This window comes from Octopus sinensis, linkage group LG14 (genome assembly GCF_006345805.1).
Source record: "Octopus sinensis linkage group LG14, ASM634580v1, whole genome shotgun sequence".
Classification (NCBI taxonomy): Eukaryota; Metazoa; Mollusca; class Cephalopoda; order Octopoda; family Octopodidae; genus Octopus; species Octopus sinensis.
The window spans coordinates 5626050-5698138 of NC_043010.1; positions in this window are offsets into that span (position 1 = coordinate 5626050).

Below are 72089 nucleotides of genomic sequence, written 5' to 3' on the forward strand. Positions count from 1 at the left end.
TCCTTGTAATATATATATATATATATGAAGATTACTTAATACAGTTTTTGAAGTGTAAAGGCGATTTTTAAAAAATTAAATCTTTTATGAAGATGTTACTAATCTTTTGGGGGGAAGAAGTCTTTTTCTAGTGTGTAAGCTCTTTCATTAAACTTTTTCAAACACAAGTGCTCTTAAAGAGGAAATTGTTATTTTTATGGTAGTGGTAGTATTATTTCCGGTTTATTTTCGGACTTTTGGCTTTAGTCATAAATATTCTTTTACCCTTGTTTATTATATGGAGTGTTGGCTATTTTTGGTTTAATTTTGGTTTTAGAATTCTTATTAAGTATTCTTCTTTTGCCTTTCGTAGATGTATATTTTCATAATATATTTTGTAAAATGAGAATATTTTAAATTTTCCATTTGCACAGATATCCAGATGTTCACTGCATAGGACATTCCTAAGAGATGAATTCCTAATTTGCTGTTTATGCATATTTACATGGCTGGTCAGTTTCCTTCCTGCCTCCCCAATCTAGTTTTCATTGCACTGTGGGCATGTGATGCAGTAGATGAGGTTTTTCGTTTTGCAATTCATGTTTGCATTCACTTTTAATTTTCCATTCCTGAATCGTTTAGTTGTTCCTTGCTCAATTAATTTGCCTGTCCCACAATGGGTGTCTTCACAGTTGGTTTAATTGCATCGTTTCTTCTTCAAACGTGAATCTCACCTTCGTTAGGAGTCCCTTGAGGTTAGGTGGTTGTCTTCGACTGTTGATAATTTGTGAATTTTTAATTATTCATTGGAGATTTGGTGATTGATGTAGAACTGGGAGGTATCGTTTGGCTGAGTGCAGGATGTTGTTTCTAGGATTGTGGGTGACTACAAATGGTATATTAGTATTTGTATTTATTTGTATTTGTATTTATTTTCACACCTAGCCTGAGTGATTCTCCATAAGGTAGAGATCAGGATTTCCTTTGCTTTTATATATGTATGTGTTTCCATGTGCCTTTGTTTTGACATCATGTGATTGATATAAACAAGCATCATCATCATGAAAGTGATGCTGCTTGTATCCAGTCTTCTGTGGAAGACATCACTGAAAATACAAATTCCATCTGACCAATGCAAGCATAAAGAATTGATGCTAAACAATGATGATGAAGATATCTATCTGTCTGTCTAATTGTCTGTTTGTGCAGCTTCCTAGCTTGGTAGCCAATATGATAGATAGATAGACAGATAGACAGAGAGATAAATAGATGATAGACACAGAGAGAGATGTATGTGCACATGATATGACAGTGTTGTTGCGGTTGTTGTTGTTGGTAGTGGTGGTGGTGACAATGACAATGATGACAGCTACACAACTTCCAGCGGATTTTTTTTTTTAGTAAGCACACAACTCTAATATTTATCATATATTTGGAAATCATTCTTAGAACTGATGACAAAAAGTCTTTTAAATGCTTTCCGTAATTAAAATAAATAATTCATTATATATACTGCAATATATAATTGCTTTCAATAATTTAGTTACTCGTCATGTAAGTTTCATCACGTTTTGTCTTGCTTTTGGTTTTTGGCTGAATTCATTACACCTTCTTTCATGTATTAAATCTTTATTACACAGGCCGCAGAGATTAAGAATTAAAATGCTTAAGAAGCAGTCCATAGTTTATTCTAGAATAGTCTGTCTCCATTTTTGCACATCGAAATTAATGGCAAATCTTCAAATAAATTATATTAATGCTTTACTTACATCAAAGCTTTACTGCGATTTTCTGTTATCTCTTCTTTTTTCTTATCTCTTATTAGTTCATTCATTGTGTCTTATAATATGTAAGTGCAACTAAAATATGTTCTATCATATTTTACTGTACAATTTATGCAATTGTCTATAAAACGTGTCCTGACTGAGAGCATACAAATCAACTCAAATTAGACTCAGTCAAACTTCACACAGTACCAAATTTCAATGTTTTATTCATAATATTGGAATGGGTATACACACACACACACAAACACAACACATGTATACATTTATTATACATACATAGATAGATAAATGCATATCTAGATATATGTATGTATTATATGTATACTCTTTACTCATTTACTCTTTTACTTGTTTCGGTCATTTGACTGTGGCCATGCTGGAGCACTGCCTTTAGTCAAGCAAATCGATCCCAGGACTTATTCTTTGTAAGCATCGGTCACTGTTGCCGAACTGCTAAGTTACGGTGATTCAAACACACCACCATCGGTTGTCAAACGATGTGGTGGGGGGACAAACACAGACACAGAAACATATATATATATGTGCATGTAACCATCTTGAGAGTCTTTCAGAAATTCTCTTAATGATCTTCTCATATATATATATATATCATCATCATCATCGTTTAACGTCCGTTTGCTATGCTAACATGAGTTGGACAGTTTGATTGGGGTCTGGGAATCCAGAAGGCTGCTCTAGGCTCCAGTCTGATCTGGCAGTGTTTCTACAGCTGGATACCCTTCCTAATGCCAGCCACTCTGTGAGTGTAGCAGGTGCATTTTACGTGCCACCGGTACATGGGCCAGAGGAGGCTGGCAATGGGCACAACCAGTTGGTGCTTTTTACATGTCACCAGCATGGAAGCTAGTCAAGGCAGCACTGGCTTCGGCCACGTTCGGATGGTGCTTTTTACATGCCACCAGCATGGGTGTCACAAGTACAATTTCCATTTGATTTTCATTTTGATGTTGATGTACTTGACTCAGTAGGTCTTCATATATATATATATATATATATCACCGTGATCCCCGTGACCGACCAGGCTATCAGATGTTGCTACACATCGCTGGTCACAATGTGCTTTGCATTGTTTTAGCCTTCAAATGACGCCACCTCGCTGGCTAAGCAAGCAGGCCAATATATATATATATTCTAATTTTGGCAATATCAAACTCTCTCCTTCACCAAAAGCCAATCACATAAAATTGGCCGTTGAAAAGGTGATTACACTGGTGGTGCCCTAACATAGCCACAGCCTTTGGATTGAAACATATAAAAGAATAAAAAAATAAAAGAATAAAAGGTGCCACACAGTAGGACTGAACCCAGAACCAAGTGGTTAGGAAGCAAGCTTCTTACCACACAGCATGCATATATGCAATCTATGGATTTCTGGAAGCACTCCATCGGTTACGACAATGAGGGTTCCAGTTGATCCGAATCAATGGAACAGCCTGCTCGTGAAATTAACGTGTAAGTGGCTGAGCACTCCACAGACACGTGTACCCTTAACGTAGTTCTCGGGGATATTCAGCGTGACACAGAGAGTGACAAGGCCGGCCCTTTGAAATACAGGTACAACAGAAACAGGAAGTAAGAGTGAGAGAAAGTTGTAGTGAAAGAGTACAGCAGGGATCACCACCATCCCCTGCCGGAGCCTCGTGGAGCTTTTTTTTTAGGTGTTTTCGCTCAATAAACACTCACAACGCCCGGTCTGGGAATCGAAACTGCGATCCTATGACCGCGAGTCCGCTGCCCTAACCACTGGGCCATTGCGCCTCCATTATGGATTTAAATGGAATCATTAGACAGCAATTAAAGCTTTACTTCAAATTTCTGTCTACCAATCACGGCACTTCTGAAAGAAGCGAATCTGAAGCAGGTTAAAGAGAATATAGAATAACACATTACGAGACTAAGAAAATGTTGCTCCTTTATAGAATTCGCTCAGACATGTAAGTTCGTATGACTTGGAAATATTAATGATATGATCTTAGAAAGATTAATTTACAACCTTCCAATTTACAAATTAGGAAAACATTAAAGACATTTGAGAAACTGAATTAAATTATATACAAATTACATATATAAAGTTTGAGATAATTTGCTTTCCACTTCTGCATTCGTACATTCATACATGCCTCCTCCTCCTCTTCTTCTTTTTCTTCTTCTTCATCATCATCATCATTATCCCCCTCTGCCTCCCCCTCTGCCTCCTCCTCTGCCTCCTTCTCTGCCTCCTTCCCTTTCTCATGTTCCTCTTCCTCCTCTTCCTCTCTGTCATCATCATCATCATCATCATCATCATCATTACCAACATCACTGTCATCACAGTCATCACCATTATTATCATTGTCAAATTCGTCGTCCTCCTCCTCCTCGTCTTCATCGTCGTCATCATCATCATCATCATCATCAATCATCATCATCATCCTTTTTGTCATCATCACCGCCATGCCACCATCAATTGCTGGTTCATCCAAGAATTGTTATTGTAACCATGTCACCAGCTTCAAGAAAATCAATATGAGACATTCAACATCTTTGACCAATTTTCTGTGGCGACTTAAGGAAGATAAAATTAAATATAACATAACTTGGTCCATAGTTAGACAAGCAAAGCCATGTCTTTTCCAAGAGATGCTAGCTCTGCTCTGAGGAATCCTTGTCTATTCTGTGGACCCTTGAGAAGATCCTTAAGAAAATTTCTGAAAGACTCTCAAGATGGTTACATGCACATAAATACACTTTAACACAATGCAGTAGGAATGAATTTGAGTAAATGTTAGCATAATCCACCTTAAGGTATAGATGAATTAAATTTAGCTTTAACCTCTCCATTGTTTGCACATGTGAATTTTCTGCACAGGGTTTTAGCATAAGTACCACTATGTCAGGTTTCGTTTTTACATTGTGTCAGTTTCACAAGTATTTATTCTAAGACAAGCTAGTTCAGACGTAGAATTGCAATACGTATGCAATGACATTTATGGACCAGAGCAGTTAAAGTATTCATGGGTCATTACATTTCAGTTAGCTTAAGTAACATGCCAGAACATTTTTAGTATCAAAAAATTCTCATAAATGTTGCATCAGTTGCGATGGAATTGCCCATATATATATATAACAATTGCAGTGTGGAAGGTGTTTGTAAGCCATTTAAGAAACACACAAAAGCCGTTCGATTCACTTCAACATTTAAGTTTAATTTGTCAAAATATTTTCGTTGCTTTAAGACCGTGACCTGTTCACTGAGATGCAGTACGGATTTTTGTCAGTGAAGAGGTCGCGGTCTTAAAGCGACGAAAATATTTTGACAAATTAAACTTAAATGTTGAAGTGAATCGAATGGCTTTTGTGTGTTTCTTAAATGGCTTACAAACACCTTCCACACTGCAATTGTTTTCATTTCAGCACACGATCTCAGATCAAATCACTTGCTATGCAAGTACATCTATATATATATATATTTAAATAATGAGGGAGATAAATTAATATTAATTTTAATATCAATTTAAAACCAGTAGTCTAGCATACAAAAAATTGAAAAATCATAGAAAATTCTAATACAAATTCTAATATATATACACACATATATATATATATATATATATATATATATATATATATATATATATATATATATATATATATATGGGATATGTGAAATATACCATAATTTACCATGTGCACGAGTTCCATTAACATTGAGATAGCAGAACACAAGAACACTGGGGTGGCCTAATACTTTTTGCCAAGGCTGTGTATACACACAGACACACACACACACACACACACACACACACACATATCATCATCATCATCGTCATCATCATTGTCATCACTATCATAATCCTTATCACCACCAATTTTTACCACATTACCATCACCATCCCCATCACCATCCCCATCACACCATTATATGTTTGCTATGTATGAATTATACATAAAGCTGTGTGTGCATATGCATGTTTGCATATTTGTCTGTTTGCAATTGCACCCTCCAAATATTGCAAAGTTACATGCAGTGACGTTGTCACTTCTGTCAACAAAATGTCAGCTGGCTTTGTGTCTTCAAATGCTTGTGAAACAAGATTCCCTCCGTAAAAATTTTTACAGGCTTCTAACTGTAAAATAATGCATCAACAACACATTCATCTAACCAATGTTAGCAGAGTGAAAAAGAAAATTGTAAAAAATGAACAAATATACTTGGTAGAATTGCTTTGAACAGGTGAGTTCTGTGTTTTATTTCCTTCTTAATTGATCAAAGACTTTCATTATTTCATGTTCTTATTTTATACTGTTACAAACACAATTAGACTTTGTTATATCACACTTTTTGATTTGTGTTTTTATAAATTTCCCCATAAATTCCCCTTGCAGACTAAACAGAAATTGATAAACAGAAAAATAGAGACAGACATGTAGATAAAAAAAAGGGAGAGGCTGAGTGCGAGAGAGACTTGTTGAGAGAGGGAGAGAGACAGACAGAGACAAAGAGACAGAGAGAGACAGAGAGGTTGAGTGAGAGAGAAAGACTCATTGAGAGAGGGAGAGAGACAGACAGAGACAAAGAAACAGAGAGAGGCAGAGAGGTTGAGTGAGAGAGAGACTCAGTGAAAGAAGGAGAGAGACAGACAGAGACAAAGCGATAGAGAAAGACAGAGAGAGATAGAGACAGTGAGAGAGAGAGAACAAGAGAGAGAGAGAGAACGAGAGAGAATGAGAGAGAATGAGAGAGAGAGAGAACGAGAGAGAGAGAGAGAGAGAGAGAGATAGAGGGAGATAGTCTGACAAGGGAAAGAAACAGATCAATAGATTGATCTCAATTGATTCATCACAGTTGTGTTTACTTAAGTTTCAAAGCAAATGTGAGGCACCATCTTCATTTAGCAAACTCTATGAAATTAAGTGCACATACATTTGCGATTCATTTACTTGCGTTGTTTTAATCATGTGCTACCAAATTTACATTGTATATAATTTTCAGCAAAGTCTAAAAATATAAGCCACTGTCAGTTCCTGGAAATGTAATCAAGGAAAAAAAATGTTGTGTGATGTCCACCAATTTACACAATATGTTTTCTTTGCTTAGGTTTATTCAAAAGACAAAAGACAAGAGCTAATTTGGATTTTGCACAGAAGTATTTAACCTAAAATACACAAAAGTTGGTGAAGTAACTTGGAAGAATTGTTAGAGCATCCGACAAAATGTCTTGTGGCATTTTTTCCGGCTCCTTATGTTTTCAGATCAGATCTCATCATCAATGTCAACAAAGGAATTGAAATTTTGTCAGCAAGACTTGAAAGTTCTTTATTTAAAAAAAAAAATGTTTTTAGAACATTGCTTGCATGTTTCTTCCAGGGTTTTTTTTATTGAAGATAAACAAATAAACTCAAGCTTTTACGTTAATCTGTCTACCATGTATGCAACAAAATTGGTTCAATGTGGAATATAGTTACTCTCTCTTTACTCTCTTTACTCTTTTACTTGTTTCAGTCATTTGACTGCGGCCATGCTGGAGCACCGCCTTTAGTCGAGCAAATCGACCCTGGGACTTATTCTTTGTAAGCCCAGTACTTATTCTATCAGTCTCTTTTGCCGAACCACTAAGTGACGGGGACGTAAACACACCAGCATTGGTTGTCAAGCAATGCTAGGGGGACAAACACAGACACACAAACACACACACACTTATATATATATACATATATACGACAGGCTTCTTTCAGTTTCCGTCTACCAAATCCACTCACAAGGCATTGGTCGGCCCGGGGCTATAGCAGAAGACACTTGCCGAAGATGCCACGCAGTGGGACTGAACCCGGAACCATGTGGTTGGTTAGCAAGCTACTACCACACAGCCACTCCTGCACCTAGTTGTTCACAAATGGAATCAATTGGTTTATCACAATGGCAGAAAAAAGATTTTCCAGTGCCATTTGTCAGATAATGATTGTTGTTGTCGAGATTCTGTCCCAAGTCAAAACTGTTGAGCTGGAGCCAAACCACAGCAGACTATTTCATCAAAGGCATTCCAGCCATAACCATCTGCTATTATTCTTATATGTTGAAAAAAAAAATATCACATTATCGAATTTGTACCTTTTTACAAGTGTTGAATGATGATTTGAAAGAAATTTTGTTGCCATTTTTAGCAAATTTAGCAACCATATAGGTTGCTGTTGAGTGATATCTTCTAATGGCACCAAATAAGTAACCTGAGAGAAGAGAGAAGATGAGAGAATAATTATTTCTCTTGCCCTTTCTCTCTCTCTTCTCTCTCTCTTCCTCCTGCCAAGAAAATAGCTTACTCTAAAGAAGGGTCACTCCCATAGCAAACTAACTATTCCTCTATAGGGCGGCGAGCTGGCAGACACGTTAGTACACCGGGCGAGATGCATAGCCGTATTTCGTCTGCCGTTACGTTCTGAGTTCAAATTCTGCCGAGGTCGACTTTGCCTTTCATCCTTTCGGGGTCGATAAATAAAGTACCAGTTATGCACTGGGGTCAATGTAATCGACTTAATCCGTTCGTCTGTCCTTGTTCATCCCCTCTGTGTTTAGCCCCTTGTGGGTAATAAAGAAACTTATTCCTCTATTTCCTCATTAACCAATTTATTTTACTTTTGAACTGTTTATTTTTATTAATAATGTAGACCATCACTAGTTTCTTTGGATCCTACTATTTACTCTGATCAAATACTGGCATCTTTATTATATCTGAAAGTCACAAATCAGTTCACTTGCCTAGTTAATGAGGCAGTTGAACCATTACAAGTCTGCAATTTTGTCTACATAGATTTCAAAGTTCTTTGAGATGTTTTTAGAACATTGCTTCTTTCGTTTTTGTTTTAGGGGTTCTTTAACACCAAACACAAACGAATTCACAGCTTCTACCTTAATCTTTTTATCATGTTTACTACAATAAGCTTTCGTCTTGTTAACAATTTTTGGGGAAAAAAACAGTTTTAAGCATACATCATACAAATGATGCACTTGTAGGATTCAGAGTGGTCCATTCTGGTGCATTTGCTATGGAAGTTCAATATTCTACTACTTAGGTTTATGAAACAATTCTTCCAGATTGAAAGAAGAAATCAGTTTTGTTGCTCTACATAAGACAGACTCAATTAACTCATCTTGATTACACTTCAGTGGCTACATAATTCTAATAAGCTCAAGATGGTTTTTGACAATTGTCACAATAAATAATCATCCTATTTCTTTATCTAGCTTATTATAAATATTATTTACTAGGAAGGGCCAATTCTATAACTTTATTTACTTGAATAGTGGACTCATAAAGAATAGGAATATTTTTCCCTATAATTTTTACGATTACAGGAAAGCGAAATATGAAACACATCTGTCTATCATACCAAAATTACTTATTTTATTTATTATTGCTTTTTTTTCACATATCAGTGTTGCTTCTTTTTTTTTCTTTTTAAGCATATATAATTTTTTTTTTTGTGTGTGTGCTGTTCATAAATCGGTTATCATGTTCCATGTTGCAACTACTTTATTCCAATTAAGGAGCTTAGATTTCTTTGATCAGGCAATTGCTGCTGTAATCACAAGATTGCTAATTGTTTTCCATCTTTCAAAAGCTTACTACGCATCTATAATCAAATAATGGGATTTGCCTGGAAAAAAAACGTGTATGCACACACACACACACACACACACACACTTATAAAATCTAGTAATGAAGAACAGATTCCATAAAAACTATACGTTGTACTTGTTCAACTTAATGTTCTAAGTTTTGCAATTGCAGTTGATTACACTACAGACAGAAATACAGTGGCAGCAACTGTTTATTACTGTAGCTATATCCCTCCTCCTTTTTCTCTTCTTCTTACAGCATTCACCCGGGGTGGGTTGAGCTGGCTTCCTTCATCCTCAATGCTGTATCTCTCACAAACGCCGACCAGGCCTGGCGATTTAGGGCTAACGACCACGTGATCTCCAACCACTCCTTATTCCAGCGACGAACACCATAGACATGGGGGCCTAGGTTGGGTTCCAGATCAGCCTTGACTGTCATCAGCCAGGTTTTTCGTTGTCCACCACATCACTTTCGCCAACCCTGAAGGGGAGCTGGGGCAATTGCTTCGTAGGTTGGGTTCCAGATCAGCCTTGACTGTCATCAGCCAGGTTTTTCGTTGTCCACCACATCACTTTCGCCAACCCTGAAGGGGAGCTGGGGCAATTGCTTCGTAGGTTGGGTTCCAGATCAGCCTTGACTGTCATCAGCCAGGTTTTTCGTTGTCCACCACATCACTTTCGCCAACCCTAAAGGGGAGCTGGGGCAATTGCTTCGTAGATGAATTCTCCTGGTTGACGACGGAGGGCATGACCCAGCCAATGCAGACGTCTCGTTAGGATGACTTGTCGGAGGGAGGTGATTCTGCTGTTTAATACTGTATCAGTATTATTTCAGTGAAGTCAGTGAGGTTGGATAAGTTTGCAGGCCATGGGTAGAAGAGAAATCTGAATGTTCCAAAACTACCTTTTTTGTCTGGGCAAGAGAAACAAAATTTTTAATTTATTTCTACTTGATTTCTCTCTCAAATGAAGAGTCCACCATAACACTTCTAATCTGTCTTTTCTTTATGGCATATGAACTTCATCAGCTAGCCAGGTGCCCTCTCTATACCCAGTGTTGTGCTATATTAATACAATAAACCAGACTCCATATTTTATAGGCTTCTATCTGTGAATTTATATAAGCGTAGGAGTGGCTGTGTGGTAAGTAGCTTGCTTACCAACCACATAGTTCCAGGTTCAGTCCCACTGCATGACACCTTGGGCAAGTGTCTTCTACTATAGCCTCAGGCCGACCAAAGCCTTGTGAGTGGATTTGGTAGAGGGAAACTGAAAGAAGCCTGTCGTATATATGCATATGTATATGTATGTATGTGTGTGTGTGTGTTTGTGTGTCTGTGTTTGTCTCCCCAACATCACTTGATAACTGATGCTGGTATGTTTACATTCCCATAACTTAGTGGTTTGGCAAAAGAGACCAATAGAATAAGTACTAAGCTTACAAAAATAAGTCCTGGGGTCAATTTGTTCGACTAAAGGCGGTGCTCCAGCATGGCTGCAGTCAAATGACTGAAACAAGTAAAGAGTTAGCTCAAAAAACTTAATTGTGTATTTTCACCAAAGCAGACATTCTCCAGTTTCTCCAAACATTATGTCTTTTACACAGGTGTTATTCTAGTAATTTGCTATTAATCTTTGACATCGTTTCAATGCTTAAATAATACACAATGCAGTTATGAGTGTATGATAGATGCTTTCTAGGTTGACTATGCACCAACACATGTACACATAGGCTTGGGTAAATTTTTTTTCTTTTAGGAAAGACAAGCAGTTGCTTGAGTATTCAAGTCTCCCCTCTCTGTTCCACTGATGTTTATCTAAGACAAGACTCTTGACTTGGGCTGATGTACCTTGGCATCAGAGTCATCTCAGGCATTCCTATTAGAATGCTGAGGTGGAAGAGATAATGAAAGGCATTTTACCTGACCCTTGCTTACAATTCTGTCAATCTGGATTGACAATTTTGCGACTGGAATTTTTTTCTTTATCAATCCTGAAAGGAGAGGAAAAGCAGTGTTGGGCCTGCTGGGATTTGAACTCAGAGTACAGACGACAGGAACAAATGACACAAGACATTCTATCTGATGTTTTAGCAACTTTGACAATTCGTTGATAGAGACAACAGTTATGAAATAGGTTTTAGGCCCTGTCAGAAATGGTAAAAATCCCTAACTAAAATATCTAACATAATTTGGTTGGTGTTTAAATTCTGCCAATATCAGTTTTGTCTTTCATCCCTCAGAAATTGAATTAGGTGTCTGACAAATTACTTGAGTCAGTTCAGTGGAATATTATTTTACTCACTTTTACAGATTTCCTGCTCTCTCTCTCTCTCTCTCTCTCTCTCTCTCTCTCTCTCTCTCTCTCTCTCTCTCTCTCTCTCTCTCTCTCTCTTTCTCTCTCTCTCTCTCTCTCTCTCTCTCTCTCCTCTCTCTCTCTCCTTCTTTCATTCTGTCTCTCTCCACTTCATCCCTCCTTCATTCTCTCTCTCTCCCCCACTCTCACTCTGTCTCTCTTGCATCTTTCTTCTTTTCTCTTTCTGCAAAGACAAGAGTCTAGAACTTTAAACTCCATCATAGCATAAAACATATTCCACTGCTTGAACTTTGTATTGCTTTTTCTCTTTGTAGAGCCACCACCAGTTTCATTGTGACAGCCTTTCTATACTTTGTTTATGAAAGGCATCAATATCACACACAACAATTTCATTTTCCTCTTAATCTGAAACAGTTTTTTCCTGCTCATAGTAACATTGCCCTTCTGTGCTGTTCTGTTATCATTGTGCAACCCCATCTCTCTGTTATTATATTACAGAACCATGACTGTTAAAATAATATATTTTCATTTGATGAATAACTTACTTGTTTCTATTTTACAGGGTCTATTTAATATACTAGGGCATCTCAGTTTTTCTAGTACATTTGACCCTGTTTAAACAACCTTATTTCTTGTTGTGCCTTTAGGGTAATTTCCCTTTAAAACAGGAGCCCAAGAAAATTGGTGCTTGGCTTCGGTTGCTGTGTAAACAAGTATTTTTTCCTGATACTCATTAAATGTCTCATTTTAAAGACACTTGGTAAAATGTTATAATTATTGAACCAAAGTAAATATATAATTAATCATCTTAAATAAAAAAAAAAAAAAAAAGAAATAAGAAAAGCAACCTGTCTGTGCATGTGTTTCATTCTATTTTTCTTCCCTTCAGTGGTTTAGTTTTAATAAGGTTTAATTACTCTCGCTTAATCTTTACAGGCTAATCTGAATGTAGCCGGATACTATGGAGGAAAATAAAATAAAAAAAATTTTGATACAAATCTATGATAGGGGAATTGAATTTCAGAGAAATACACATTTTACTACAGGATTGTCAGGGGAAAATTTTTATTCCAGACAGTTAGTTCTGTGGAGAAAAGACTGGGACAGCTACAGTGTTTGTATAATAGGGAGGTTGGTAATGAAAACTATTGACATAGGGAGGGAAAGTAAGGGAAACTCCAGCAACTTCTATGAGGCTTTGACACAGTTGTGTCACAGAGAGCAAAATTCTGGATGTGACTGAAGAAGAGAAACAGTTATCAAGAGCAGTTTTGCTTTTTGTATTTATTTATGTAGATTTATTCATTTATTTTAGTTGTTGTTGCAGTCGTTATTATTATTATTAAGGCAGCTGAGCTGGTAGAATCGTTAGCATGCATGGCAACATTCTTAGAAGCATTTTGTTCGTCATTACATTCTGAGTTCAAATTCTGCTGAGGTTGACTTTGCCTTTCATCCTTTCAGGTTTGATAAAATAAGTACCAGTTGAGTACTGGGGTTGATGTAACTGACATACACCCACCTTCAAAATTACTGGCCTTGTACCTAAATTTGCTTTGCCTTTCAGCCTTTCGGTGTCGATAAATTAAGTACCAGTGAAACACTGGGGTTGATGTAATCAACTATCTCCTTCCCCCAAATTTCAGGCCTTCTACCTATAGCAAAGAGGATTATAATTATTATTATTATTATTGAGTGAGAGAGCAGTTCATGCCATCAAAGTGACACTGGGGTAAAATATACGAAGCCCAATATACCCATCATGACTACCCGTCTGATAAAGGTACACCAGGCACATGCATCACAACCATATGTGCACAACATCGTGATCTCATATCAAGATAAACAGCACATGACCTTGCAGGTGGGGCCCAGTTAGAATTTTCTTCAGGTTGAGTAGCCCATCCCGCTCAAACGGTCCCTGAATAAGGGTTGTTTAAGGATGTTGAAAGAACCACCTACGTTTCCAGAGGTGAACTATTCAAACCCCAAAGAATCCCTCTCAACACATGGCTATGATGCTCCCCCACTACTTCTGCTCGTGATCAGAGATGCACATATCGTCAGCCACTAAGGGACATGTTCAACTGGTTATGGTCAAACAACTGACAAGCAAATCTGTGGTATTGAGCAGAATATTTGCTTTAGCCCATCTTTTATACCAAGACAAAACAATGTACATGATAACACTTCCAATCAGTTAAGATCAGAAGCCATGAGAGCCACTGCCTGGTACTGCATCAGGGCATCTATTATTATTATTATTATTATTATTATTATTATTATTATTATTATTATTATTATTATTATTATTATTATCATTATTTTTCAGTGTATGCCATGAAAGTGAGCCTGGGGTAAAATATACGAAGCCCAGTATACCCAACATGACTACCCATCTGATAAGGGTACACCAAGCACATGCATCACAACCATATGTGCATGACGTGGTGATCTCATATCAAGATAAACAGCACATGACCTTGCAGGTGGGGCCCAGTTAGAATTTTCTTCTGGTTGAGTAACCCATTCTGCTCAAAAGGTCCCTGAATAAGGGTTGTTTAAAGATGTTGAACAAAACACCCATGTTTCCAGAGATGAATTATTCAAACCCCAAAGAATTCTTCTCAACACATGGCTATGATGCTCCCCCACTACTTCTGCATGTGATCAGAGATGCACATATCGTCAGCCACTAAGGGACATGCTCAACTGGTTAAGGTCAAACAACTGACAAGCAAATCTGTTATATTGAGCAGAATATTTGTTGTAGCCCATCTTTTATACCAAGACAAAACAATGTACATGATAACACTTCCAATCAGTTAAGATCAGGAGCCATGAGAGCCTCTGCCTAGCTGCATCGGGGCATTTATTATTATTATTATTATTATTATTATTATTATTATTATTATTATTATTATTATTATTATTATTATTATCATTATTGTTATTATTATTACTATTATTATGTAGGGTATTGAACTCACAACCTTATGACCATGAACTGAATATTCTAGCCAACTTCTTCTGGAAGGGGATATGTATCTGCTTGATTCTCAACTTAGCATACAATATTTCTAACATTAATATTTATATTTAGTGAATTATAAAATGCCAATAAAATATTTTGAGTATCATTATTACTAATATAGTTAGGCACATGGCTCAGTGGTTAGAGAATCGAACTTACGACAGTCAGGTTGTGAGTTCGATTCCCGTGCCAGGCTGCATGTTGTGTTCTTGAGCAAGACACTTTATTTCACATTGCTCCCGTTCACTCAGCTGTAGAAGTGAGTTGCAACGTCACTGGTGCCAAGCTGTATTGGCCTTTGCCTTTCCCTTGGATAATATCAGTGGTGTGGAGAGGGAAAGCTGGTATGCATGGGTGATTGCCAGCCTTCCATAAACAACTTTGCCTGGACTTGTGCCTGGGAGGGTAACTTTCTAGGTGCAATCCCACAGTCATTCATGACCGAAAGGGGTCTTCGCAAGTTAGTAAGAAAAATCTCATTTATGTATATAAAACTATTTCATTTAAATAATACAGCTACAGACCAAAAGGAAGGTATGAAGACCACTAATTCTTGTTTCTCTACTCTTACCATAACAATGAAGTTGAGACCTTCTATACTGTTAGTGTTTGTACTGAAATTAAAATCTTGATTAAAAACCTCGTTATAACATAAATGATTAGTCAGCATTAACATAACGTATTGAAATATATAAAGTAACAAATATTCTAACTGAATTCCTGTAGAATCTTGATCACATTAAAAATTAATTAAAATACAGACAGTAAACTCATTAGAAATTTTGCACCAGTAAGTTTTAAATTTGTTTAGTACTTATGTTTGAGTAATTCAATAAATATTATACTAATAAGGTCAAATACATACATACACATTTAAATGCACACATTTACACACATGCACATGCGCACACATACACACATACACATACACATGGGGAACAGCATTTTTAAACATTACATTAAAAACAAGACAATGTCTACTTCACCCCTTTTTTATTACAGTTTATTTTATTTTGGTTGGAGGATTAGTATCTCAGGCCCTAATAGTTCAGTTGGAATAATAAAGTTCCCGAATTCACCTTTATCAACGTTGCCATAGTATATCAGCTCCATCTTCTGGTTGTGTAGTGATTTTGTCTTCAATAGTGGCCTTTTTATGAAAGGTGGTACAGAATTTCTTACCAGAATTGAACCAATAGATCATTAGAATTTTGTCTTGTTAAATTTGAATTTGTGATGTATATATCGTTTATTAACTGTAGTCTTGTTTAATTAAACTAATATAATATAAAAAAGGTGGAGGCGCAATGGCCCAGTGGTTAGGGCAGCAGACTCACGGTTGGAGGATCGCGGTTTTGATTCCCAGACCGGGTGTTGTGTGTGTTTATTGAGTGTAAACACCTAAAGCTCCGCGAGGCTCTGGCAGGGGGTGGGGGTGAACCTGTTGTACTCTTTCTGCCCAACTTTCTTCACTCTCTCTTCCTGTTTCTTGAGTAACACTGCGATGGACTGGTGTCTCATTCAGCTAGTGGGGAACACATACACCATAGAAACTGGGAAACCAGGCCCATGAGCCTGGCCAGGCTTGAAAAGGACATATAAATAAATAAATAAATATAAAAAAGAAAACGTGATTGAAAGAGCATTATAAATGTTAATAATAAACTCCTAATCATATTTCGAGTGAAAGCATAGAAAATAGATATCTACAAAAGAGGTACTAAATACTCAACAAAAGGAGCAAAGAAGCCATATATGATTTTAAAATGTAGTGCATCTCCAGAGACTTCAGCATTGCATTTATCTCAATACCGTCAAAGGCAATTTTGTAATCAACAAAGGCAATGCAAAGAGATTATTTATGTTTTATCCCTCATTCTAGAAACTGTGTTAGAGTGAAAATGTGGTCTATTATGCTGTAGTGCCTCCAAAAATCTTTGGATTGAAATGTGTGTGTGCATGTTTGTGTGTATATTTATACTCTTCCTTCTGAAGTTAGGATGAATGCTCAGAGAATTTAAACTTACATTATTTCATATACAAGCAATAACACAAAGGTTTACCCATATCCTCCACTATCTTATTTGTAAGGTTCAAATATGAACTCTTTGGATATCAACGTACCTATCTATGAACAACTATTACAAAGGACTACTCAGATTCACCCCATCTGTGACGTTAGAGTATGAACTTTCAGAATATCTATCTATCTATGATTTTCCTGCTTTTCTACCTCGTTATATTTATACCCACTTCTGTATAACTTTTATAAATGCCTTGATGCTATTAACAACTACCTACTTATTTTTTACTTTTTAATATATTTAGCTGCATATACAGCTATAACATATAGATGCATATGCTTCTACAGCAGGGGTTCTTAACTGAGAATATAGAAATGAAAGGCTTGGAGGCTGGGATCTGATCTCTAGTAACATGTCGGATTTAATAATGGTATTCAATAATTATACTGAATAAATGATAATTTTGGGGAATTCATATGATCATTATTTTTTGATATAATTGCAAAACTGCTTCCCAGTATTTAGCTAAATGATATGTCGTTATGACTGTGTTTAAATTGCTTATCATTTTTATGGTCCATTCAAACATTTTCACTGCAGGTGATATCTTCCAGTTCATTCATTTATATTTTCTCGTTAGATAATTGTATCGTTATGGTATAAGATCAAATGGGAATTACACATTCCATTTAAAAAAGCATTCTTTTCTATTTGATCCTCTTTTACTTGTTCCAGTCATTGGATTGCAGCCATGGTGGGGAACCAGTTGAAAAGGGTTTAGTCATGCAGATTAACCCCAGTACTTATATTTTTTATAGTCTGGTATATAATGTCAGTCTCTTTTGCCAAACTACTAAGATGTGTGGATGGGGGAGTAAACTAACCAATACAGGCTGTAAAGCAGTGTTGGAGGACTAACACACACACACACCACACACACACACACACACACACACACACACACACACACACACACACACGCACGCACATGACGGGCTTCAACACAGCTTCTGTCTACCAAATTCATTCACACTAAATGTTTGGGCTATAGTAGAAAACATCTATCCAGGTTTGAACCTGAAACCATGAGTTTATATTGAACTTATTATGTGGTGTTAGTTCATTTTTATCTTTACTTTGCTTTCTTTCAAAGTTATTTATCTTCATGCGAAATATCCCAGAAATAATCATAGCTCCACCTGTGTAACAGAATGGATGGGACCGAAGAACCCCCAGTACAAGATTTTCGATTTGTCATTGACTAAAGGAAATTTAAAGCGCCAGGATTGATAGAACATAAAATCAAGCAGAGAAATTAAGATGACACCTTGATTACTCTTTACTCTTTTTACTCTTTTACTTGTTTCAGTCATTTGACTTTGGCCATGCTGGAGCACCGTCTTTAGTCGAGCAAATTGATCCCAGGACTTATTCTTTATAAGCCCAGTACTTATTCTATCGGTGTCTTTTGCCGAACCGCTAAGTTACGGGGACGTAAAAACACCAGCATCAGTTGTCAAGCAATGCTAGGGGGACAAACACAGACACACAAACACACACACACATACATATATATATACATATATACGACGGGCTTCTTTCAGTTTCCGTCTACCAAATCCACTCACAAGGCATTGGTCGGCCCGGTGCTATAGCAGAAGACACTTGCCTAAGATGCCACGCAGTGCGACTGAACCCGGAACCATGTGGTTGATTAGCAAGCTACTTACCACACAGCCACTCCTGCGCCTATTGATGATTTTCAGTTAAAAAGAATTATTTGTGATTAGAAAGGAATGCTTTCATTATTGTAGACTTTCCCCTGCTGATAAACCTCTATAGACAGCCTATCACACACTTTCATAAATGATTGCAAAAGAATAGAAGCTCACCATCATCATTTAACGTCCGTTTTCCATGCTAGCATGGGTTGGACGGTTCAACCGGGGTCTGGTAAGCCATGGAGGCTGCACCAAGCTCCAGTCTGGTTTGGCAGTGTTACTACAGCTGGATGCTCTTCCGTGAGTGTAGTGGGTGTTTTTTACATGCCACTGGCACAGGGGCCAGAGCAGGCTGGCAAATGGCCATGATCGGTTGGTGCTTTTACGTGTCACAATTAGAAGAAACAAAACGAAGTTTAGTCTTCTGAAGATGGTTAAAATCATGCAAGGAAAGAATGACTATGAAGTGATTGAATCTGGTGCCTTTGTCCAAAGAATTTTAAAGGCATGAGTCAAGACATATCAACTCAAATTACCAATGAGATTAACAACAGTTCTGCAGTTATCACATGTATTTTTCTCTGAATCAACTGACATTTCAAACATCAGTCAATAACTTTATATTTATATGCTAGGTTCATGAAAAGAACATCAAGGAAAAGTTTATATTCTGTGATTTACTTAATGCAACAACCAAAATAAACCAATAGAGACGTAGTTTATTTCACATGAAATACAAAAAAAAATGTCTGTAAAATTTAATGATATCCCCTGACACAAACACTTGCAATACAACAACATGCACATAAACACAGATGCACATGTGCATATGCATAAACACATACTCATATACACAGACGCAGGAGTGGCTGTTGGTAAGTAGCTTGCTAACCAACCACATGGTCCCGGGTTCAGTCCCACTGCGTGGCATCTTGGGCAAGTGTCTTCTGCTATAGCCCCGGGCCGACCAATGCCTTGTGAGTGGATTTGGTAGACGGAAACTGAAAGAAGACTGTCGTATATATATATATATATATATATATATATATATATATATAAGTGTGTGTGTTTGTGTGTATGTGTTTGTCCCCCTAGCATTGCTTGACAACCGATGCTGGTGTGTTTATGTCCCCGTTACTTAGCGGTTGGCAAAAGAGACTGATAGAATAAATACTAGGCTTACAAAGAATAAGTCCCGGGGTCGATTTGCTCGACTAAAGGCGGTGCTCCAGCATGGCCGCAGTCAAATGACTGAAACAAGTAAAAGAGAAAAGAGAGAGTAAAGAGAGACAAATACACACACACACACACACACGCACACAAACTCATGCATGTACATACATAAACACCCACCCACGCGCATGCACACTCGCACACGCACTTCTCATTCTGTAATGACACTAAACGGAAAGCAGAATGATCTTTCCTGTTATGATTCAGGAATATTTAACACATCCTGGTGCATTACTCCTGACACGTGTGTCGAAAATCATCATTTGTTTGCACATAGAGTGAGACTCTTTTACTCTCTTTTACTCTCTTTTACTTGTTTCAGTCATTTGACTGCGGCCATGCTAGAGCACCGCCTTTAATCGAGCAAATCGACCCCGGGACTTATTCTTTTGTAAGCCCAGTACTTATTCTATCAGTCTCTTTTGCCGGACCGCTAAGTAACAGGGACATAAACACACCAGCATCGGTTGTCAAGCAATGCTAGGGGGACAAACACAGACACACAAACACACACACGCATATATATATATATATATATATATATATATATTATATATATATATATATATATATATATACATATATACGACGGGCTTCTTTCAGTTTCCGTCTACCAAATTCACTCACAAGGCTTTGATCGGCCCGAGGCTATAGTAGAAGACACTTGCCTAAGGTGCCATGCAGTGGGACTGAACCCGGAACCATGTGGTTGGTAAACAAGCTACTTACCACACAGCCACTCCTGCGCCTGAATGAAAAAAAAGCAGGAAATTGTGTTTAGCTAATATCAAAATGTGAAAAATTATCAAATTATACTTTGAATTTCATGCCTTAAATTATAATTTTACAATGAATTAAAAATCATTGAAAAATATTTAATAATTAATTTTTATAGTTTTAGTGTAAGTAGTTACTGAATACTTTACCTGAGCAGAGAGCATGTCCCTGGTACAATACCATATTCCTTGTGATGTATTTAAACCAATCCAAATTTTACTTTGGTCAAAGAGAAAGTTCCACATACATACATACATACATACATACATACATACATACATACATACATACATACATTCATACATACATACATACTACATACATACATACATACAACATACATACACACGCACACACACATGCACACACATACATACATACATGCATGCAGTCACCCCCTCCACACACACACATGTATATATATTATGTATAAGGAGTAGAGACCTGGATACCTTGTCGTAGGCATATCAATCAGCTGAATAACTTTCATATGAGCTGTCTCAGGCAAATATGCTAGCTTGGGTGGGATGATAAAGTGAAGAATAGCACTATCCTGGAAATATGTGGAATATCCAGTCTCAAATGCAATGGGGTGGATACACCCTCGGCATGAATTGTGATCAAATGCCAAAACAAATCTTTTACAGTCGGTTTGTAAATTCATGACAAAATGTAGGCTGGTCACTTCAATAGTATTATTAATTAATGGCACTCCGTTGGTTAACGATGACGAGGGTTCCAGTTGACCCGATCAATGGATCAGCCTGCTCGTGAAATTAATGTGCAAGTAAACTGAGCACTTCACAGATATGTGTACCCTTAATGTAGTTCTTGGGAGAGATTCAGTGTGACACAGAGTGTGACAAGGCTGGCCCCTTTGAAATACAGGCACAACAGAAACAGGAAGATAGAGTGAAAGAAAGTTGTGGTGAAAGAGTACAGCAGGGTTCACCACTACCCCCTGCTGGAGCCTCATGGAAATTTAGGTATTTTTGCTCAATAAACACTCACAATGCCCTGTCTGGGAATCGAAACTGCAATCCTACGACCGTGAGTCCGCTGTCCTAACAACTGGGCCATTGCGCCTCCACACTCCTACAGTATACAGACAAGTTAAAAGATAATTTAAACACCTCAGTATTAGGAAAGAAAACTTTGAAAACTTTGTGAGAAACCGTGCAGACTGGAGTACTTTTTCCAGTTTCAGAATTTCGAAACCTAAAGGGTACAACATCAAGAGCAGTTTATAGGAAAACTGGAAAAGAAACCAATAGAGCGACAGTCTTCATGCAAACAACAATTGACCACGTTGGGATTTCTTAGTTAGATCACATGCTGGCTTAATAAGTCATGCTCATATCAATATTTCTTTTGGTGGCCTGAAGACACCTGTGAGAAGTCACCAGGTGAAGTGAAGGAAGCATAAACATTGGGGAATGGTAACAATAGTAATGTGAGTGTGTTGTTGACTGCCTAATTTCTTCTCACTGAAGTCATTTATATATATATATATAGTTGAAATTTACAGAAAAACAACAGATGAAGATAATGTATGAACAACATATATATATATATATATATATATATATATATATATATATTGGCAAAAGAGACCAATAGAATAAGTACTAGGCTTACAAAGAATAAATCCTGGAGTCAATTTGCTTGACTAAAAGCAGTGCTCCAACATGGCCACAGTCAAATTACTGAAATAAATAAAAGAATAAAAGAATATATGTATATATATGCCAACAGGCTTCTTTCAGTTTCTGCCCAAAAAATCCACTCAAAGGTTTTGGCTGGCCTGATTATCCATATATAAATCAAATCAACTGTTTTAGTGTCTTTTGAAGTCAAATTATTATTTAAATAGAACTGATATAATATTCATGATGATTTCAACAACATAATGAAAGGGATATGGTGCCATATGGACAAACTTTTGGATGTCTGAATTCAGGAATTGGAAATACCCTTGATTTGCAGGAATAAAAAATCCAGATCTGTAAAAATATATTTTTAAAAATCTCTTAAGTCTGTTGTAACTGCATACACATGTAAAAAAACAGAAACACTTATTCAAAATGATATACTCATTTTTAAATTTTATACAGTTGTATTTATGTAACTTTATTATTCATATACACACACATATATGTGTAAAGTTAGATTAAAATCAGTCTCAAACCTAAGTTCATCAGACTGGAGCTTATGGCAATTTATATAGCATTTCAGTCCCTCTAGATACCAACACACCTTGAGACTGCCCTTAGTTCTACGATACAAACTTCCTGTTTTAAATTACTTTAATTCAAACCTTCCATCACAGTTTCGTGTTAATCTATGCCCCAAACACTAGTGTAATAATGACAAAGTTATTTTACTGACTGCTACATTGTCATCAAAATTGAGAGAAAGTATTTCTTTACTACCCACAGGGGGTTAAACACAGAGGGGACAAACAAGGACAGACAAACGGATTAAGTGGATTACATCAACCCCAGTGCGTATCTGGTACTTAATTTATCGACCCCAAAAGGATGAAAGGCAAAGTCGACCTCGGCGTAATTTGAACCTAGAACGTAACAGCAGACGAAATACGGCTACGCATTTCGCCCGGCGTGCTAACGTTTCTGCCAGCTCGCCGCCTTAGTGAATGACATTGATTGGAAAGGCAGTATATTTTAACAGAATTATGGTAAAAAAAAAAAGGGTTAAGAATATAAGACCTGCCTTGAACAGGACATTACTCTGTTGCAGTTAATCTCTCCCACCCCTGCTATTACTGGTAAGCATTTTCAGTTGAGTTTACAGGAAGGGCTTTTGCACAGTTTTTGTCTGCCAAATTTCACTCAGAAGGTATTTTAAATTCAAGGTTCTGATAGAAAATACCAGTACAGGGTGTTGCACAATGGCATCAGACTTGGGACCCTGTGCAAAGAGAACTTCTTAACTACAAAGATGTAATCACAAAACAACAATGTCATGGCAAAGAGGGTAAAGTACCAGAGTCTTTTTGTATTTAATCATAGTTATGTGTCATAGAAGGTTCCTGTGGAACCATTTGATTTTAGATCCAATTCTACTATGTAGCACCTTGGGCAAGTGTCTTTTACAACAGCCCTGAGCTGACTAATACCTTATGAGTGAAATTAGATGATGGAAACTGTGTGGAAGCCTGTCATGCATGTGTTTGTGTGTGTGTGTGTATGTGCATATCCATATATGTATATTCATATATCTATACATCTCTCTCTCTCTCGATATATGTATATATAGAGGGATAGATAGATAGATAGATAGATAGAGAGAGAGAGAGAGAAAGAGATAGATACACTCACACACACACACAAATTTACATGATACTTATTCACTTATTTATTCACAAGGTGTATATATCTGCTGAAACATCGTGTAAGAATACTGATGAATGTTTAATATTATCATGAGATTACTGTTGATTAAAACACTAAAATGAGGTACATCTAGTGATATTATTAATATGATTGACTCATAAAAATCATTTTTCACAATCTCCTATGCCAAAAAAAAAAAAAAATCATGGAAAAGAATATAAATCGTATCATCTAAATCAAGTTATGGTAAAGTGATAAGAGCTTCTTGTAGTGTGGGTCAATGGGTAATGTTGACAAGTCTTCATCTAATAGTTTAAAGCAGACACAAAAGATGAATTGCTTTCTTTTCTTATGATGCAGCTGCCGCTGGAGGCTGAATTAACTCTACATTATTCTCAACATCATACGTTTTGTTCGGTGTAACTGATTCAGTAAATTTTATTTAGAAAACTTTTCTTTTTAAAAAGCTTTAGAGAAGAACAACTGCATTCAAAAGTTGAGGGGGTTTTCATATGAATGAAGAAGGGTCCAGTAGTTTTCACGGGGATTTTTTTAATGTGTAATGTAGTTTTATTTACAAAAGATATTAGAAGTAAAGTTTTATGAAAGGAGCTATTAGAACTTTCAAAAGTTGAGGGTTTTATGTGAATAATGAAGAGATCGGTTAGTTTCCACGGGATTTCTTAAAGTGCGATGTAGTTATATTAACAAGAGTCTAGATAAGTAAACTTTTATGAAAGGAGCTGTTAGAAATTTCAAAAGATGAGGTTTCAATATGTATAATGCTGAGCCTAGTAGTTTTTATAGGACTTCTAAATGTATGATGTAATCTTATTCACAAAAGTTTTGATAAGTAAACTCTTTTATGAAAGAAGCAAGGTGGCATAAGTTCACAAAAATTTGCAATAAATTTTAAACAATGTTTCTATGGTAATTCTCTGTTGAAACTGATTGAATTTTGCTTGTACTTGACTAGTGCAAATGACAATTAAAGAAATAAGAAGGTAATGTTAATTAATGAATCAGCTTTGAATAAATATGAAAAAGATAATGAGATTATGTCTTTCTTGTATCTCTAGTTACTTTTTAAAAGATTTATTTATCTGTGATATACATGAAAATATACATGAAAATATACATGAAAATATACATGAAAATATACATGAAAATATGTAATTATATACATTCATTCATGAATACATGTTTATTCATGTACTTGTTCATGGGATTACTTATATCTTGAAATATATATATACATCTTCAAATAATACACACATTAAATTCATGTATATGTAGATGTTTGTGTATGTATTGGTGTAGGTGTGTTTTTTTGTATGTATATTTAAAAGTTGTAATTTTTATTTCTATGCTTTCATTAAATATATACTTTGATATGTTTTTCTCTCTTAATCTGTCATAAGTATTTTAAGCATCTACATCTATATCTTATCAAAGTAAAATCCAAGAAGCCATTGCTCTAATCACATATAAGAACTTAGACAAATATTAAAAAATAAAGATGCTTAAATTTGCTCTAAATTGTTGATAGCAAGGCTACCATACAAATGATCTGATGCTGGAGAAGTAATGGGAAGGTGACAGTTCCACAGTTATCTTTCATCAAACCTTTTCAAATTTATCAGTATTAGATTAGAGCATATGAAAAGCTAACAAGCTGTTCATATACTTACCATAATTAAACAGGAATTTTTGTAAATCTCAATAAGCTTATATGAACCAAGGATGTCAAGATTATGTTGTACCTCAATACACGTAATTAGATATTTGAAAATATAAAAATATAGAATTTCATAGTTCATTTGAATTCTATAAGTTCAAGTCCTTCTTAATTTCAACTGCTAATATTTTTATATCATTTCTTTTTTCTGTTACATTATATAATGTAACATAGCATACCATCGTTATAAAGACAGTGCAATGCAATGTAAAGAAAATTCCTCTGCTCTTCCTTACAGGTTAGGTTGAACAACTACATTAGTCTCTGAGTCTTTCTTGGATCATTAAAATAACTTCAAATAACAAAATCACCTTTTTACCACAAACACAGAATTCATGATTATTTTCTGTAAAGTCTAACATCAATTTCAAAGAAAGAAATCTATTTCTTTACTGCCCACAAGGGGCTAAACATAGAGGGGACAAACAAGGACAGACAAACGGATTAAGTTGATTATATCGACCCCAGTGCGTAACTGGTACTTATTTAATCGACCCTGAAAGGATGAAAGGCAAAGTCGACCTCGGCGGAATTTGAACTCAGAACATAACGACAGACGAAATACCACTAAGCATTTTGCTCAGCGTGCTAACGTTTCTGCCAGCTCAAGCCAATAAACATGCTAGAAATACCAGTCAAATTTACTTCAAAACATGTCCTCCCACCTCTGAAAGATAACAGATTAAGTCATGGAATTCATGATGCGTTGTATCAGGGAAGGTGTTATGGTTTGAGCATCCTTGATTAATTGTTCATATGAGGAGAGTTAACCTGGGAATAATTAACAATGATAATGATTTCAAAAATTGGCTCTTGGCCAGAAATTCTAAAGGAAAGGGTTAAGTCGATTACTTTGACCCCAGTGCTCACTTGGTACTTATTTTAAAGGCGGCGAGCTGGCAGAAACGTTAGCACGCCGGGCGAAATGCTTAGCGGTATTTCGTCTGCACTACGTTGTGAGTTCAAATTCCGCCGAGGTCGACTTTGCATTTCATCCTTTCGGGGTCGATAAATTAAGTACCAGTTATGCACTGGGGTCAATGTAATCTACTTAATATCTATGTCTGTCCTTGTTTGTCCGCTCTGTGTTTAGCCCCTTGTGGGTAATAAAGAAATAGGTACTTATTTTATTGACCCCTAAGAAGATGAAAGATAAACATTGGTGGAATTTGAACTCAGAATGTAAAGATGAACAAAATGCTGCCAAGCATTTTGCCTGGTGTGCTAACAATTCTGCCAACTCGCTACCTTTATAATTCACAATAATAATAAGGGGAGTTTAGGGAACAGTTTGATATCACAGTGACAGTAATAATAAGGAAATATTATACAACGTTTTGATATTAGTGTAACACTGATAACAAACTAATTTTATATATAACAGTTTGATATTAATGTAACTGTAGTTACAAAGATAGTTTATATCAATGCCAACATATTTTTTCCTTGTATCACCTGTTTATCAAAGTCAAATTGATAATTAATGTTGATTTTTTCCTTTTGTTTCTTTCTTTTCTTTTTCTTTTTCTTGTTTCAGTCATTTGACTGCGGCCATGCTGGAGCACCGCCTTTAGTCGAGCAAATCGACCCCAGGACTTATTCTTTGTAAGTCCAGTACTTATTCTATCGATCTCTTTTGCTGAACCGCTAAGTGACGGGGACGTAAACACACCAGCATTGGTTGCCAAGCAATGCTAGGGGGACAAAAACAGACACACACACACACACACATATATATATATATATATATATATATATATATATATATATATACATAAATACGACAGGCTTCTTTCAGTTTCCGTCTACCAAATCTACTCACAAGGCATTGGTCGGCGCGGGGCTATAGCAGAAGACACTTGCCCAAGATGCCACGCAGTGGGACTGAACCCGGAACCATGTGGTTGGTTAGCAAGCTACTTACCACACAGCCACTCCTGTGCCTATCTCTTTGCTTTTCAAGGTGGTTCCCCGACATGGCTGCAATCCAATGACTGACACAAAAGATATACAGATATAGATGTATAACAGTTTGATATCATTATATTTCAAGATGGTAATTTTTTCGTTTTGTTTTTGTTTTCTTATTGCCCTAACCCTAACCCTAACCCGAACCCTAACCCGAACCCTAACCCGAACCCTAACCCGAACCCTAACCCGAACCCTAACCCGAACCCTAATCCAAATGAACATATGCATTATAGATTCATTCTTCACTTTGATATCAATTTAACTGTAATAAAAAGGAGAGCTTATATAGCAAGTAGTCAAATATCTAATCAACTGGACTATGAGGCTCATTGAATTAGAATGTAAATGGTTGAGTATTCCACAGACTTGTGTAGCCTTTATGTAATTCTGAGGTGGAATTAGTGTGATTTTGTGTGGACCTTCACATTACAGGCACAAGCCATTCGATATGCTTCCATAAAGTTTTCTTCTACCCAGTTTCAACCACTATTAATTTATTGCCCACAAGGGGCTAAACATAGAGGGGACAAACAAGGACAGATAAAGGGTTTAAGTTGACTACATCGACCCCAGTTCGTAACTGGTACTTAATTTATCGACCCCAAAAGGATGAAAGGCAAAGTCGACCTCGGCGGAATTTGAACTCAGAATGTAACGGCAGACAAAATATCTATTTCTTTACTACCCTCGAGGGGCTAAACACAGAGAGGACAAACAAGGACAGACAAACGGATTAAGTCGATTTTATCGACCCCAGTGCATAACTGGTACTTAATTTATCAACCCCGAAAGGCTGAAAAGCAAAGTCGACCTCGGCGGAATTTGAATTCAGAATGTAACGGCAGACAAAATATCTATTTCTTTACTACCCTCGAGGGGCTAAACACAGAGAGGACAAACAAGGACAGACAAACGGATTAAATCGATCATATCGACCCCAGTGCGTAACTGGCACTTATTTATTCGACCCCAAAAGGATGAAAGGCAAAGTCGACCTCGGCGGAATTTGAACTCAGAACGTAAAGGCAGACGAAATACCGCTAAGCATTTTGCCCGGCATGCTAACGTGTCTGCCATCTCGCCGCTGGTATTAGGCAACCCAGGCTGTAGGTTATAAGACTTTCCCAACATGCCATACTACAGAACTGAAACAAGAACCTTATGATTGAAGAGTGAACTTCTTAAACCATTCAGCCATACTGAACTTGCAGGTATATCATCCATATATATGCTTACATGCACACACACACACCACACATGCACACATGCATGCATGCACACACACACATGCATATGTAATATATATGCAAAACACATACAGACATATATACAGAACAAACCAAATTAATCCAGGTTCTTCAAATACAATCAATCAGTGGGACAGTTAAAACTTGCAAAATGTTCCAGAGACTCTCTGTGAGAATTTCCCATGCTGAAACTATGAAAAACATGTCAAATGCTCCAGAGACTTCTCTTCCCCCCTACTGTGAATTTCATGGGTCACACATATACATACACATAACCACATATACATACTAAATGCATGAACATACACACACATAAGAGCGAAGCACAAACACTTGTAGACTAAAGAGCAAAAAGCGTGAAGTACAGACACTTATACGCTGAAATGAAATGAATCCACCTCACAAAAAACAAGTTACCATGAATACAAACATGCTTATATACACACATCAACCAATTCAGACGACCACAAACCTCAAACATCTGTCTTAAGTGAAGCAGAAGAACCTTGCCACTCGGTTAGAGACCAGCTTGAATTCTCTGAAGAGAAAATCTTTAATATATCCTAAAGAAAACAGGTTACATACATTCATACGTACATATGGCATCGAATACAGACACATTGACTTAGGGGATTATTCATTCCCACAGATAATGAGTACTATCCCCTATGAATTTTGCCATTAATAAAAGCTTGAATAAAAAAAAAATAAAAGAAACTGATTGCCTTCCTTAGATAAATAAAAAAAAACAACTTTTTATTAAAAAGACTTTAGCAACACTCAAGCGGCAAAATTAAATTAATAAATCCTACTTACAAAAAACTACTACTGCATTTATGATGGAGACAAAAAACCTGGAGTTAGCTATCAGAAATCACAGAACTATCAGGAGAAATTTCAATGTACTTTCATGCTGAAGTTTGCCCCATACTGGTTCCATAGAAAGGATAAGTAAGATCTCTTGATAGACTACATGAAGAGACTAAAAGAATATTGAAATAAAAATTACTCAAAATTGTGTGGTAAGTAGCTTGCTAACCAACCACATGGTTCCGGGTTCAGTTCCACTGCATGGCACCTTGGGCAAGTGTCTTCTACCATAGCCTCGGGACGACCAAAGCCTTGTGAGTGGATTTGGTAGACGGAAACTGAAAGAAGCCCGTCGTATATATATATATATATAAATATATATATATATATATATATATATATGTGCCTGTGTGTGTTTGTGTGTCTGTGTATGTCCCCCTAGCATTGCTTGACAACCGATGCTGGTGTGTTTATGTCCCTGTTACTTAGCGGTTCAGCACAAGAGACCGATAGAATAAGTACTGGGCTTCCAAAGAATAAGTCCTGGGGTCGAGTTGCTCGATTAAAGGCGGTGCTCCAGCATGGCCACAGTCAAATGACTGAAACAAGTAAAAGAGTAAAAGAGTAAAAAGATAAAAGCACACATATACAATGAACTTCTGCATAGTATTTTCTGAGACTATAATAAGACTTACTTGACTTGCTCAAAGTATTTATCAATATCATGAGAGTGAACACAAAACCAAGTGGTTGCTTGCAAGAAGTGAATGTTTTAAATACACAGCCATATATTGGCTCACCCTGAATAATGAAAAGTGTGTTTGTATATTTGCTGACTTAACATCAACGTTACAGTACAAAGTTACACTGTTACACTGTCTTACACAACAAGGTTACATATAACAAATAGACCTTAATAGTCCATTTAAAAACTAAGTTTAAATATTCCACATGCTATAGGTTCTTTCCTACTGCATGGCACTTTCGGCATATCTTCTACTATAGCTTCAAGCTAACTAATGCCTTGTGAATTAATTTGGTTGACAGAAAAATGGCATTGAAATGTGTCTTACACATGCACACACAAATACAGACACACACACACAGACACGCGCGCACACACACACACACCACACACACACACACACACACACACACACACACACAGTGTATGAATTGTCTTACATGTGTACATGCATGCGCACACACATACACACACACACACACACTCACACACACACATAGATGGATGTGCGTTTTGCATTTGTCCCCTACTATTGCTGGACAACCAGTGCTGGTTTGTTTACACCCCTCTAACTTAATGGTTCACCAAAAGAGATAGAATAAGTACCAGACTTTAAAATAGAATAAGTACAGGAGTTGGTTTGTTTCACTAAGCCTTTCAAGGCAGGGCCCCAGCATGGCCACAGTCCAATGAATGATACAACAAAAAGATAAAAGGTATGTAAATATAGCTGTGGTTGTGTCATAAGAAACTTGCTTCCCAACCACATGATTCCAGGTTCAGTCCCACTGAGTGGCACCTTGAGCAAGTGTCTTCAACTATTGCTATATACTATAGAGCCTTGTGAGTGGATTTGGTAGATGGAAACTGAAAGAAGCCCATCATGTATCTGTGTGTGTGTGTTTGTCCTTCACCACTGCTTGACAACTGGTGTTGGTGTGTTTACATCCCCATAACTTATCAGTTTGGCTTAAGAGATTGATACAGTAAGTAACAGGCTTTAAAAAAAATGTACTGGGGGTCGACTAAAATTTTTTCAAGATGATGATGCCCCAGTATGGCAGTAGTATGATGACAGAAACAAATAAAAGGAAAGCAAAAATAAAAGGTAAGTAAATATAAAGGCACAGAAGTAAGCTGTGTGATAAGTAGCTTGCTTACCAGCCACATGGTTCTAGGTTCAGTCCCACTGCGTGGCACCTTGGACAAGTGTCTTCTACTATAGCCTTGGGCCAACCAAAGCCTTATGAGTGGATTTGGTAGATGGAAACTGAAAGAAGCCCGTCGAATATATGTATGTATATATATATATATGTGTGTGTGCATGTTTGTGTGTCTGTGTTTGTCCTCCTAACATTGCTTGACAACCGATACTGATGTGTTTATGTCCCTGTCACTTAGCGGTTTGGCAAAAGAGACCGATAGAATAAGCACTGGGTTTACAAAGAATAAGTGCTGGGTCGATTTGCTTGACTAAAGGCGGTGCTCCAGCATGGCCGCAGTCAAATGCCTGAAACAATTAAAAGAGTATAATGGTCTTAAAGGAATGAGCTTTAATATGTGCTTCTTCAATTTGAACTGACCTGGGCTAAACGACAATGAACAACAATAAGAACAACAACAGAATAGGTCTGTTGTCGTTAAAGTAGACTATCCAGCTGCAAAATTACCAATCTACTAGTGCACCCACTGCTACATGTAATGTTACCCTAAAGCAGCTGGTTTAGTCAGAGATAAGGTCACTGATATTATTCAGGCAAATTAAATAGAAACAATAAAATGATGTGATACAATTCTGTATGGAAACAAGCTGAACAATTGCTTCTCTCTTCAGAATCAGTGAATTTTTTTTTTTTTTGTTATTCTAATGGAGGTGGGTGTTATGATTTTTCCCCCTATTTTATTTATATATTTTGTTACACAAGGATACATGAGTCAGTTTCTGTTGTAAAATTTGTATATAACTTTTGAAATAAAAGAAGTAAAGAATTGTAAACATGGTTGGGGATATCAAATTGATTATGGTTTCAAGTTCAGTTCCACTGTGTGGCCCCTTGTCTATTATAGCCCTGGGTTGACCAATGCCATGTGAGTGAATAGTATGTATAGTATGTATAGTATGTATGTGTGTGTGTTTTTGTGTTTATTCCACCACTACTTGACAACCAGTGTTTGTTTGTTTGTTTACATCCCCATAACTTAGTGGTTCGGCAAAAGTTTCCAATAAAATAAGTACTGAAATACTGGGATTGATTTGTTTTGCTTCACATTTCAAAGTGGTGCTCTGCATGAAACAAGTAAAAAATGTTTAAAAATAAATAAAAGATAAACAAATGATAAAATATACTTATTTCAGACCAAAACTGAAGAGTAATGTTTGAAACAAAAAATTACAGCATTGGAACCAGATATATTATAAGGTATTGTGGAGGCGCAATGACCCAGTGGTCGTAGGATCGCGGTTTCAATTCCCAGACCGGATGTTGTGAGTGTTTATTGAGCGAAAAACACCTAAAAGCTCCACGAGGCTCCGGCAGGGATGGTGGTGATCCCTGCTGTACTCTTTCACCACAACTTTCTCTCACTCTTACTTCCTGTTTCTGTTGTACCTGTATTTCAAAGGGCCGGCCTTGTCACTCTCTGTGTCACGCTGAATATCCCCGAGAACTACGTTAAGGGTACACGTGTCTGTGGAGTGCTCAGCCACTTACACGTTAATTTCATGAGCAGGCTGTTCCGTTGATCGGATCAACCGGAACCCTCGTCGTCGTAACCGACGGAGTGCTTCCATCCATTATAAGGTATTATACAATTCTCTCAAGCTTAAAATGAAACACAATCATAGGATGTGATATTCTTCAATAAGTTCCAAGTAATTTTCAAAGTCAAAAATGAATATATCGAAATGGAAATGAAAATGGCATTAATATAATTAGGTTTTCTGGAAAGTTCCGAGCGTTTTAAAAATAAATTTTTTAATGAACACACCTTACATTGAACACACCTGAAGTGTAACACAGTTAAAGCTTTGGCATTGCTTGAAGTGATAGTGCATCTCTTCTTTGTTCCTGACTGAAAATAGATTTGTCTTTCATTCCAGTTACCCTTTATTGACATTTGAAATGGATAACCAAAAATTTCATATTTGTGTTGTGATGCTTTTCTTTTTTTAAACAAGGAGAAAATGCTGCAAAAACTTGCAAAAACATTTGTGAAATTTATGGTGATGATGATACAGGTGAATCAATTGTTCAAAGGAGATTTGCAAAATTTAAAACTGGAGAGCTTAGCTTGGAAGATGACAATTGCAGTAGAAGACCTTTCAAATTGGATGAAGATGTTTTGAAGGCAAAAATTGAAGAAAACTCAACTAGAGAACATGCAGAGAAGTTGGAAGTTTCTAGAAGTACGGTTCATGAACACCTAGTGAAGCTAGGATACATTTCTCACTGTAAGGTATGGGTCCCTCACAAACTCTCAGAAAAGAATTACACACTCTATTAACGGTGAAACAATTGTATAGAGTTAATCTATTTTTTCGTTATTTTTCATTTGTCCTGCTCGCTTACAATCTTAAGAACAATTCTTTAGTGGTGGATTCCCTTCGTGGATCTATATCTAGTGTTAGAGTGGCCACATGTGGACTCTCTCATTACTTGTATTAATAATTTTTACTGTATCCCAGTTTTTATACGCTAGGCCACTTGGTGTTTTATATTGATGCTATTAATTAATATTCAATTTTTTTCACCCTTATTGTGATTTTAATTATAAATTAATATGTTCTCAAACTGGCAGTAAATTACTTGGGTAGTATTTACATCCAGGTTTAGCATACGAGAATGAGGATATTTGAACGTAACTGCAGATATAATCGGCTGTGCCATTCACCTCTATTCGGCTTCGTGTGGATGTTGGCGTTCGACTCAGCAAATTATATTTTTTTGATATACTTTACTGAAGATCCGAAAATGATTGTGTAAGTAAAATTACACAATCTATTAACGGTGAAACAATTGTATAGAGTTAATCTATTTTTTCGTTATTTTTCATTTGTCCTGCACGCTTACATCCTTGGCGCGTTGAACTAATTCTTGAGAACAATTCTTTGGTGGTGGATTCCCTTCATGGATCTATATCTAGCATTAGATATATACACACATAGAAACACACATACATGAATAAAAGAAATTGTAAATGCACTTGGAACCTTTAAGAATATTTTTTTACATTTACTTAACTGACTTCACAATTTTATGCTTTTCAAAAGTCGTGAGAAATAGGAGGGTGCTGGATTTATGCCATACTCATGCAGAATACATGAAATTCTGCTACATCAAACAGGTCAAAAAAAGGAATGTTCACATTGTGGTTTCCTTAATTCTTTTACCATATTCCTGTGGAATCAGTCTTATCCAACCCATTCCAAAGGACCAAAGGACCACAAAATAATAATTATCAAAATTGTTTATCTTTAAGTAGATCTTTTTTACTCTACTTTCATATAGAATACTTTTAAATTGACTCAAAATGCATTTAGAGTTAAAGTTCAGGTTGATATGATTATAATAAGCTTGTTAGTCATTTACAGATACCAAAAACATGTTTTGTGAAGTCAAAAGGTCGACCTAACTCATGTGACTTCTAGAAAATCGTTTTTCTTCTGATGCTTTTGTGTAGAGATCCATCTAATAATTCAGTTAAACTAATTTCAGCATAATGCTTTCAGAATTACTTTAAAATTTAGTAATTTGTGTCAAAGTTTATATGTCAACTTTGAGTGTTCTGCTTTTATAGTTTAATGTTGAGTTTTCTTGTATTTTATTTCAGATGGAAGTTTTAAATCTTATATAACAGAAGTCATTTCAGGATTTCATAATGTGTAAAAAAAAAAAAAAGAATTCATTGGATTTCTTAAATGTTACTTACACTGACTTTTCTTTCCATAATGTACTTCATTTCTCTAATAGGACAAACTTCGAAAAATGAATTTAATTTTTTCCACATATAGAATTGTGGAGGCGCAATGGCCCAGTGGTTAGGGCAGCGGACTCACTCGTGGTCGGAGGATCGCGGTTTTGATTCCCAGACTGAGCGTCGTGTGTGTTTATTGAGCAAAAACTCCTAAAGCTCCACGAGGCTCCGACAGGTGGTGGTGGCGACCCCTGTTGTACTCTTTCACTACAACTTTCTCTCACTCTTTCTTCTTGTTTCTTGGGTAATGCTGCAATGGACTGGCATCCCGTCCAGGTGGTGGGGGGGGAACACATATGCCACAGAAACCAGGAAACCGGGCCCATGAGCCTGGCTAGGCTTGAAAACGTTGCATAAATAAATAAAAAACATATAGAATTAAAATAAATTTGTTAATTTGGTGGGAAGGGATGAGTTGATTACATCAACCCCAGTGTTTCATGGGTACTTAATTTATCAACCCCGAAAGGATGAAAGGCAAAGTCGACTTTGGCAGAATTTGAACTCAGAATGTAGCAATGGGTGAAATACCACTAAGAATTTTGTCCAGCATGCTAACAATTCTGCCAGCTCACTGCCTTAATAATAATAATAATAATAATAATAATAATATAATCCATTCTATTAAAAGCACAAGGCCTCAAATTTTCAGAGACGTGACCAGTCAATTACATCATCCCCAGTACTCAAGAAGTTCGTAATTTATCAATTCTGAAAGGAAAAAAGGCAATGTCGACCCCAGTGGAATTTGAACTGAGAACATAGAGATGGACGAAATGGTGCTAAGCATTTTGCCTGGCACAGTAATGATTCTGCCAGCTTGCAGAATTGTTACCATTTAATATCATGATTACTAAATCCAATATAATAATATCAATCATGATATCAAATTTAGTAATATTAATCCTGCAAACAATAAAAGTTGTTGCTCAAGAAAAAAAAAATTAAAGATTTATTTATTTGTAAATTCCTTATATATTATGTGTCAACATATTTTAAGCATTTGTCAAAGTGAAAGAATTAGAGAATGAAAAAAATTTCCAACTTGAAGAGGAAACATGACAAGGTGCAGAAGTGGCTGTGTGGTAAGTAGCTTGCTAACCAACCACATGGTTCCAGGTTCAGTCCCACTGCGTGACATCTTGGGCAAGTGTATTCTGCTATAGCCCCAGGCCGACCAATGCCTTGTGAGTGGATTTGGTAGACGGAAACTGAAAGAAGCCTGTCGTATATATGTGTGTGTGTCTGTGTTTGTACCCCTAGCATTGCTTGACAACCGATGCTGGTGTGTTTATGTCCCCGTTACTTAGCGGTTCGGCAAAAGAGACCGATAGAATAAGTACTGGGCTTACAAAAGAATAAGTCCCGGGGTCGAGTTGCTCGATTAAAGGCGGTGCTTCAGCATGGCCGCAGTCGAATGACTGAAACAAGTAAAAGAGTAAAAGAGAGTAAACAGTCATATGTGATTTTCAGATCTTGTATTTACGTTGGATCTAACTGGTACTCTGTTAGATTATGACTACAAGGGTCCCAGTTGATGTGATCAACAGAAGATCCTGATCATGAAATTAATGTGCAAATGGCTGAGCCCTCCACAGACATGTGTACCCTTCATGTAGTTCTCAGGGAGATTCAGTGTGACACAGAATGTGACAAAGCTGGTTCTTTGAATTACAGGTACAATTCATTCTGGTCTGCTGAGTGGAATGGAGCAATGTGAAGTAAAGCATCTTGCTCAAGGAACCAATGTGCCACCAGGAATCAAGCACATCAGCATGGGCTGATACCCGAACCACTTAGCCACATGCCTTCACTCATCGGATCTAATACAGCTGGAGTCACATGTAGGGGTTATAAGAGTGTGTGTGTGTGTGTAAGAGTGTGTGTGTGTGAGTGTGTGAGTGTGAGAGTGTGTGTGTGAGAGTGTATGTGAGTGTGTGTGTGTGTGTGAGTGTGTGTGTGTGTGAGAGTGTGTGTGTGTGAGTGTGTGTGTGTGAGTGTGTGTGTGTGTGAGAGTGTATGAGTGTGTGTGTGTGTGAGTGTTTGTGTGTGTGAGAGAGAGAGAGAGTGTGGTGTGTGTGTGTGTGTGTGTGTGTGTGGTGTGTGTGTGAGAGAGAGAGAGTTGTGTGTGTGTGTGTAAGAGTGGTGTGTGTGTGAGTGTTGTGTGTGAGTGTGTGTGTGTGAGAGTGTATGTGAGTGGTGTGTGTGTGTGAGTGTGTGTGTGTGTGAGAGTGTGTGTGTGTGGAGTGTGTGTGTGTGAGTGTGTGTGTGTGAGAGTGTATGAGTGTGTGTGTGTGTGAGTGTTTGTGTGTGTGAGAGAGAGAGAGAGTGTGTGTGTTGTGAGTGTGTGTGTGTGGTGAGTGTGTGTGTGGTGTGAGTGTGTGTGTGTGAGGTGTGTGTGTGAGAGTGTATGAGTGTGGTGTGTGTGAGTGTTTGTGTGTGTGAGAGAGAGAGAGAGTGTGTGTGTGTGAGTGTGTGTGTGTGTGTGAGTGTGTGTGTGTGTGAGAGAGTGTGTGTGTGAGTGTGAGTGTGTGTGTGAGAGAGAGTGTGTGTGTGTATGTGTGTGAATGAGTGTGTGTGAGTGTGTGTGTGTGTGTGCGTGTGCATGTGTTGTGCTTGCCCTACCACTGCTTAACAATCGGTGTTGGTTTGTTTATGTCCATGTCACTTAAAGGTTCAGCAAAAGAAACCAATAGAATAAATACCAAACTTATAAAACAAGTTTGGTATTTACTTATAAAATAAGTCTATCCTGTCCAAGTAAACCCTTCAAGATGTTGTTCTGTCATGACTGCAGTCCAATTATTTAAACAAGTAAATGATAAAAGATAAAACATAATTTGGCAAATATATAGATAGATAAATGAATAAATGTGGAGGTGTGTGGCTTAGTGGTTAGGGTGAACTCATGATCGCAAGGTCGTGGTTTCGATTCCTGGACCGGGCAATGAGTTGTGTTCTAGAACAAAACACTTCATTTTCACGTTGCTCCAGTCCACTCAGCTGGCAAAAATGAGTAATTCTGTGACAGTCCAGCGTCCCGTCCAGGTGGAGAATTTCTACGCCACTGAAACTGGGAAACTGGCCCTTATGAGCCTGGCAAGGCTCGAGAAGGAACATTTGTTTTTTTTTTTTTTTCTAAATGAATAAATAAAAACGATATAACTGTATGAACATATAGAATTATAGAATGTTTAAATTATATAACTACTGGGAATTTACTGTTCTCATGTTACAGAAAAATTATTTATTCAGTAACTTTTCAATAATGAAAATTATTTAGAAAAGATTAATAATTTTATACATATCCAACACACCACATAAATTTTTTTATGTAACTGTGGTATATCTTTTATATTTTTCTTTTACTTGTTTCAGTCATTAGACTAAGGCCATTTTTAGTCGAATGTATTAACTCCAGTACTTTTTTTTTTGTTTGTTTTTGAAGCTTGCTACTTAGTCTATCAGTTTCTTTTGCTGAACTACTTACTTACAGGGATGTAAACACGCCAGCACTGATTGTCAAGTGAGGTGTGTAGGGGGAAACACAGATACACACACACACACACACACACACAATGGGCTTCTTTTAGTTTCTGTCTAGAAAATCCTTATATATAATGTGTGTTTTATCCCAAAACTATCTCTGGTCAAACTGACCTATGACCAAAATATTCCAGCCATGACCATTTCATCTATTCTGACATAGTTTGTCTCAAACTACATTATCTTGTGTAAATATAAATGTTGTCGCTTAGCTTTAGATCAATCCTGATCCATAACACTTATGACCAAAATTGCTCTAGATATATCTATTCTGTCTGTCTCTTATTTATATGGAGTGTATATTTAAAACTACAATAACCAATGTGTCCTTCATATTTTAAGGAAGTAATCTGTATGCCAGGAAGGTCAGAGTCATGAGTGTAACAAAACAAATATGCTACTTAAATTGTTGTATGTTTTTGAATGAAATTAATTTTCTGAAAGTGGTCTTGTCATGAATTTGAACCAATGAAGGAAATTTGACTGCTACTTTTAACATGTCTGGTAACCCCGTAAAGGTGCCCTTGTTAGCTCATTTGATTTTTTATAATGTGGTTTACAAAATAATCCAATTGTTGTTGATGATGTTTTTCTTGTTTAACTCCTGATCCAATAGATTATCCTGTCTCTGTCTTTTCTTTTCTTTCTATTTTAGAATTTATTGTATTATGCATCTACAACTGGCACAGGAGTGGCCGTGTGGTAAGTAGCTTGTTTACCAACCACATGGTTCCAGGTTCAATCCCACTGCGTGGCACCTTGGGTAAGTGTCTTCTACTGTAGCCTCGGGCCAACCGAAGCCATGTGAGTGGATTTGGTAGACGGAAACTGAAAGAAGCCCGTCGTATATGTATATATATATTATGCGTGTGTGTGTTTGTGTGTCTGTGTTTGTCCCCCTAGCATTGCTTGACAACCGATGCTGGTGTGTTTATGTCCCCGTTACTTAGCGGTTCGGCAAAAGAGACCGATAGAATAAGTACTGGGCTTACAAAAGAATAAGCCCCGGGGTCGAGTTGCTCAATTAAAGGCGGTGCTCCAGCATGGCCGCAGTCAAATGACTGAAGCAAGTAAAAGAGTAAATAGAGTTACTACATTAGCCATTGTGCCTTTTTTGCAAGATTATTAAGTCGTAATTTGTGAGGGATTTGGCTAATGTTTGTAGCTGAGTGAACAGCTGTTCTATTGGATTCCTACATTGCTTGGAAACGATCTTACATTACAGTTTCATTCTAAACATCTGAAGATATAAACTTCTAGGAATTCTGTTAGATTTCATAAAATGTGCCTCTTCAAAATACTTCTCCACTAGAGGCTTGGATTGGCTTGCTGTGACTTTGTGGAAAGGTTCTGTAGCAAGAAAATTACTAATACCAGCTGCAAAGAATAACACAAACAAATAAATAGAGATGATGATTTATCTTAACAGCTATTTTTTTCTTCTTTTTCTTATCTCCCCATGGTGTTAAAATGGTTTTGTCATACAGAGAAAATGAAGAGGAAACATTTTACAAAAAATTGCCTTTAATTGATAACCAGTGATAACCAAAAGAGAAACAGACTAAAAAAAAAAGAAATGTATTCATGCACACACACACACACACACACACACACACACTGAAGATGTATGAAGAGACAAATATTCTTTGGACTAAAACAGCAGGGTTTATCAGTTGTTGAAATGGATAGCAGATGAGGAATGATGAAGTGGTAAAAGAATAAACTCAAAGAACAATATGAAACTGTTTGAAATAGGTTTAGTGCAATAAGTCAGCGTGTAATAAGTTTAGATATCTGATTAACAATTTTGAAGGTGCCTATAAGTCTAATAAAGATAAAGATAATAGTAATAGGTGTATATTTGACTAGAAATTAATATATGAAGAATTATGTGTTCCTAACATATCTTGGATAAATTACTATTGACAACTAAATGACAGCTAATGGGTGCATTGCATTTATTTTCTTAAATGTTGTCATGCTGCCAATCACTGAATTTTAGGCTTAAACTTGTGCCACATTCCTAGGGGTAATGTATGTTATTTACTTCTACACATTCCAGCAACTGCAGTTAGGAAACTAATGGTAAAAAAAAAATATATATATATATATCTAGTTTTGCTTATTTATTTTTTCTGATTTCTTTTTCTTTTCTTATTTCTTTATTTTGTGCCTGGAATTTAAAATAACATTTGCAAATAAGAAATATCAAATGCCTTTGCCAACTGGTTGATGCTGATAACCTCAATTTAAAAAAAAAAAATAAAGTAAAATTTAAGTTTTTTATTTATTTTTTATTTCAGAAAAGGAAGTTGTTAATTACAACTCGTGATAATAATGCATGAGATAACTACAGTTAATTATAGTATATGAACAAAATTTAAGTTAATAATAATCATCAATAATATTGATAGCAACAATGTAATAATAATAATAATAATAATAATAATAATAATACTTTTGGTACATGGCCAGCAATTTCCAGGAAGTGGGTAAGTTGATTACCATCAACCTCAGCACTCAACTGGTACTTCTTTTATTGACCCAGGAAGGATGAAAGGCAAAGTCGACCACAACAGGATTTGAACTCAGAACATAAAGACAGACAAAATGCCGCTAAGCATTTTGCCCAACATGCTAACGATTCTGCCAGCTCACCTAATAATAATAATAATTATCTTTTCTTTATTGATCACAAGGGTCAAACACAAAATAAATAGGGACAATGTGACATGAGAGATAATTAGGGTTAAGCACAATATTCAGGTACAAAATAAATAACAAAACAATTAACAACAAAATTTAACAATAAAAATTCCTCAAAAGTAAGGAGTTCCTCTCAGAGCCAATAAGGAACCTCGCACATCCTGGTCACCCTGATTGCCAAGGGCACCTCAGGCATGACAGCCAGATGGTAGTAGATGACGGAAGCAATATAAGCATCCACCACCTGTGCCCGACCCTTCAGGGACAGCTCCCGTATCCACTATGTCTTTCGGTTAACTCCATGCTACTGGTAGTAGTGATGATACTGATGCTGACTACTTGTCTGATATTGCATTCACAGAATTCCTAGTCTTTTTGGGAAATGAGTGATGGAAGAGGAGGAAAGTCTTCATCTGAGGGAGGGCTGGTGAGAGGAACGGTTCTCCCCCTCAATGTTCCCATGAAGGCAGTTGATGATGCCATCTTGTATGTATGTTTGTTTTGGGGTTTTTTTTTTTTTGTAAATTAGACAGGTGTTTTAAGAAAGCAAGATATTGCCCCTTACCAGGTGAAAACAACCACAGAATCCCAACCAAGAAATTCCTGGTGTTCGTATCAACAAATTTGAACAAAAACTTAGCACACAAGTGGGTAAGAAATGGGTGAAAACAACAATTATAACAGAAACTCACGCAGTGTGCAAACATGTCCTTGCCTCCGTTTGAGTTGAAGTCACCTGACCATACTTCTGATGAGGATGAAAGGAACAAGAAAAGCAAAAACAAAAATGAAGAGATTATAGATATAGGTGTAGGAGTGGCTGTGTGGTAAGTAGCTTGCTTACCAACCACATAATTCCGGGTTTAGTCCCACTGCGTGGCACCTTGGTCAAGTGTCTTCTACTATAGCCTCAGGCTGACCAAACCCTTGTGAGTGGATTTGGTAGACAGAAACTGGAAGAAGCCCATTGTAATTATGTATATATATTTGTGTGTATATGTTTGTGTGTTTGTCCCCACCAACATCACTTCACAACCGATGCTGGTGTGTTTACGTCCCTGTAACTTAGTGGTTGACAAAAGAGACCAATGGAATAAGTACTTGTCTTACAAAGAATAAGTCCCGGGGTCGATTTGCTCGACTAAAGGCAGTGCTCCAGCATGGCCACAGTCAAATGACTGAAACGAGTAAATGAGTAAAAGAGTAGATTAAAAATGGAACAAAGCACCACAAACTTCACTGAGAGTAACAAGAAGAAAGTACAGTCAAAACAACAACAACCATACAAGAGAAAAACCAGCAAGCACACCAACGCAACAACAACAACCAGAACAAAATGCCAACTAAATACATGACTTCACCCACAATAACAGAAGTCAAAATAAAGAACTGCTATCTTGCATGACACAAAGGGAACACAGAGAGAGAGAGAAAGCAGGAGACTCTCAATAAAGTACAATGAAAGACTTGGAGGACCTGAAATTGGGAAGGCTGCCAATAGACAGATCTAGGGAAATTAGAGTGAGTTCCCCCACATGACATTGGGAACCTCAGCATCATGACCTTGAACAGGTTGTGTCAGGGTTTCCCTCAGGAGCCCCATACAGAGAAGGGATTTTCATACACCTGACTACCTATACAGAAACATTAAGGTAAGTGTCCCTATTTTTTCTTACCTTCTTTCCTGCTAACATGACAACTTTAAAACAGGGTTGCATAAATGTGCAACAGCCTCAGAGTCACCTTGGAAGCAGGGGCACCTACACAATAACCCCAGGTCACTAGCTATGGATATGACAGTAATCGGCAAGACCAGGATTTCTGATACATATGCTATGGAACAGCAAATATAAAATATGTACTCGTTCATAACTGTGTAGTCTGGTAGTTCCTCTGACAAATTCACAGGCATTATGAAACAGATGCCAAAGAAAAATGATATCAACATCACCCTAATGAAGCTGCATAGAAAGCTGGAGTAAATGACAACACAGTGCAATATGACAGTGTAAAACTCATACAAATTCATAACCAACTGTCCTGACATCGTCATAAAAGACAAAGTATCAAACATGTATAAGCAAGTGGAAAGAGTACAACGATTAAAGAGACAAAATAATAATAACGATAATAATAATAATAATAATGATAATAATAATAATAATAATAATGATAATAATAATAATAATAATGATAACAATAATAATAATAATAATAATGATAATAATAATAATAATAATAATGATAATAATAATAATAATGATAATAATGATAATAATAATAATAATAATGATAATAATAATAATAATAATAATAATAACGATAATAATACTAATAATAATGATAAGAGTAATAAAATAATAATGATAATAATAATAATAATAATAATAACGATAATAAAGAATAATAATGATGCAGTACCAGGCAGTGGCTCTCATGGCTTCTGATCTTAACTGATTGGAAGTGTTATCATGTACATTGTTTGTCTTGGTATAAAAGATGGGCTACAGCAAATATTCTGCTCAATACCACAGATTTGCTTGTCAGTTGTTTGACCGTAACCAGTTGAGCATGTCCCTTAGTGGCTGACGATATGTGCATCTCTGATCACGAGCAGAAGTAGTGGGGGAGCATCATAGCCATGTTGAGAGGGATTCTTTGGGGTTTGAATAATTCACCTCTGGAAACATGGGTGGTTCTTTCAACATCCTTAAAACAACCCTTATTCAGGGACCGTTTGAGCGGGATGGGCTACTCAACCTGAAGAAAAATCTAACTGGGCCCCACTGCAAGGTCATGTGCTGTTTATCTTGATATGAGATCACCATGTCGCGCACATATGGTGTGATGCATGTGCCTGGTGTACTTTATCAGACGGGTAGTCATGATGGGTTATATTGGGCTTCGTATATTTTACCCCGTGTCACTTTGATGGCATGAACTGCTCTCTCACTCAATGATAATAATAATAATGATAATAAATAATAATAATAATAATAATAATAATAATAATAATGATATAATAATAATAATAATAATAATAATGATAATAATAATAATAATAATAATTAATAATAATGATAGTAATAATATATAAACCCAAAGAGAGCGAATAATGCAGATATCGACAAAGCCCTGACCCATCAATGGCTAATGGCCTCTGGCTTAAAATCTGAAACAGAGGGGTTTATCATAGCAGCTCAAGATCAATGCCTACCAACAAGAAACTACCAGGCCAACATATTAAAGAACGGCAGTAGCCCAACATGTCGTGTATGCCGACAACAAAATGAAACCATTGACCATGTTGTCTCCAAATGCAGTCTTCTAGGCGCTACAGAGTACCTCAGTAGGCATGATAGAGCTGCACAATATATTCACTGGGTAATTTGCAAAAACCTGGATTTGCCCCATGAAAAAAACTGGTGGGAACACAATCCACCTCCTGTGCTTGAAAATGACCACCATCATCACTCCTCTGGAACTTCACCATTCAAACTGACAGGAAGATAGATGCAATAGGCCAGACATTATATTGAAAGACTTCAGACAAAGAACATGCCTCCTCATTGATATGACTGTCCCAATCGATATAAACGTATCTGTCAAGACCTACCAAAAACTGAGCAAGTATAAAGATCTTGAAATAGAAATCAGCAAAATGTGGAAGCTGAAGACTAAAACAATACCTGTTGTCATAGGTGTCCTGGGAATGATAGCAAAAGGGACTGATTGCTACCTAACTCAGATACCAGGAAACCCCAAAATGGCAGAAATTCAAAAGATAGTGCTCATGGGAACTGCTCATATCCTACGCAAAATACTCTCTATGTAATCCCAAGGTTTAAAACAAACATTTTTGTTTATTTATTTTAATTTTTAAAAAAAAATTTTTATTATTTTTTATTTATTTATTTTTTTTTTTTCAAATTTATTTATTTATTTTTTATTTTTATGTATTAGACATTCACTAGTACAACACCAAAAAAAACCAAAAAAAACCCCCAAATATATGGCACAGAACTTCCAACCTGTTGTCTCTTGAGGTCTCTGGGTGAGACTTAGAGCCAACTTGTACAGACATAAAGCAAAAGTCAAACATAGAATAATAATAATAATGATGATGATAATAATAATAATAATAATAATAATAATAATAATAATAATAATTATTATTATTATTATTATTATTATTATTATTATTATTATTATAGAGATTTAGAGATAGACGCCACAGAGATGTGTCATGTACTTCAACAGTAGATTACTTTTATTACAGATATTATATTTTATAGTACCTTTTATGATACTAAAAAAAATGGTAAATTGGTGGACTACAAAATATTCCTCCTATAAAGATGTTACTCGAGTCACAGAACTCTAAAATAACTTTCCCAAAGAACAGTTAAATTTCTTCCCCGTCAGAGAAAAACAACTATGCTAAATTTTAGAATAGCATAAATTAGCATATGAAGATATTGTCTAATATACTTATGTATATAGACACATATAATTATGAAAACCTTTTGTCACACTATTATTCTTTAAACTGTTTATATTGCCTCTTGTTTTATTGGATCATGCAGTTTTTGTTTTTTGGTTAGAATTTTGGTCTAATCTAATAAGAATTCATTCATTGAGCATCTTGGACACAGTATGACAAAGTACTTTCTTACTTTTCCTTCTAATATTTATACTTTAGTCCTATACTTAGTAGTAGTCGTCAACAGAAAGCATCATTCTCCATTGAATGGTATCATCTGAAGTGTTAGACTTTTCCTCTTCCATGTGGCAAACTAAACTTTATTTTCACTAACTGTGAATGCAAACAGCTTCTAGTTTCTTTGTATTCTACTGTTTATCTGTAAGCTATGATAACATAAGCAGTACTTCAGACTAATTATAACAAACTAGTATATAAAAAAGTAATCTTGCACCAAAACAAAACAAAAGACTATCTTATGGAACAGTTATACGTAAATACTATCAGCTTGGTACTTTGGTTTTTAAAAACATTTATCATTCTCGTTACCATAATCTTTTTACTGATATATCACAATAATTATCATTTCGTTAAAAATGGAAAGCTAGTACTCATACCTCTTTTGAGAATCTTTGAGACTGGTGAGAGAATGGACAGCATGGAGACCTAGCCTAAATACTTGCAACAGAGTAAACTTTGCAACAAACACACAAGAATTAGGTGGTGGTGTTAAACTGGGTGATAGATTAAATCTATATTGGCATCTGAAGTCAAATTAAGTTGACCTTTCCCAACTTGGGTCAAAAGCAGTGTGTTGCCACTCTATAGAGTATTACTTGGACTACACTGATGTTTGTCTTAATGAAAATTATTTTCCATTCTATAAAATAACATTTCTCTGTTTGTTAATTTAGTCAAGTAATTTTTATTCTTTCTCAAACAAAATGTTGAACTTATTTATTAGCATAGTAAAGTGTTGCTTAAAAATGTCATGTAGTTAGCAAAATAATGATCAAATTTAATTAATACATTGTTTCAACACATCCTGTTTTAGCACGTATTTTACTGTATATCTAATTAGGTAACAATTTATTTACCCATTAGCTATACATTATATAAGTGGAGGTGCGTGGTTTAGTGGTTAGGGTGTCAGCATCATGATCATAAGACTGTGGTTTCGATTCCTAGACCAGGCGATGCGTTGTGCTCTTGAGCAAAACACTTCATTTCATGTTGCTCCAGCCCCCTCAGCTGGCAAAAATGAGTAACACTGCGATGGACTGGCATCCTGTCCCACTGGGGAACACATACGCCATAGAAATGGGGAAACTGGGCTCATGAGCCTGGCTAGGCTTTAAAATGGCGTATTTATTTATTTTTTATACATTATATACTGTGTAATAATGTAACGGTTGATTTGTTGAGCTGGTTGACAAATCTCACTTCAAATGTCTTTTTCGTATTTAGCAGAAAAAGCCTGCAAGTTGATAGCGATTTAACAGAGATAATTGCTTAGATTGTTGTGAACTTAAAACATAAAATCTAGTTTTCAATAATGCAGTACTTGTTATAATAATTTTTCCTAATTATGGCACAAAACCAGCAATTTGAAGGGAGGAGTCAAGTTTATTACGCAACCCCAGTATGTGACTGGTACTTACTTTATTAACCCCGAAAAAAAAAAGAGACAAAGTCAGCCTCTGTGGGATTTGAACTTAGAACATAAAGAGCTAGAAGAGATGCCACAAAGTATTTTGTTGTGTGTACTAATGATTCTGCCAGCTCACTGCCTTTTATGATATAACATTGTTGGTGACAATAAATGATAACATAACGAGTAATTTTAATTAATAGTAATACTTAGCAATGTACACACACACACACACATGCACACACACACACACCACACACACACACACACACACACACACACACACACTAGGCAGAGCTAAATCTTCACTTCATCAAGTTCATTCAGCGGATGGTTCACTTCAAAACCTTTAGCTTACCATTTCTGACATTCACACTGATTGAAATTAAATTCAAATATCAGGCTTTGAGTCACCTCCGGATTTCCATTCAATTGATATTGATTAGTTAGTCTGATATGTTTCTTATAAAGTTTTCTTAAATTTTACTAGAAAATGCAATGATATCTTTAAAAATAGTTTTGATTAATCAAAGCCCATTAAACAAGAGGGATTAAGTAAATGAAGAAGTGATACTGGAATTTATAAGCCATGTCACTCATTTGTACTAAGCAATTTAACACAGTAACTGGATTTTTAGAGCAACACTAGAAACTGTCTTCAAACATGTTTTCATAGTGTCAAATATCATGCTTGGTGCCTGCTTTGCCTCTACAAGCCTTTATAAGTGAAAACACTAAGTTTAATATCTTCAGAATAGATATGCTTTTTAACTCGTCTATAACTTACAGCCATCTTCTGCTATCCATCCCTGTCATTGACAGATTCTTGTTCCATCCGTTTTACATTTCTTAAATGTTGGTAATTCTTATTCAAAATTTCATTTCTTGATGATCTGTTGATTAACCAGCATGTCACTGCTTGCTTGTGTGGAGGCGCAATGGCTCAGTGGTTAGGGCAGCGGACTCGCAGTCATAGGATTGCGGTTTCGATTCCCAGACCGGGCGTTGTGAGTGTTTATTGAGCGAAAACACCTAAAAGCTCCACGAAGCTCCGGCAGGGGGTGGTGGTGATCCCTGCTGTACTCTTTCACCACAACTTTCTCTCACTCTAACTTCCTGTTTCTGTTGTACCTGTATTTCAAAGGGCCGGCCTTGTCACTCTCTGTGTCACGCTGAATATCCCCGAGAACTACGTTAAGGATACACGTGTCTGTGGAGTGCTCAGCCACTTGCATGTTAATTTCACGAGCAGGCTGTTCCGTTGATTCGGATCAACCGGAACCCTCGTCGTCGTAACCGACGGAGTGCTTCCATCCACTGCTTGCTTGTATATTTGGTAAGCCTAATGAATTGGAAATTACATAATGTATCACATAATATTATGGATGCTGTCACACTTGACTGCACAATGTTTACATCACAATAAAGACTCTTAATGAAACAATTGTAGAAGCAACAGTAAACCATTCCTCTATTTTTATTATATGTATGTGTGTGTGTATATATATAGGCACAGGAGTGGCTGTGCGGTAAGTAGATTGCTTACCAATCACTTGGTCCCAGGTTCAGTCCCACTGCATAGCATCTTGGGCAAGTATCTTCTACTATTGCCTCAGGCCAACCAAAAGCCTTGTGAGTGGATTTGGTAGACAGAAACTGTAAGAAGCCTGTCGTATATATATATGAATGTTTGTGTGTCTGTGTTTGTCCCCACCATCATCACTTGACAACCGATGTTGGTGTGTTTATGTCCTTGTAACTTAGTGGTTTGGCAAAAGAGCCCGATAGAGTAAGTACTAGGCTTACTAAGAATAAGTCCTGGAGTTGATTTGTTCGACTAGAGGTGGTACTCCAGCATGACCACAGTCAAATGACTGAAACAAATAAGAGAATAAAGATATATATATATTCTGTTGTGTCTGGGGAGAGTCATTTTCTTTTTGTGCCTTATTATTTAACACACAAACCAGTAAAACTTCCACTTATTTCTTATTTTTATTTTCCTAAAATTTTCGTCACATCTTGCAAGACACAGCAAAAATTTTAGGAAAATAAAAATAAGAAATAAGTGGAAGTTTTACTGGTTTGTGTGTTAAATTATAAGGCACAAAAAGAAAATGACTCTCCCCAGACACAACAAAATATGCTTCAACTCACGAACTCACATAAAGAATCTTGCAAACCAAATCCAAAAACGAAATATATATATATGTGCATGCAAAATTTAAAGAACTGACCACTAAAAGTGGACAGTCTATATGCTAGATATAGACGTCAAAATCGCTATTTTCCACGAAGAATGTGTTCTCAAGAAAAAACTCAGCAAAAAGCTAAAGCATAAAAATAAGCAAGACAAATGAAAATATACGAAATAAAAAATGATTACTAATTAGTACATAGGTAATCGTTTTTTATTTCATATATTTTCATTTGTCTTGGCTTATTTTTACGCTTTGGCTTTTTGCTGAGTTTTTTCTTGAGAACACATTCTTCGTGGAAAATAGCGATTTTGACGTCTATATCTAGCAAATAGACTGTCCACTTTTAGTGGTCAGTCCTTTAAATTTTGTATGGAAAAAAATATTTTTAATCTTCGGATTTTTTTTAAATATGCTAGGCCACTGGTTTTAATTGATTAATATCAATTTCTACCCTTATTTAATTTTATATATGTGCATATATATATAAATGAAGCTGACCAATGAATGGGAATGTGAAACTGAGTAACAGGTTTTGTGATATTTTCGCTGCTTTTTAATAAAGTATATATATATAGATATATATGCATGTGTGTATGTATATGTATGTATGCATGCATGTGTGTATGTGTATATATATATATGTATGTATGTACGTATGCCTGTGTGTATGTATATGTATGTATGCATGTGTGTATGTATATATATATATGTATGTATGCAGGTGTATATGTATATATATATATATGTATGTATGTATTATGTATGTGTGTATGTATATATATATGAATGTATGCATGTGCGTATGTATATGTATGTATGCATGTGTGTGTGTATATATATATGTATATATGTGTATATGTATATATATTAATGTGTATATGTATATATATATATGCATGTGTGTATGTATAAATATGTATGCATGCATGTGTGTATGTATATATATATATATGTACGTATGTACGTATGCCTGTGTGTATGTATATGTATGTATGCAGGTGCATATGTATATATATATATATATTTATTTATATATATATATATATATGTATGTATGTATGTATGCATGTGTGTATGTATGTATGTATGTATGTATGTACGTATGTGAGTATGTATATATATATGAATGTATGCATGTGTGTATGTATATATATGTATATGTATATATAATTATTTATGAATATATATATATATATATATATATATATATAAGCATATATATATCAAGTACATGTGAAGGGGGGGTGCACGCATGTGTGTGCATGTGTGTGTTTAGATCTTAGCATCAATATTGGCAAATGCTGTCAAAGGTATTGTTAATGACAAAGGAGAGCAAGCAATGACAAATATCTTTGTTGCTTAAAGAACACCACAATGCATCACAACCAAATACCATCTTCACTATTATGTAAAATATAACATCACTGTTCATGCCGCAGTAGACCTAATACGTATGCCAATAAATACCTCTGTTACAGTAAATGTAAGAAAAACAATTATTTAAAATTTTGTCTGTGTTTGTTTGAAAAGTGCTTATTTTTTCAGTGGCTTTACTCAGCATTCTCCTTCAAACTGAAACCAAGACAAACATAATCAGATTATTTCTAAATTGTCATGGCTCACATGCATTTTTTGTTTTTGTTGTTTTTTGTTTTTGTTTTTGTTTTTTGTTTGTTTTTTTTTTCTCTTTTGCAAACTTTGATTTGAAATCTCTCCGTTATATCATTAATCTTCAATGGCAAAAATATCGCAAGATAAAACGATAGGATTAGCAAATCAGATTTGGAAACTTGTTGTGTATGTGTGTGTGTGTGTGTGTGTGTATGCATATGTGTTCCTCTGTATGTTTGTGTGTGCGTGCGTGTTTGTGTGCGTGTGTGTGTGGGGGTGGGGTGAGGTGTATGTGTGTGTTTATCTATTTTGGTTATTTGTTGTTTGTGTATTACATTTAATTTTTATTTATGTAATTAGGTCTTTGGGCAGTTTTAAACAGTCTTATAATGAAGTTTTGGAATTAAAATTAAGATTCGTAATGGTGATGGTGGCGGCATCTATGCACTTCATCATCATCATCATCGTCATCATCATCATTATCATCATCATCATCATCATCATTGTCAATATCATCATCATCATCATCATCATCATCATCATTGTCAACATCATCATCATCATCATTGTCAATATCATCATCATCATCATCATCATCATTGTCAATATCATCATCATCATCTTCATCATCATCATCATCATCATCATCATCATCATCATCATCATCATTGTCAATATCATCATCATCATCATCATCATCATCATTGTCAACATCATCATCATCATCATCATCATCATCATCATCATCATCATCAAAAAAATTAAATATATTAAGGAAATAAATAATAAATAAATGAAATCTCAGTTCTTTTGGTTAAAACATTTCAAGACTGAATTGATAATAATATTTTTACACGTATTTTAATTAACTTTGAAGCTAAATATATTTCTTGAATCACCAAAACAACTATACCAACAAAGTGGGTGAACCATTTACTTCAGTAGCAACATTGAACGAAACAAAATGGTAAAATCTGCTTACATTCCATACTTCAACAGTAAAAGAATTAGAAAATGGTAAAATGTAAAATATTGGTGTAGCTTTAAAACTGAATATTATTTAGTGAATGTGAAGGCACATGGCTCAGTGGTTTGAGTGTTGTGCTTACAATCATGAGGGTGTGAGTTCGGTTCCTGAACTGTACAGTGTTGTGTTCTTGAGCAAGGCACTTTATTTCAGATTGCTCCAGTTCACTCAGCTGTAGAAATGGGTTGTGATATCACTGGTACCAAGCTGTATCAGCCTTTACCTTTCCCTTGGCCAAAATCGCTTGCATGGAGAAGCAAGGCTGGTATGCATGGGCGACTGATGGTCTTCCACAAACAACCTTGCCTGGACCTTGTGCCTCAGAGGGGAAATCCTATAGTCATATATGACCAAAGGGGGTTTTTACCCTTTATTTGTTGAACGAATCTTACTTAGTGGAGCTGCTATTTTTCTGATCTTAGACATTACATATAAGTTATGGCTGCTGCCCTACTTTTTCTTTTTTTTTTAATCTGCGGCTGTGTGGTAAGTAGCTTGCTTACCAACCACATGGTTCTGGATTCAGTCCCACTGCGTGGCACCTTGGGCAAGTGTCTTCTACTATAGCCTCGGGCCGACCAAAGCCTTGTGTGGATTTGGTAGACGGAAACTAAAAGAAGCCTGTCGTATTATATATTATTAATATATATATATATATATATTATATATATATATATGCGTGTCTGTGTTTGTTCCCCTAGCATTGCTTGACAACCGATGCTGGTGTGTTTATGTCCCCGTAACTTAGCGGTTCGGCAAAAGAGACCAAGAGAATAAGTACTGGGCTTACAAAAGAAAAGTCCCAGGGTCGAGCTGCTCGATTAAAGGTGGTGCTCCAGCATGGCACAGTCAAATGATTGAAACAAGTAAAAGAGAGAAAAAGAGAAAAGAGAGAAAAAATATACCCATGCTAACATGCAGACTTAATATGATGATGATGGTGGTCATGGCATCTATGTTTCATCATCATCATCACCATCATCATCATCACCATCATCATCATCATCATCATCATCATCATCATCATCGTCATCATCATCGTTGTTCATGCCACTTTATGTCCTTGCTTTTACCTTTCATCTTTCTTTCTGAGGTTGATTTTAATCAACTCCACAACTCCACAACTATGGATAATATCCTTGTGCCTCTAGCAGAATTCAATATTTCTTAATGATTACATAACTTAAGAGTGAAATACAAAAATATAAACACAGAAATATATATTCAATTAAATCCTGCCAAATGTGAGCTGAGCAAAATCAATGGATCAATTTACTTCAATTTCAAATCTAATCTATTTGTTATTTGTAAAGATTACTATAACTAACCACATATTACCTGCCTAAGAATCAATTATATATATCTTATCTACAAATAAATTAAAGTTTGCACTCTAAGTTTGCATTGATTTTCAATGAATATTCATTCCATACCCCACCACACCCAGCACAATAAATATTTCTTAATCAAAACTAATAAATATTGTGTCATGCATTAATGTAAAATGTATTTATGTAAGATAAATTGGTTCCAATGGAGAAGTGTTTTCCATGTGGAGCCATATTCCAAATGGAATGTACGTTCTTCTGTCAGACTTGCTCAAGGCACTGTCTTCATAGCCAAGTCCTCCCCAGGAGTTTCAAATTTCAAATTAGTTCAAGTTGCAGCCATTCTGGCAATACAGCTTGAATTGTGGCATTGAACTTCGTATTTATGCAAGTACAAGAACAACATGTATACATGTGTGTGTGTGTGTGTGTGTGTGTTCATTATGTGCAGCAGAAGCAATATTAGTTTAAAATAGCAATCTGTATAATACTTGATGCAGATATGTTATGAGCAACAGAATCCCTCACTTCTTTCATAAGCAAGACAACTGTAATAAGATTTACACAAAAGGAATCCAGCAGGGCATCTAAGCATCATTATAGATCCCAAGGCAAAGCATCTCCCAGAGACCTTTACATACAGAACCACAACATGCATAAATTATATATATATATATATATATATATATATATATATAACAATTTAGGAATGGCCTAAACAGGCCATTCGTCCACCAGAAAGAGCAGCCAGAACTCCAACCGCCAAGTAGTGTAATTCGGAAATAAGGTGAAAATTTAAAAACATTTACCCTAATTCATCTTTTATACGATGCATCGTTTCAGTGTCTTTAATGATAGACCAGCTTAATTAAATTAAATTAAGCTAGTCTACCATAGGTCACACTTCATCAGTAAAGAAACCTGGGAGAGACGGATATACACGAGGCGACTGTATCAATGCCTCGGGAATATCTGTCTTAAAATTTTCAAGACCAACGCATTCGCGCCAAACTTATCGGCAGCAAATATAAACTGCCGATTCAATCTCAGAATTAGTCAGAAAATTATCAATTAATCAATTTAGGGTAGCAAAAAATTCAGTAAAAATTTATCGCTACCAGCGGCCTGGTGGAAAAGAGAAATAGTCACGACTAAATATGCATAAAATAACAATTTAGGAATGGCCTAAACAGGCCATTCGTCCACCAGAAAGAGCAGCCAGAACTCCAACCGCCAAGTAGTGTAATTCGGAAATAAGGTGAAAATTTAAAAACATGCATCGTATAAAAGATGAATTAGGGTAAATGTTTTTAAATTTTCACCTTATTTCCGAATTACACTACTTGGCGGTTGGAGTTCTGGCTGCTCTTTCTGGTGGACGAATGGCCTGTTTAGGCCATTCCTAAATTGTTATATTTATGCATATTTAGTCGTTGACTATTTTCTCTTTTCCACCAGGCCGCTGGTAGCGATAAATTTTTACTGAATTTTTTGCTACCCTAAATTGATTAATTATATATATATATATATATATATATATATATACATAGATATAGATATAGATATATTGAGTACACAATATAATTGCTTCTCAGATGTGCGTTGTACTTTTTTGCTTAGAACAGTGCTTCTGATGTCTTTTGATTTCTAAAAATTAAATTGCAGGAAATTTGTTGTCCTCGTGGTTATTGCCAGTGCCACTGGAACTGGCTCCTATGCAGGTGGCACATAAAAAATACCATTTGAGCATGGCCAACGGCAGTACCGCCTGACAGGCCCTCATGCCGGTAGCACATAAAAGCACCCACTACACTCTGAGTGGTTGGCGTTAGGAAGGGCATCCAGCTGTAGAAACTCTGCCAGATCAGATTGAAGCTGGTGCAGCCATCTGGCTCATCAGTCATCAGTTAAACCGTCCAACCCATGCCAGCATTGAAAGCAGACATTAAACGATGAACGATGATATATATATATATATATACATATATATATATATACATATACACACGTATATATATATACATATATGTATATATGTAAGTATGTATGTATTTAGACACACTCACACACACGTATGCCCACTATTAATAATTAGGTATGTTTCTGATGTAAAACTTTTAACAAGTCATCATATGGAACAGCTGTGAACTGAGACACCCAAGAAACATTGTAATATCTTCTTTTTAATGAAATCACAAATTGCGTCTGAATTGTCTGTAATGAAACAAAGGGAATCCCACGGGCGTACTAGATGGCCAGTTGATAAGAGTTAAGTTTTCTTCTTGGCAGGAATTGACAACATACACAAGACTGAAGTGCTTAAAGATGTTTTGGTAGAAAGTAAATAATTAAAGTTAACTCTTGATCAAGACACTTGATGGAATAGGAGGCTATTTTCCTTCACCAAAAAAGTAGGGTTTTTTCAGAGTGATTCTGCCTGAATTTGATGTTTATAAGGATATATGATTGATAGCCACCTTTTTTTTTCTTTAGCAGAATGAGATAATTTGGTGCAGTTGTTTGGATGCAGACAATTAGACATCTCTGAATTAAAATCATGTATTATCTCATAGATTTGAGATTTTGATAATATGATTTTTTTTTTATTTTATAATGACATAGCAAGTTAGGTGTAAGAGGCTAGATTTGTCTGATCATCATCATCATCATTTAGCGTCCGCTTTCCATGCTAGCATGGGTTGGATGGTTCAACTGGGGTCTGGGAAGCCAGAAGGCTGCATCAACCCCAGTCTGATCTGGCAGTGTTTCTATGGCTGGATGCCCTTCCTAACGCCAACCACTCCGTGAGTGTAGTGGGTGCTTTTTACGTGCCACCCGCACAGGTGCCAGACGGGGCTGGCAAACGGCCACGGACGGATGATGCTTTTTACGTGCCACCGGCACAGAGGCCAGGCGAGGCTGGCAATGGCCACGATTAGATGGTGTTTTTTACGTGCCACCGGCACGGAGGCCGGTCGGGGCGGCGCTGGCAACGGATGTTTTACTTACTTGTCACTGGCACTGGTTTCACAGCTGCAATTTCCATTGATGTTGATCGACTTCGATTCTGGTTCTGCTTTCTGATATCTGATTTGATTTGATTTGCATAAAACAGGTGGAATATTTGGGCTGGATATGGCTGGTTTAAATGGTAATGGATTAATGATACGTCAGTTTTAAAGAAATTCGATTCCTGAGAATACCTCCCTATCATTTGGAATTGGTACCAGTTGCCACCAAGTGATTGTCCTACTTCCTCTTGAAGCAGCAATAATTTCAGCAAAATCAAGAATTTATTTTGCATCTTATTTTTGTACAGCTTGATTTGTCTTTGTTGTTCAAACATATGCCACTATCTTTATCTACTAAATAATTACACACTTGTCATAAAAACCGACGAGGTTAATAAGTGCAGATTTGAGTAATTATACCTTCAGAGAATGATGTAAATTACATTTGACAAGACTTTAGAATGCACAGCTGAAACTGAGAAATAAAGAGTGCTTTTTAGATAAGTATTTGACTCGGGCACATTTAATGCATATTTTCCTTTACTTCCTTTTTTCTCTCCTTTTTTATGATCCACTAGCAGTATCGCCCGGCGTTGCTCGGGTTTGTAAGGGAAATAACTGTATAAGCATTTTCAGAGATGTAAAGTATAATAGCCATCTCAATATGGCTAACCACAAAGGTGGGGTGTTACTGTAGCTTTTTACGTTCTGAGATTTAATAATAAATTTTTTGAGAGTTACTTCCCTTATATATGCCAAAAATGCATTAAAAATGGGAAAAATTGATGGTAAATTTTTTTTTAAATCGTAGACTCATCGTAGACGCGCACTAATACCCAGAAGGGCTCGATATGAATGACGACTATAAGATACCCGCTTTTGGTTAAACTGCACCGCAAAATGTGGGAGTAGTTAGGAATCTAAATTGTAGGAGACAGACAGCACACAACCTCACTTTTATATATAAAGATTTTCAGCATCACCATCTTCATCAGTGGTTCTCAATAATTTTTTTTACCTATAAACCACTTTGATTCCTATTTTACTCAACTAGATCTGCCATAGCCATTGAGTGTTTAAATAAAATCCTTATAATTCTTATAATTGAATATTATTAGAAATTACTCTTTTACTCTTTTACTTGTTTCAGTCATTTGACTGTGACCATGCTGGAGCACCGCCTTTAGTCGAGCAAATCGACTCCAGGCTTTATTTTTTGTAAGCCTAGTACTTATTCTATGGGTCTCTTTTTGCCGAACTGCTAAGTTACGGGGGACGTGAACACACCAGCATCGGTTGTCAAGTGATGTTGGGGGGACAAACACAGACACACAAAGATATACACACACTCATATATATATATACATACATACGACAAGCTTCTTTCAGTTTCCGTCTACCAAATCCACTCACAAGGCTTTGGTTGGCCCGAGGCTATAGTAGAAGACACTTGCCCAGTGTGACTGAACCTGGAACCATGTGGTTGGTAAGCAAGCTACTTACCACACAGCCACTCCTACGCCTGTCGTATTAAAAAATTAAAATATTTTGTGTATTGAAGAAGTATACCCAATTTAACGCACATAAATCTTAACAACAAAATCGCATATGGACCCTAGTTCAAAGCCAATTGTAACAATTCACTTTTATACAATTTGAAAAGAATTTGATAATGATCTGTGTTAGCAATAATTGGTTCATAGGAAAGTTCTTAGAAGGTTTTGATATGTTCAGTTGATTTGATGAGTAAAGTATCTAACATTTTTGGATCGTGCCCTGAGTCTTGGAGTAATGAAGACAGAGAGAAGGTGTTTACATTTTGATCATAGGGCAACTATGTATCAAGGTATACATTGTCCAATGCATCCTCCTTTATTTAAGATGGTAGGGAGTGACTGCAGAGAGATATGGATGTTACCATGCCCTTCATCTGGGAAAGGAGAATATTGATTGCATATATATATATATATCATCATCTTCATCATCATCACTTAGCGTCCGCTTTCCATGCTAGCATTGTTTGGACGGTTCAACTTGTTTGGACGGTCTGGGAAGCCAGAAGGCTGCACCAGGCCCAGTCTGATCTGGCAATGATTCTACGGCTGGATGCCCTTCCTAATGCCAACCACTCCATGAGTGTAGTGGGTGCTTTTTACGTGCTACCGGCACAGGTGCCAAACGGGGCTGGCAAACGGCCACAGTCGAATGGTGCTTTTCACGTGCCACCGGCACAGGGGCCAGGTGAGGCTATTTATATATGTATGTATGTATGTATGTATACATATGCATGTATATATGTGTGTGTGTGTGTTTGTGTGTGTGTGTCTCAGGGTGTATATCATCTAACAAAATTTTCTTTAATTAAGATAGCAGGATGTTACTTCAAAGAAATTTGGTTGCTTTTTCTAGCAAATTAAACAACCAGGGAGAAGCTCCCACTTTCTTTTCAGTGGTTGATTTTGGTGTCTTGTAATAATGTAGCATATGGGGCACCATACCAAGAAAATTTGTTTACATTAATGCTGTGTTTGGCAGACTCTGAAGAATCTCACATGATGGATTAAATATAGAGCTTTAAGCCCCACTAAATAGTTTACAGCCATAGCCTTTGTCAGCTAAATAATTTAGTAGCCTTGTATTTGGTTATATCTACTTATCTCTTAGTGTTTTAAATCAACTTAGTGTTCGGAGTTTATCTTTTATGTTACAAAATTAAAGAAAATATTGAGTTAAATGAAATAAAACTTTGAATTAGTAAGGTTAAATAATCATGCTTTCTTACAATAATACATATACATTTATCATCATCATCATCATCATCACTTCCATCATCATCATCATCATCATCATCGTCGTCGTCGTCGTCATCATCATCATCATCATCATCATCATCATCATCATCATCATCATCATCATCATCACCATCATCATCATCATCACCATCATCATTGTCGTCATCATTATTAGTGTTATTTTTGGCTTTTTATGTTGCTTTTACAGATTAAATAGAAATTGTATGTATTTTGCTGAAATAGAATGGAAATCCTCTCATAAACAAAATAATCCTATCACCATTTCTATAATAAAGAAATACAGAAAAACGTTTTATATAATTTAATAAAATTCTTCACATTTTCAAACTTCTTGAAATCAAAGAAACCAATATAATCTTAGAAGAATTTTATTTGCAAACACAGTTAAAGATTGTTGTTGTTGTTGTTGTTGTTTCCTTCAATTACATTTGAAACAAGATAAGATTTGATTTTTTGATTATTTCTATTAAATTCTGTCAATCAGCTTAAAGGGATATTTAAAAATATATATTGTAACTTTAAGCACAATTTTTCTCTTCTTTATTTTCTTTTTAAAATCAGAGAGATATTTTTCATTGAAACAAATGTTGTATATCTCAACAAACATCATAAAACTAATTATTTAAGTGTGACAATAAGGAAAGTAGATATGATTTTGTATTTTCCACTTGCCATCATCCATATCCTAAATGGTGTTGACAGTCACAAGTTTTCCACACAAACCTAATGATGTGGAACTGATAGTGTTTATTTCCACCCACCAGCAGCAGTATCCTTAACAGAACTTAAAACAACACAGCTGTAGCTGAAAATCTATGGAAGTAGACAGCAGTATCATATAACTACACACACACACACACAGAGGGAAAATAATTCACTTGAAGAATTGAAGTTTCTTACAGTTAGAGGCTTTATGCAGTTTAGATTCTTGTTTTCTAAAGTATAAAATATTGTTCAAAATCCAATTAAATGTTATGGGATATAAATTGAATATTATTGTGTGCATGTGTATATGCATGCACACATGCGTGCACACACACGCATGAAAATATGTATATGTATATATATACACACATGTACACACACACACACAGATATTATATATATATATATATTAGAGATAGATAGATAGATAGATAGATAGATAGATAGATAGATAGATAGATAGATAGATAGATAGATGGATGGATGGATAGATAGATAGATAAATAGATAGATAGATAGATAGATAGATAGATAGATAGATAGATAGATAGATAGATAGATAGATAGATAGATAGATAGATAGATAGATAGATAGATAGAAAGATTGATAGATAATAGATAGATAGATAGATAGATAGATAGATAGATAGATAGATTCTTTTAGTCTATGCATATATAAACTGAGTAACATATAGACTGAGGGAATCCTCAGTTTACATGTTACTCAGTTTGCACAGTTTCATTTTAGTACAGTTTGATTTTGATAATGTTTTTATTTTACATAAATAAAAATCCCACTTCATCATTTCCAATTCGGTTTTTGCATTTTCCTTTTGTTCCATTTCTTTGATAGTGAAGTAGTCACCGTCTCTAAGTTACAGTTACTTTTTATATTCTGTTAAATATTTTCGAGATTGAATAACAGTTTCAAATGTCAAAAAGCTTGATTTTTTTCAGGAAATGAAAAGTGTGAGTGTGTGTGAGAGTGAGTGTATGTGTGTGGCGGGAGGGGGTGGGGTGTATTAAAAATTTTGCACAGAAAGGTGACAAAGGAACACACAAAATGTGGACAAACTTGTTCCTTATCAGTTATTGATCAAAAATCATCACAATCATGAGACATTATCAATAAGATTGTTCAGTTTGGTGGGGCAGTAACAGCAAAAACCTACTTGGATGAGTGAGAACATAAAGGACTGTGATGAAAGCAAGCAAAATATAAATGATGACAGAATAAGGACAAGGCATAAAGGAAAAATGATGCAGGTAGATGGTATATATATATATATATATATATATATATATATATGTATGTATATATATATATATATATATATATATTAATATATATATATATATACATACTATATATCATATATATATATATATATATATATATATATATATAATATATATAATAAGGTTAACCAAACGGGAAAACAGAAAAACAACCAAAACAATGGAAACAATTACAGTATTAGTATTATTAGGCGCTCAGGAAAATGGAAGAAGGAGGGTGGTATATATATATATATACATATATATATACATATACATATACATATACATATATATATACATATATATATGTAATTGATGGCATTTTTATATATATGATGTAGCCATCTGTGCATCATGCTTGAATGTAAATACATTGTGAAAATGCAAATAATCTGTGGTATTTGCTCAGATATAATATCTCCTACGGATATGCTGTATTTAAAAACACAAACTACTTTGGTAGCAGATGAAATTAATATATTTTATAAAATGGAAATCGCTGAATTGAAAATATGAAACAGCTTAATATCAATGAAGCAAGTGTTTGAACAGATGAAAGTTTGGGAGAAAAAAACAGAACCAATAAAAATAATTGTCGGGCCTTTGTAAAGTTTTAAATATCCAGCATACATTTGTAGTAACAATATGGAAACAAGGAAAGAACCTCAATCATTTTGGATGGAAAATAAATCCTAATACTATCACAGTATACCCCTACACACACAGCCACACACGCATTATATATATATATATATATATGAATTAGAGAAGAACCACCTTTTAACTATTCAACAATGAAATTATATTATATATTGTGAAATTTGATTTAGTATTACTAAATTGAATTTTTCCCTGTAAGTTTGGAATAATATTCCCTATTATTATTATTATTATTATTATTATTATTATTATTTATATATATGGCGCAGAAGTGGCTGTGTGGTAAGTAGCTTGTTTACCAACCACATGGTTCCGGGTTCAGTCCCACTGCATGGCACCTTGGGCAAGTGTCTTCTACTATAGCCTTGGATTGACCAAAGCCTTGTAATTGGATTTGGTAGACGGAAACTGAAAGAAGCCCGTCGTATATATATATATGTATATATATATATGCGTGTGTATGTTTGTGTGTCTGTGTTTGTCCCCCCTAGCATTGCTTGACAACCGATGCTGGTGTGTTTATGTCCCCGTTACTTAGCGGTTCGGCAAAAGAGACCGATAGAATAAGTACTGGACTTACAAAAGAATAAGTCCCGGGGTCGAGTTGTTCGATTAAAGGCGGTGCTCCAGCATGGCCGCAGTCAAATGACTGAAACAAGTAAAAGAGAGTAAAAGAGATATATATATATATATATATATATATATATATATATATATATAGTTGTCCCTCCCCACAGTTTACAATATAGATTGTTCTAACAAATCACAGAGCAAATCAAAATCATATAGACTTAGGGAAATACAACCAGTTTTAGCTGTCAGCTGGTCAAAAATGCCTGATGAAATGGTTTGGTTATGTAATTCTTATTATGGAATTTTATATAATGTAACATAGTTATAAACACATAGAATAAATGAGCTGTACCTGTAATTCAATGGGTCAGCTGTGTCACATTCTATGTCACACTAAATCTCCCTGAGAACTATGTTAATGGTTTACATGTCTGTGGTGTACTCAGCTACTTGTACACTAATGTCAAAAACAGACTGTTCCATTGAGTGAATCAACTGGAACCCTCATCATCGTAACCAACAGAGTGCCAGATTTTGTGTGTGTATCTTTTATCCTTTATTTATTGCAGTCTTTCAACTGCTTGGGCATGCCCTTAATGGGTTTTTATCAACCAATTGACCCTAATACTTACTTTTCAGCTTGGTACTTATTCTATAAGTCTTTCTTTTTACCAAACTCCTTTCACTTAAAGGTCATAAGCAAACTAACACCAGTCGTCAAACAGTATCAGGGGAACAAACACAAATACAATTATACACACACACACACATATATATATATACACACACAATAGGCTTCGTTTATTTTGCATCAAACAAACCCACTCACAAGATTTTAGTTAACCTGTGACTTATATTAGAAGACACTTGCCCAAGGTGCCATGCAGTGGGACTGAACCCAAGATCATGTGGTTCGGAACATATGACATACATACATGCACACAATTATTCATATACATGCGTATATACATACACTCACACACAAGTGTATGTGTGCGTGTGTAATTAATGTCATATGTTCACATAACTTATCAGATTATCGGATGTTGTTTCACATCACTGGTCACAATGTGCTTTGCATCACTTTGGTCTTTGAATGATATAATCCTACTGGCTAGGCAAGTAGGCCAACGCTCCTCACTGAATGAAAGGGAGACTGGAGCAATGTGAAACCAAGTGTTTTGCTTAAGAGCAGAATACACTGCCCGGTCTGGGAATTGAACTCATAATTTAGCAACTGTGAGTGCAACAGCCTAACCACTCAGCCATGTATTCTTCCAAATTATTTGACTCAGCACTGTATATATTTCCTAATCCTATAGGCGCAGGAGTGACTGTGTGGTAAGTAGCTTGTTTACCAACCACATGGTTCCGGGTTCAGTCCCACTGCGTGGCACCTTGGGCAAGTATTTTCTACTATGGCCTAGGGTCGACCAAAGCCTTGTGAGTGGATTTGGTAGACAGAAACTGAAAGAAGCCCGTCGTATATATGTATATATATATATATATATATATATGTATGTGTGTGTATATGTTTGTGTGTCTGCGTTTGTCCCCCCAACATCGCTTGACAACCGATGCTGGTGTGTTTATGTCCCCGTAACTTAGCAGTTCGGCAAAAGAGACCGATAGAGTAAGTACTAGGCTTACAAAGAATAAGTCCTGGGGTCGATTTGTTCGACTAAAGACGGTGCTCCAGCATGGCCGCAGTCAAAATGACTGAAACAAGTAAAAAGTAAAAAAAAAAGTAAAGTAAAAGTAAAAATGCTAAGTTTCTTTAATCCTCTACTCACTCTGTTAATAGTATACATGTCTGCGGTGTACTCAGCCACTTGTTTTCACACTATAACTATGACAATAGATTCAGTCATGCTTCATTATTTCCCCTTGACTGCATCCATATTCCTTTGTTTTGAGAAACTCTGTGGTAATATAACACACCATGCTGTTTATATGCATTCCAAACTTAATCACAGCTTGATGTTGTTTTCATATAACTCCTGGCTTGGAACTTTGCCGAGATTACACTCAGTTATGACATAATGCTGTCAACAGTCTGCGAAAGAGTTGAGAATTTTGCAGATCTTGCTTATTGTTTATACAGAGAACCTTTCTCCAGAAAAGAGATAAGGAAAGAAACAATGATTATTGTATCAGTGGATGAGATTTTAGATGATCTACGAATGTTTTTCTCTTGTCACTTTTTTTAAAAAAAAATAGTGTGTAAGCAGTGCTCCATCCATCCAGCCATCCACTTCGGTTACTATTAAGAAATAAAACTAATTATCCCTTTACCACTCAACTACTGCTGCTGCTGCTCCTCTCCTCCTCCTCCTCCACATCCTCATCCTCCCCTTCCTCCTCCTCCTCCTCCCCCTCCTCTTCCACATCCTCAACCTCCTGTTCCTCCTCCTCCTCCTCCACATCAACCTCCTGTTCCTCCTCCTCCTCCCCCTCCTCTTCCACATCCTCATCCATCTCTTCCTCTTCCTCCTCCTCCTCCTCCTCATCCTCCTCCACATCCTCATCCATCTCTTCCTCCTCCTCCTCCTCCTCCACATCCTCATCCATCTCTTCCTCCTCCTCCTCCTCCTCCACATCCTCATCCATCTCTTCCTCCCCTCCTCTTCCTCCTCCTCATCCATCTCTTCCTCCTCCTCCTCCTCCTCCTCCTACTACTACTACTGCTGCAACTGCTACTGCTGCTGCTGTTACTACCACTACCACCTTCACTACCACCACTACTGCTGTTGTTGCTGCTGCTGCTTCCATCCTTTTTATTTTTGCATTTAGATGCTTTTAGAAAAGCTTTAACCATTCTGCAATGGAACATTTAAATGTAGTAGATTTTCAGTTTGGATAGAATACATACCTAAACCATTAGCTCTTGGATGCTGAATCAGTACAAGGAAATTCTGTGGTGCAATCCAATTTTTAGCTTCAATACTCATACAAATATAGTCAAAAAATTCCTTAACTTGATCTCACTTCAGATCACCAGAGAACATAGATGTTATAAAACGCTTAATAGAATTCCTATCACAGTTTCATACTTATATAAGAAATATTTAAAAAATTTCGCTAATTTTTTAAAATTCCATTAAGGCAAAATAGCTGACAATCAATAGTAATAGTATCACAAGATTCACTTGTAATTTCATGAATTCTTGTAACAGTCCAATGAAGGGAAATTGTCTAAGCCAGGTATAATTGCATGATAGATCATGATAAAAAAATTTACAATGACATCAAATACTTTTAAGACTTGATATTACTTGCACTGGCATACACTAATCAATCAAGAGTTTTTTAATGGTTTTGAGCTGCAAATGGGAGCCCAAGAACAAAAGTACCAGAAAAGATACGTTTATTAGCTGAGACACATTATGAAATAGTGCAAGGTACCTTATATCTAATGAAAATTATTGGTAAACGATCACGGTGAGTGGGGCACTATCAAATAGCATAAAAAACTACAAACATACAGACTACAAAAAAGAAAACCAGATGAAATTAACTGAAAGAAACCAGCAATAACCTTCATTTACTACTACTGCCATATATGTGAGCCCCATATTTGCACCTTGAATTGATTTTCATACACACTTGGACACTCACTCATGGATGACAGCACTAACAGTCATTGTAGGCTAGAACAAATGAATAAGATCTCTTTTACTCTTTTACTCTTTTACTCTTTTACTTGTTTCAGTCATTTGACTATGACCATGCTGGAGCACCTCCTTTAGTCAAGCAAATCGACCCCAGGACTTATTCTTTGTAAGCCCAGTACTTATTCTATCGGTCTCTTTTGCCGAACTGCTAAGTAACGGGGACATAAACACACCAGCATCGGTTGTCAAGCAATGTTGGGGAGGAAGGACCAAACACAGACACACAAACACACACACGCATATATATATATATATATATATATATATATATATATATACATACATATGACGGGCTTCTTTCAGTTTCCGTCTACCAAATCCACTCACAAGGCTTTCGTCAACCTGAGGCTATTGTAGAAGACACTTGTCCAAGGTGCCACACAGTGGGACTGAACCAGAGATTATGTGGTTGTTAAGCAAGCTACTTAACACGCAGCCATGTATGTGTATATCTTTTCTCAACATATTAATGAAAGATGTAAACCCTTGGCAAGAATATTGATAACCCTATATATTTTAACAAAAATACCTCAAGTGATATCTGTTCCATAAAAGTTAGGTATATAGTACTTTCTCACTCTTACCATAATAAATTCAATAAACCCTTGATTGGCTTGTCAGAAACCTGCAGTCAATAAAAAGTGTGGCGCATATATTGTGTGTGTGTGTATGCATATATGTATATGTATACACACAACACACACACACACCACACACACATATATATATATAATATATATATATATATATATATATATATATATAAATACATGTGTTTGTATATATAGGCATGTGTGTATGTATATATATGTATGTTTTGCAGATTAAAGGACTTAGAAATCCGAGTGGTTTCCTCATTCAGCACTCCTGTGAATGCCAGGTAACAGAATGCATAGAAGTGGACAGTTTTCCTTAAAAAAAGTATCCTGTAATATTAAACAATCTTTTAGGGTGGCGAGCTGGCAAAATCATTACCATACTTAGAGACAGTTCTTCCTACCTTCCAAGTTCAAATGCTGTTAGAGTTGACTTTGTCTTTTATCCTGGGGTTGAGGAAATCGATTACACCCTTCTCTAAAATGGCCTTGTGCCAAAATTTGAAAAAACTATCACAGATTCATTTATACTCATGATCTGTCTGAATCATGTACTGGTGAAATTATTGTGATAAATGTAACAACATCAACTCCATTCTTGGACTTGTGTGTGTGTGTATGTGTGTGTATGCGTGCAGATATATATATATATGTATATATACAGGTTGTCGTTGACTTACAACCACAATTGGTTCCTACTAGCTGGTTGTAAGTCGATTTTGTCATAAGTCGGCCTACATAGCTTTCATAAGTCGGCCTACATAGCTTTCTTTTATATTTTTACATTCTCAGGTAAAGGTCACACACAACATTCTGTATTATACTATTAAAGTGGTGTTAGTTAAAAATTTCAGAGTCTCAAGCAGTTGTCTTATAAATAAATATGAGGTTGCCACGATGTCTCCATGACAAGATAGTCATCCAACACAGTGGCAATCAATAGCCAAACCTAGGGAAAATGTTCATTAGCTGACATAATTCATAAACAGGTTAATTTCTAAGAAATTAAATGTCGTAAAGTCGATCGGTCGTAATTCAGATAGGCCATAAGTCAGTGACGACCTGTATATATATAATGTATCCTACCTGTTGAAGTTTCATATATATATATATTTGTGCAGCTGAAGATAGCGCTGTATTTAAACTGATGTAATGATTGCCTTGTTCAATTGAATGGAGCCACTTGAAATGGTCGTAGTGCATTAGTACTTGATAACCTGTTGCTAATTTTGATATATATATATATCAGTTATAATTAAAGTTTAGATTCAAATATGAAATTTTAAAAATTTAAACCATGATTCCAGCAAAGTACATTCACCATTTATGGCTACTTGGCCTCATCTGCAGTAATTGCCCAATCATCACTGGATCTACTTTAGGAATTCCTCAGGGCATGTTGAGTATAGTAGAAGCAATTGATATGAAAGATAGAATATTCTGGAAACTTTATTTATCAGAATGATCAGTTTGACATATCCTACGGCACTCACTCATTCCAATGTTCCCCCACAGTATTTCTGCTTCCCTTCACACCCAAAGTGATACTTCTACAGTGTGGGGAACTTTAGAATTCATCATATAGTTTCCCCCCACGAGGGAGTGGTGCGGGATAGGTTGAAACCATCATTCTGATAAGTAGTTTCCAGTATTATATCTTCCGAATTCATTGTTTCTACAATGTATATATATGTGTATCTACTATATATGTATGTGTGTGTGTGTTTCTACTATATATATATATATATATATAGGTATCCCTTTGTGTGTGAACCTATGTGTGTGTATATATATAGAAATAAAAATACATTAAAATTGGACCCAGATATTGTTTTGCACTTCTACACACCACAGTTTAACTCTCAATTGGAATTAATGTCAAGGTTTTCCAGAAATGTTCCCCTTTACTCTATAAAACTGGGACTAAACACTTGCCTGTAGCCCCTTATTATTTTGGAGCTATCTATACATATACAATTTGTACTCCAATTCTCTCTTACATCTTTTCATATCTGCAATTGTCAATTGCAGTAAATCCTTATATTTTCTTCTAAGTGAATGGATTTTATTAACATATAAGCTATTATATTTAGATAATTAAAAGGGTTTTTGAATTGAATTTCATGCTTCATCTTTCACTCATGTTAAATAAGTGTTCATCTTCTAAAAAGAAAAGCATGGTAACATCATCATCATCAAGGTTTAACATTTACTTTTCCACACTTGCATAGGTTAGAGGGAATTCATTGGAACAGATTTCCTACAGTTGGATGCACTTTCTTTTTCCCAGTCTCCATGTTTCCTAGCAAAATAATAATCCTTTTATCAAACAACAGGAAATAAATGACATTGTTTCAATGAGCCTTTTTGCAAAGATTTCAACTTGTTGAAACATGTCAAGAAGCCCAGACATTCTTCAGCATTTGGCTTCAAGATACTGGCACCATCTGTATAGATAGCAATGCTGTTGTGTGTTTACAGTCAGTGAACACATAAAGATGGGGGGTAGTACAAACCCATTTCTTTATTACCCACAAGGGGCTAAACATAGAAGGGACAAACAAGGACAGACATAGGTATTAAGTCGATTACATCGACCCCAGTGCGTAACTGGTACTTAATTTATCGACCCCGAAAGGATGAAAGGTAAAGTCAACCTCGGTGGAATTTGAACTCACAACGTAATGGCAGACGAAATACCACTAAGCATTTAGCCCGACATGCTAACATTTCTACCAGCTCGCCGCCTTGTCATAGTACAAACCCACCGATACACATGCAAGCATGCATATAAGCATACCACACACACAAACACTCACACACACACACACACACACACACACACACACACATGTTTATGACAGGTTTCTCCAGTTTCTCCCTATCAATTCCATTCACAACGTATTAGTCAATTTGCAGATATAGTATAAAATGTTGGCCAAAATGTTCCTGTGGTAAGACCCAATGGTTTCAAAGAAACCTTATGGTTCCAAAGAAATCTTCTTAACCATCTCTCTGCCTATAGCAATGTCTGCATTTACCTCATCTAAAGAATAGATAACCTCTTCCAACTATTCAAATATAATCCATTTACCAATATAAGGTGTTGATAAGATATTCATAAAATGTATTAAAATGTATTTCAGATTGCTTTAGACTGTTGCTCACATATACAAAATATATTACAGCCACACATTCTATACCAGTGGTTTTCAACCAGGGTTCTGCGGAACCTTAGGGTTCCGCCATTACAGTGCAGGGGTTCCGCAAGAAGTTACAAAACTGCTAAAATTGGCAGTAATTTTTAATTCTCCTGTGCAGATATGTGTGCTTAAGACTATTAAATTATTGCACAGGGGTTCCTCGAGCCAGTGGAATTTTTCCTTGGGGTTCCGCTCCAGCAAAAAGTTTGAAAAGCACTGTTCTAGACTATACCCACATTAATTTGACAACACACCGAAACCACTGGTCCACTTACATGGTGCTTCTTCCCTCCCATCTTAATCATAACAGTTGCCTCCATTCCTCTGAATTAGAAATTTGCATACCACCCCCATTCAGGCCTACCTGATACTCACACCTTCCTCTTTATCTCATTTTATCTCTCCTCTCAAACTCTTCTTTAACCCTTTCATTACCAACCCAGCTGAAACTGGCTCTGGCTCTGAGTACAAATGTCTTGTTTTCATAAGTTTTTAATCAAAATCTTCCATCAAACTTTAGTCACAATTTATGTTCCTAACACTAGCTGAATGATAACTAAATTATTTTACTAAATTCTTTGTTATATTTAAAGTAATTGAAAGAAATACAGAGCATCTCAAAATAAATACAGTAACGAAAGGGTTAAATATTTTTCCTAATCATTCTGCTTCAAAACTACAGCACTTCAAGAACCCTCTCTCTGTCTGTACTTTTTCTACAGCCATTCTCAAAAGGAAACCAAAAAGTAGTTTTATTTTTATTATCATTAATTAATATTTTATTTTACAGATGATTCGTTTGACTATAAAACTATAGTTAAAAGAAGATTCCATTTAAATATCTTAATACTTGTCATATTTATGTAAGTATAAAGACAAAATGATAAAACTAAGCACTTCAAATTCTTCTTCCAATAGTTTGCATGAAATTTTTTAATTCTAATACAAATTCATGTTCAACAAACAACTTTTCCCATTTCACTTAAACATAAGAAATATCTACAAAGCACCTCATATCATATTCAATCTGAGGAAATAACTGCTTTTCCTTCTATTGCTAAAAGCCATTTATTCTGAAATTCAACACTGTTTTAGTCAAAGCTAATGGTTGAAAGGACGCAGTTCAAAGTAGTTCTCTCCTTGGATATCCTTATTTATAGAAGTAAACTTGCTATTTCACTTACTTTATATGGCCATTAAGTGCAGTTATGATTCGGTTTCTTTTCACTAGAAAGATGTTATGATTGGTATAGCAATTAGAAAGCAAATATGATTAAGGAACGTAAACCAAGAAAAACTGGATCAATAAATTATTAAATTTAAAATCAAACAAGTTTCTTAAGATCAGAAATCCAGTTAGTGTTTAAGAAATCAGTTGCAACTATACAATAACACAGTTTTCTTACAAAAATTTTAGCTTTTAAGTGTTTAAGCATTCATGTTATTACACTAAGCCAAAATTATCAAACACCATAATTAATTTCTAAATAATTGCTTGATATGCAATAATAGCTTTTTTTTTGGTATCACAAGAGCAAATTTATTGTTCCCAAATCAAGAGAAGATCTTTGTCAAAGAAAAACAAAAATCAAGAAAGAAAGAAGAAAAAAAAGAAAGAAAAAGATTTTCATTGTCAAAAAGATTCAACTCTGTGGATTTCATCTTCAGACAATATTATCGTGAAGATTTA